General features: G+C 42.8%; 1 protein-coding gene across 1 annotated transcript; it reads left to right on the top strand.

Annotated features, from left to right (window-relative positions):
* The first annotated feature begins 36,861 nt into the window (after positions 1-36,861).
* On the top strand, positions 36,862-69,702 carry LOC142711564 (transmembrane protein 182-like). Its single transcript, XM_075848589.1, has 5 exons — positions 36,862-37,005; positions 47,446-47,566; positions 53,587-53,685; positions 63,951-64,088; positions 69,281-69,702. The coding sequence occupies exons 1-5, from the start codon at positions 36,862-36,864 to the stop codon at positions 69,508-69,510; spliced, it is 732 nt and encodes a 243-aa protein (XP_075704704.1). The 3' UTR covers positions 69,511-69,702.
* Positions 69,703-72,089: the final 2,387 nt, after the last annotated feature.

Below are 72,089 nucleotides of genomic sequence, written 5' to 3'. Positions count from 1 at the left end.
TGCCCCATAGAGCCCCCTGTAGAGTAAGATTTTCTGCGCAGGAGAAGGACGACATCCAGAAAATACTGTACATGAGTTTGTATCAAATAAGAAAAACGGTGAGCGCTGTCATGTGACTATAAATAAATATTAGAAGCTGGCGCAAAGTTTTATGCAGCTACATGTAATAAAGAGTTATACCATGTCTTATACTCCAGTCACCTCTAGAGCTGCATTCACAAATCAGCTGTTTTCCTGCCAGCTGCCAACACCTAATGACTAAATATCTACATCTCCCATAATACAATGTGCCCATAATGCAAGACATAGTGTTACCTCAGGTAGACTGTCAGGAGTCTGTCTATCAGCCTAGTTCTGATGGCTCTTAAGTAAACAGCAGCCTACAGAGTTTTGAATGCAGCTCTGAATGTAACTGGAGCATTTTCAGTGCTCACATTAAATATAGATGATCGTTTTCAAGAATAATTTCATATCATGACAGAAGATGAATGATGACAGACAGTGAGTGCTCCTCTCTACAGACCACGACATATAGTAGACATCTCGGAGCTAAACAAGCCAAAGAAATCCTGATCCGTCGAAACCAGAGTCTATGTATTGATGTCAACGAGCATCCGCGCAGGAAGCAGGTGAGGCAAATCTCGGTCCTGACAGTTTGTTACAATGTATCAGTGCAGTTCAAATGTATTATTCTGTAAAATTCAACTTTATTAGGATATCCCCCAAACAGCAAAAGGTTCCCGTCTGAAGCCCCGTTAGTCACGGCATAATGATCAGATAAGGATGTTCCCATTTACTGACAGAGGAACTGAAACACAAAGTTACAAAGTTACAGAAGTTACAGAAGTGTTTATTATTCATCATTAATGATTAGTGATAATGAACCTTGTAGATGTCAGTTTTGTACTTTGACCACAAGATGGCAGCAGAGCAGCACGGATTCCCCTCTAGACCGCATGAAGCAGCAGTAATGTTCTGCAGGTCGCGATGTTCATGAGGACCCTCTATAGTTACCCCTGGAAGAATCCTGTAACGTATAATATTAGATGAAATTTTCTTGACGATGAGTTGCGCAGTGGGTGGGGCTCAATGTGACCGTCACTCAAAGTCAAACTTGATTGTGATGTGGCAGACGGGACTCCCCAAATCCACCGCTCCTTCATGTGGCGGAGTCGGAGGTGACGGTCTACGGGTGACTGAACTAATCGTGTACCATGGGAAGAATAGAGGATATCATCACATTCATGTAATTATTATATCCTGGTAAATAATGTATAATACCCGATAATCATATCACCTCACATTCTGGTCTTTTGGGCACCATAGAGGGCGGCGACGTCACACAGAGGAGCTCAGACCAAGACGAAATTATTCAGTGAATAAACGGAGCGAATAAGTTACATGGACTGGGTAGGATTAGTGGAGTTGGGTTAGTGGAGCCGGGTTAGTGGAGTCGGGTTAGTGGAGTTGGAGTTGGGTTAGTGGAGCCGGGTTAGTGGAGTCGGGTTAGTGGAGTTGGGTTAGTGGCGTTGGGTTAGTGGCGTTGGGTTAGTGGGGTCGGGTTAGTGGCGTCGGGTTAGTGGAGCCGGGTTAGTGGAGTTGGGTTAGTGGCGTTGGGTTAGTGGGGTCGGGTTAGTGGCGTTGGGTTAGTGGGGTCGGGTTAGTGGAGCCGGGTTAGTGGAGTTGGGTTAGTGGCGTTGGGTTAGTGGCGTTGGGTTAGTGGGGTCGGGTTAGTGGAGTTGGAGTTGGGTTAGTGGCGTTGGGTTAGTGGAGTCGGGTTAGTGGAGTTGGGTTAGTGGCGTTGGGTTAGTGGGGTCGGGTTAGTGGGGTCGGGTTAGTGGCGTCGGGTTAGTGGAGCCGGGTTAGTGGAGCCGGGTTAGTGGAGTTGGGTTAGTGGAGTTGGGTTAGTGGCGTCAGGTTAGTGGAGCCGGGTTAGTGGAGCCGGGTTAGTGGAGTTGGGTTAGTGGAGTTGGGTTAGTGGCGTCGGGTTAGTGGAGCCGGGTTAGTGGAGTTGGGTTAGTGGAGCTGGGTTAGTGGCGTTGGGTTAGTGGCGTCGGGTTAGTGGAGCTGGGTTAGTGGCGTCGGGTTAGCAGAGCTGGATTAGTAGTCTAACTTTCCCAAACATTTTGAAATTGGCAAAATACGAAACTTCTCGGATTTGCTGCGCATGAATCATGCCATAATGGCGGCTGCCATTTAACAGATTAGAAAAAGGATCACATGACCTCATGCAGGCTTCCCCATGGCTGGAGTATACGGGTATGTTCACACGTTGGGTAAACACTGCATATTATACACAATGGATTTCATTGCTGAAAATCCACAGCGTATCACAGTAGCAGCAGAGTGGAGGAGAGTTGAATAAATCTCATCCGCACACGGTGTAAAAAAACAGCCCAAAAAACGTTTACAAATTGACCTGCAGTGCGGTTTAGGGCTAGTAGAGTCAGGATTAGGGCTAGTAGAGTCAGGATTAGGGCTAGTAGAGTCAGGATTAGTGCTAGTAGAGTCAGGATTAGGGCTAGTAGAGTCAGGATTAGGGCTAGTAGAGTCAGGATTAGGGCTAGTAGAGTCAGGATTAAGGCTAGTAGAATCAAGATTAGTAGTGTCAGGATTAGGGCTAGTAGAGTCAAGATTAGTAGGGTCAGGATTAGTAGTGTCAGGATTAGGGTTAGTAGAGTCAGGATTAGGGTTAGTAGAGTCAGGATTAGGGTTAGTAGAGTCAGGATTAGGGCTAGTAGAGTCAGGATTAGGGCTAGTAGAGTCAGGATTAGGGCTAGTAGAGTCAGGATTAGGGCTAGTAGAGTCAGGATTAGGGCTAGTAGAGTCAGGATTAAGGCTAGTAGAATCAAGATTAGTAGTGTCAGGATTAGGGCTAGTACAGTCAAGATTAGTAGGGTCAGGATTAGTAGTGTCAGGATTAGGGTTAGTAGAGTCAGGATTAGGGTTAGTAGAGTCAGGATTAGGGTTAGTAGAGTCAGGATTAGGGCTAGTAGAGTCAGGATTAGGGCTAGTAGAGTCAGGATTAGTAGTGTCAGGATTAGGGTTAGTAGGGTAAGGATTAGTAGTGTCAGGATTAGGGTTAGTAGAGTCAGGATTAGGGTTAGTAGTGTCAGGATTAGGGTTAGTAGGGTCAGGATTAGTAGTGTCAGGATTAGGGTTAGTAGAGTCAGGATTAGGGTTAGTAGAGTCAGGATTAGGGCTAGTAGAGTCAGGATTAGGGCTAGTAGAGTCAGGATCAGGGTTAGTAGAGTCAGGATTAGTAGGGTCAGGATTAGGGTTAGTAGGGTCAGGGTTAGGGTTAGTAGGGTCAGGATTAGGGTTAGTAGGGTCAGAATTAGGGCTAGTAGGGTCAGGATTAGGGTTAGTAGGGTCAGAATTAGGGCTAGTAGGGTCAGGATTAGGGTTAGTAGGGTCAGGATTAGGGTTAGTAGGGTCAGGATTAGAGTTAGTAGGGTCAGAATTAGGGCTAGTAGGGTCAGGATTAGGGTTAGTAGGGTTAGGATTAGGGCTAGTAGTGTCAGGATTAGGGTTAGTAGAGTCAGAATTAGGGTTAGTAGAGTCAGGGTTAGTAGGGTTAGTGGGGTCAGGATTAGGGTTAGTAGGGTCAGGGTTAAGGTAAGTAGAGTCAGGATTAGGGTTACTAGGATCAGGATTAGAGTTAGCAGGGTCAGGATGAGGGTTAGTAGAGTCAGGGTTAGGGTTAGTAGGGTCAGGATTAGGGTTAGTAGAGTCAGGATTAGAGTTGGTAGATTCAGGATTAGCGTTAGTTGAGTCAGGGTTAGTAGGGTCAGGAATAGGGTTAGTAGAGTCAGGATTAGGGCTAGTAGGGTCAGGATTAGGGCTAGTAGGGTCAGGATTAGGGTTAGTAGGCTCAGGATTAGGGCTAGTAGGGTCAGGATTATGGTTAGTAAAGTCAGGATTAGGGTTAGTAGGGTCAGGATTAGGGTTAGTAGGGTCAGGATTAGGGTTAGTAGGGTCAGGATTAGAGTTAGTAGGGTCAGAATTAGGGCTAGTAGGGTCAGGATTAGGGTTAGTAGGGTCAGGATTAGGGCTAGTAGTGTCAGGATTAGGGTTAGTAGAGTCAGAATTAGGGTTAGTAGAGTCAGGGTTAGTAGGGTTAGTGGGGTCAGGATTAGGGTTAGTAGGGTCAGGGTTAAGGTAAGTAGAGTCAGGATTAGGGTTACTAGGATCAGGATTAGAGTTAGCAGGGTCAGGATGAGGGTTAGTAGAGTCAGGGTTAGGGTTAGTAGGGTCAGGATTAGGGTTAGTAGAGTCAGGATTAGAGTTGGTAGATTCAGGATTAGCGTTAGTTGAGTCAGGGTTAGTAGGGTCAGGAATAGGGTTAGTAGAGTCAGGATTAGGGCTAGTAGGGTCAGGATTAGGGCTAGTAGGGTCAGGATTAGGGTTAGTAGGCTCAGGATTAGGGCTAGTAGGGTCAGGATTATGGTTAGTAAAGTCAGGATTAGGGTTAGTAGGGTCAGGATTAGGGTTAGTAGGGTCAGAATTAGGGTTAGTAGGGTCAGGATTAGGGTTAGTAGAGTCAGAATTAGGGTTAGAAGGGTCAGGATTAGGGTTAGTAGGGTCAGGATTAGAGTTAGCAGGGTCAGGATTAGGGTTAGTAGAGTCAGGGTTAGGGTCAGTAGAGTTAGGATTAGTAGAGTCAGGATTAGGGTTAGTAGGGTCAGGAATAGGGTTAGTAGGGTCAGGATTAGGGTTAGTAGGGTCAGGATTAGGGTTAGTAGATAATGTAGTAGATGCCACCTGCAGTCCTATGTAACACCACAGATAACAGTGATAACTCTCTGAGTACAGATAATGTAGTAGTGTTATCTGCAGTCCTATGTAACACCACAGATAACACACAGTGATAACTCTCTGAGTACAGATAATGTAGTAGATGTCACCTGCAGTCCTATGTAACACCACAGATAACACAGTGATAACTCTCTGGGTACAGATAATGTAGTAGATGTTACCTGCAGTCCTATGTAACACCACAGATAACAGTGATAACTCTCTGAGTACAGATATTGTAGTAGATGTTACCTGCAGTCCTATGTAACACCACAGATAACACAGTGATAACACTCTGATTACAGATAATGTAGTAGTGTTACCTGCAGTCCTATGTAACACCACAGATAACACAGTGATAACTCTCTGAGAACAGATAATGTAGAAGATGTTACCTGCAGTCCTATGTAACACCACAGATAACACAGTGATAACTCTCTGAGTACAGATAATGTAGTAGATGTTACCTGCAGTCCTATGTAACACCACAGATAACAGTGATATCTCTCTGAGTACAGATAATGTAGTAGATGTTACCTGCAGTCCTATGTAACACCACAGATAACACAGTGATAACTCTCTGAGAACAGATAATGTAGAAGATGTTACCTGCAGTCCTATGTAACACCACAGATAACAGTGATATCTCTCTGAGTACAGATAATGTAGTAGATGTTACCTGCAGTCCTATGTAACACCACAGATAACACAGTGATAACTCTCTGAGAACAGATAATGTAGAAGATGTTACCTGCAGTCCTATGTAACACCACAGATAACACAGTGATAACTCTCTGAGTACAGATAATGTAGTAGATGTTACCTGCAGTCCTATGTAACACCACAGATAACAGTGATATCTCTCTGAGTACAGATAATGTAGTAGATGTTACCTGCAGTCCTATGTAACACCACAGATAACACAGTGATAACTCTCTGATTACAGATAATGTAGTAGTATTACCTGCAGTCCTATGTAACACCACAGATAACACACAGTGATTATTCTCTGAGTACAGATAATGTAGTAGATGTCACCTGCAGTCCTATGTAACACCACAGATAACACAGTGATAACTCTCTGAGTACAGATAATGTAGTAGTGTTACCTGCAGTCCTATGTAACACCACAGATAACACAGTGATAACTCTCTGAGTACAGATAATGGAGTAGTGTTACCTGCAGTCCTATGTAACACCACAGATAACACAGTGATAACTCTCTGAGTACAGATAATGGAGTAGTGTTACCTGCAGTCCTATGTAACACCACAGATAACACAGTGATAACTCTCTGAGTACAGATAATGGAGTAGTGTTATCTGCAGTCCTATGTAACACCACAGATAACACACAGTGATAACTCTCTGAGAACAGATAATGTAGTAGTGTTACCTGCAGTCCTATGTAACACCACAGATAACACAGTGATAACTCTCTGAGTACAGATAATGTAGTAGTGTTACCTGCAGTCCTATGTAACACCACAGATAACACAGTGATAACTCTCTGAGTACAGATAATGTAGTATATGTTACCTGCAGTCCTATGTAACACCACAGATAACACACAGTGATAACTCTCTGAGTACAGATAATGTAGTAAATGTTACCTGCAGTCCTATGTAACACCACAGATAACACAGTGATAACTCTCTGAGAACAGATAATGTAGTAGTGTTACCTGCAGTCCTATGTAACACCACAGATAACACAGTGATAACTCTCTGAGTACAGATAATGTAGTAGTGTTACCTGCAGTCCTATGTAACACCACAGATAACACAGTGATAACTCTCTGAGTACAGATAATGTAGTATATGTTACCTGCAGTCCTATGTAACACCACAGATAACACAGTGATAACTCTCTGAGTACAGATAATGTAGTAGTGTTACCTGCAGTCCTATGTAACACCACAGATAACACAGTGATAACTCTCTGAGTACAGATAATGTAGTATATGTTACCTGCAGTCCTATGTAACACCACAGATAACACAGTGATAACTCTCTGAGTACAGATAATGTAGTATATGTTACCTGCAGTCCTATGTAACACCACAGATAACACAGTGATAACTCTCTGAGTACAGATAATGTAGTAGATGTCACCTGCAGTCCTATGTAACACCACAGATAACACAGTGATAACTCTCTGAGTACAGATAATGTAGTAGATGTCACCTGCAGTCCTATGTAACACCACAGATAACACAGTGATAACTCTCTGAGTACAGATAACGTAGTAAATTGGAAACATATTTGGAGAGGATTTAGTACTACGCCCCTGTTCACATGTTTCCTCCCTGCCCCCTCACTACTCTGCCTATGTGTCAGTCTTTACTGCCGTTCTGCCATTCTATTCATGATTCTGGTGGCTCAGGGTGAACGTCTCCTGTGCATCTTTTAGGCTGTGTTCACACTGAGTTTTTTTGCAGGCGGAATTTCTGCCTCAAAATTCTGTTTGGAAGTTTGAGGCAGATTTTCCTCTCCCTGCACGCCGATTTTCGCACTGTTTTTCGCCCGCGGCCATTGAGCGCTGCGGGCATATACGCTTTCTCTGCCTCCCATTGTCAATGGGAGGTCAGAGGCGTAAACGCCCGGAGATAGGGCATGTCCCTTCTTTCTCCCACGAGACGGTTTTACCGCTCGCGGGAAAAAGACGCCTCCGCCTCCCATTGAAATCAATGGGAGGCATTTTCGGGCCGTTTTTGCCGAGATTTTTTCGGCGCGGTTTCCGTGTCAAAATACTCCGTGTGAACATAGCCTTAGGGTGGAAACGCATTATGTGCAGTAACTGATCTGCTCTTTGCTGGGACCCCCCCCCCCCCCGGTATTACTTGTTTTGCACTTTGTTTTCTGCTTCTGACTGTCGGGGGAGCTGTCACCCCAGGATCATAGACGCCCCCCGAGCGCGAGGAGAAGACGATGACTGAACCTGCTTCTAAATCCGCAATATCCGGAGACTTACCCACCACTAGTCCTGAGGGCGGAGCTTCCAATACAGACCAGATTTCTGGGGTCGGACTCCTGCAGAATAGAAACGTGGCTTCGATCGTACGCCGACGCCATGACCGCGACATATCCGCAGAACCGGCGACTTCTATTCTCTCTGATAGAACTTGTAACCAATACAGAATAATAAGAACACAACAAATAACGTAAAGCGTTCAGAGACGGAACAACCCGCCCTGACCACGTCCTGCTCACACAGCTGAGGGCTTGTTACAATGTATCAGTGTAAACAATCCACTGTGAGCTAAACACAGCAGCAGCTTCAATCCCTGTCCTGGACACCAGGCTGATAGCTCTTACCTGCACTGATACATTGTAACAACCCTCCAGCTGTGTGTGCAGGACTTGGTTTTGGTTTGACAGCTGCATGTTACTGCTCTCCTCTGCATCATCTCTGCTCTGGAAGCCGGGACCCCCTCTGTTACCTCCATATATATCGGGGTCACCTGGTGAAGCTCCGCCTTTATCTGGGCATTTCACAAATCACGGTCTTTTCCTTTAAGAGTTTTTTTTTTCTGGTAGAGAAATTGATAATAATACAATGTAACGTTTTTCACTGTCTCAGGTCACATGACCGTGTCCGGGGGATGATGGGTGTTTGACTCCACATTAGAATGACTGCAACATAAAACCTGTTGCCTCTTAATTAGCGACATTTTCATTGTTTATGGTGAGACCGAACGCACAAAAGACGGAGACGCGACTTCTATTATGTCCGGAGTCATTTCCATGGGAGCCTTCCAGTGTGCTGAGCTGTATTAGGGTGTGTAAAGTATGGTGGAGGGTTAGAGTGTAAGCTCCTCGGTCCAGTGAGTGATGACTATGGGTGATATTCGCCACATTCCGATAATACAGAACATCTGATAATACGGCAGCGTCCGGTCTCATTCCAGTGTACGGACAAGCGCTGACCCGGCCGCCAACGTCTCAGACCCCAGGACGCCCGGAAACTTCTCATCTTTTGTTTTCTCCTTTCAAGGCAAACATTGGCGCACGGTGAATCATTTCTGGCGCGGTGCGAGGATTTCCGTACTTTATGGCAGCGCTGACAACCGCGCTGATTCATAGACCAGACATGAAAAGCAAAAACCGCGCGGCGCCGCTTTCATCTGTTCAGGAATTTTCCATTTACGAACAGTTTTCATTTAATCGCATTATTATTATTTTCTTCCGCCGTATTCTCCTAAAAATAGCGCCTCGTCCTGACATCTGGGCGGGGGGGAGGGGTCAGATTATTGCGCTGAGACGATTCCGAATTACAAAAATGTGAACTATGTGAAACTCTGCGAGCGCGGCGCACGTGTTCCTGACATGATCGGAGAAGACGCTGATCATTAGCGGAAGCTTCGGACGCCGCCTCACGGGCCGGTGCAGCGGCTGCCGCATTCCTGGCCTCATGGAGGACTGTTTGCTGTTTTTCCATTGCTGATAAGATCCATGTGTGCGACAGGAAACGGTGCGGAGCGGTCACGGCGGAGGAAGCGGCACCGAGGCATCTACACAGAAGAAACATTGTAACAAACTCGTCTCAGCTCTGAAGACACTGAACGTCTCACCACAACTAGTTTTTTAAAGAGACAGTACCAGTAAATTTTCCTTCCTCACATGAACTTTTCTCCATTGCATTCAATAAACAAAGATGCCGGAGACAGAGGGTGAGTGAGACTGGGGGCTCCTGGACCCCACCAGAGGACATGATTCTGGGGCCCCTCCTCCTTCTATACAGAACACGCCCCCTATAATCACAGGACAGGTCATCAATAAGATCTAATAAGTCTTTACAGAATCATCCCATAGGTAATAGTCCCGAGTGGTGAGAGACCACCAGACAGGGTTGGTTTCAGCTGGGGCCCTGCTCTATTGGGGCCCCTTATTGTGATGGAGCCTGGAGGTTCCTCTGCTACTCGCGTGGATTTGCCATCATTATTTTTAAGCTGTAATATTCCTATAAAGCAGGTGATCGGCACGGATCGCTGCTGGATTCCCATAGAAACACAGAAAATATCAACAGCAGAAACCCACGAACCGCGCCCGTCGCTGCAGGTAACATGGAGTCCAGGCTGTTCACTTCATAGAGGATTGTCCACGCTGATACATTGTAACAAAAACTCTGCAGGGAGATGTATTATGTCTCGACAAGACAGATATTTTAGGACTCTAAATATAAACATTGAATGTTTCCATTCACTGACAGCAAGCATAAATCTTGAAAATGGTGAGGAAATGAGACACAACGTTTGTTAGAAAGTTTCTAAAAATATGTCTCACAGAGCAAACATTCCAAGCAGGCGTCCCTCCCAACCATCCCGGATTCCAGGCGATGTCCCTGTAGTCCGTCCTCAGGACGCAGGTACAGTAGAATCCAATGCTGAAGCAGGGAACGGTCCACTCCCTGCTCCACCATTCACTGTGACACCGGCCGTGAGCGGCTCTGCACTGACAGACATGAAGCAGTGACATCATCGCGCCCATCTGCGCCGAGCCACTCATCACATGGCGGAGGAGCAGAGGGATCTACACGTGGGAACGGGGTGAGGTGAGTATTTTATTCTTTTTTTTATTAGGCACTATGGGGGCATTATATTGTATGGGGGCACCTGCTAAGGGGGCATTTTATGTATAATGCCCCATAGCTGGCCTCATACGGGAGCTTCTGCTATAGAGAGGTAGAGAGTGAACTGCAAGTCCCAGCATGCCCCTGCTCTAGAGGTAGAGGGAGAACTGCAAGTCCCAGCATGCCCCTGCTCTAGAGGTAGAGAGAGAACTGGAAGTCCCAGCATGCCCCTGCTCTAGAGGTAGAGAGAGAACTGCAAGTCCCAGCATGCCCCTGCTGTAGAGGTAGAGGGAGAACTGCAAGTCCCAGCATGCCCCTGCTCTAGAGGTAGAGAGAGAACTGGAAGTCCCAGCATGCCCCTGCTCTAGAGGTAGAGAGAGAACTGCAAGTCCCAGCATGCCCCTGCTCTAGAGGTAGAGGGAGAACTGCAAGTCCCAGCATGCCCCTGCTCTAGAGGTAGAGGGAGAACTGCAAGTCCCAGCATGCCCCTGCTCTAGAGGTAGAGAGAGAACTGCAAGTCCCAGCATGCCCCTGCTCTAGAGGTAGAGGGAGAACTGCAAGTCCCAGCATGCCCCTGCTCTAGAGGTAGAGAGAGAACTGCAAGTCCCAGCATGCCCCTGCTCTAGAGGTAGAGAGAGAACTGCAAGTCCCAGCATGCCCCTGCTCTAGAGGTAGAGGGAGAACTGCAAGTCCCAGCATGCCCCTGCTGTAGAGGTAGAGAGAGAACTGGAAGTCCCAGCATGCCCCTGCTCTAGAGATAGAGAGAGAACTGCAAGTCCCAGCATGCCCCTGCTCTAAAGGTAGAGAGAGAACTGGAAGTCACAGCATGCCCCTGCTCTAGAGGTAGAGAGAGAACTGCAAGTCCCAGCATGCCCCTGCTCTAGGGGTAGAGGGAGAACTGCAAGTCCCAGCATGCCCCTGCTCTAGAGGTAGAGGGAGAACTGCAAGTCCCAGCATGCCCCTGCTCTAGAGGTAGAGAGAGAACTACAAGTACCAGCATGCCCCTGCTCTAGAGGTAGAGAGAGAACTACAAGTCCCAGCATGCCCCTGCTCTAGAGGTAGAGAGAGAACTGCAAGTCCCAGCATGCCCCTGCTCTAGAGGTAGAGAGAGAACTACAAGTACCAGCATGCCCCTGCTCTAAAGGTAGAGAGAGAACTGGAAGTCACAGCATGCCCCTGCTCTAGAGGTAGAGAGAGAACTGCAAGTCCCAGCATGCCCCTGCTCTAGAGGTAGAGGGAGAACTGCAAGTCCCAGCATGCCCCTGCTCTAGAGGTAGAGGGAGAACTGCAAGTCCCAGCATACCCCTGCTCTAGAGGTAGAGAGAGAACTACAAGTACCAGCATGCCCCTGCTCTAGAGGTAGATAGAGAACTACAAGTCCCAGCATGCCCCTGCTCTAGAGGTAGAGAGAGAACTGCAAGTCCCAGCATGCCCCTGCTCTAGAGGTAGAGAGAGAACTACAAGTCCAAGCATGCCCCTGCTCTAGAGGTAGATAGAGAACTACAAGTCCCAGCATGCCCCTGCTCTAGAGGTAGAGGGAGAACTGCAAGTCCCAGCATGCCCCTGCTCTAGAGGTAGAGGGAGAACTGCAAGTCCCAGCATGCCCCTGCTCTAGAGGTAGAGAGAGAACTACAAGTCCCAGCATGCCCCTGCTCTAGAGGTAGATAGAGAACTACAAGTCCCATCATGCCCCTGCTCTAGAGGTAGAGAGAGAACTGCAAGTCCCAGCATGCCCCTGCTCTAGAGGTAGAGAGTGAACTGCAAGTCCCAGCATGCCCCTGCTCTAGAGGTAGAGAGAGAACTGCAAGTCCCAGCATGCCCCTGCTCTAGAGGTAGAGAGAGAACTACAAGTCCCAGCATGCCCCTGCTCTAGAGGTAGAGGGAGAACTGCAAGTCCCAGCATGCCCCTGCTGTAGAGGTAGAGAGAGAACTGGAAGTCCCAGCATGCCCCTGCTCTAGAGATAGAGAGAGAACTGCAAGTCCTAGCATGCCCCTGCTCTAGAGGTAGGGTGAGAACTGCAAGTCCCAGCATGCCCCTGCTCTAGAGGTAGAGAGAGAACTGCAAGTCCCAGCATGCCCCTGCTCTAGAGGTAGAGAGAGAACTGGAAGTCCCAGCATGCCCCTGCTCTAGAGGTAGAGAGAGAACTGCAAGTCCCAGCATGCCCCTGCTCTAGAGGTAGAGGGAGAACTGCAAGTCCCAGCATGCCCCTGCTCTAGAGGTAGATAGAGAACTACAAGTCCCAGCATGCCCCTGCTCTAGAGGTAGATAGAGAACTACAAGTCCCAGCATGCCCCTGCTCTAGAGGTAGAGAGAGAACTACAAGTCCCAGCATGCCCCTGCTCTAGAGGTAGATAGAGAACTACAAGTCCCAGCATGCCCCTGCTCTAGAGGTAGAGAGAGAACTGCAAGTCTCAGCATGCCCCTGCTCTAGAGGTAGAGGGAGAACTGCAAGTCCCAGCATGCCCCTGCTCTAGAGGTAGCGAGAGAACTGCAAGTCCCAGCATGCCCCTGCTCTAGAGGTAGATAGAGAACTACAAGTCCCAGCATGCCCCTGCTCTAGAGGTAGAGAGAGAACTACAAGTACCAGCATGCCCCTGCGCTAGAGGTAGATAGAGAACTACAAGTCCCAGCATGCCCCTGCTCTAGAGGTAGAGAGAGAACTGCAAGTCCCAGCATGCCCCTGCTCTAGAGGTAGAGAGAGAACTACAAGTCCAAGCATGCCCCTGCTCTAGAGTTAGATAGAGAACTACAAGTCCCAGCATGCCCCTGCTCTAGAGGTAGAGGGAGAACTGCAAGTCCCAGCATGCCCCTGCTCTAGAGGTAGAGGGAGAACTGCAAGTCCCAGCATGCCCCTGCTCTAGAGGTAGAGAGAGAACTACAAGTCCCAGCATGCCCCTGCTCTAGAGGTAGAGAGAGAACTACAAGTCCCAGCATGCCCCTGCTCTAGAGGTAGAGAGAGAACTGCAAGTCCCAGCATGCCCCTGCTCTAGAGGTAGAGAGTGAACTGCAAGTCCCAGCATGCCCCTGCTCTAGAGGTAGAGAGAGAACTGCAAGTCCCAGCATGCCCCTGCTCTAGAGGTAGAGAGAGAACTACAAGTCCCAGCATGCCCCTGCTCTAGAGGTAGAGAGAGAACTGGAAGTCCCAGCATGCCCCTGCTCTAGAGATAGAGAGAGAACTGCAAGTCCTAGCATGCCCCTGCTCTAGAGGTAGGGTGAGAACTGCAAGTCCCAGCATGCCCCTGCTCTAGAGGTAGAGAGAGAACTGCAAGTCCCAGCATGCCCCTGCTCTAGAGGTAGAGAGAGAACTGCAAGTCCCAGCATGCCCCTGCTCTAGAGGTAGAGGGAGAACTGCAAGTCCCAGCATGCCCCTGCTCTAGAGGTAGATAGAGAACTACAAGTCCCAGCATGCCCCTGCTCTAGAGGTTAGAGAGAGAACTACAAGTCCCAGCATGCCCCTGCTCTAGAGGTAGAGAGAGAACTGCAAGTCCCAGCATGCCCCTGCTCTAGAGGTAGAGAGTGAACTGCAAGTCCCAGCATGCCCCTGCTCTAGAGGTAGAGAGAGAACTGCAAGTCCCAGCATGCCCCTGCTCTAGAGGTAGATAGAGAACTACAAGTCCCAGCATGTCCCTGCTCTAGAGGTAGATAGAGAACTTCAAGTCCCAGCATGCCCCTGCTCTAGAGGTAGAGAGAGAACTGCAAGTCCCAGCATGCACCTGCTCTAGAGGTAGAGAACTTCAAGTCCCAGCATGCCCCTGCTCTAGAGGTAGAGAGAGAACTGCAAGTCCCAGCATGCCCCTGCTCTAGAGGTAGAGAGAGAACTGCAAGTCCCAGCATGCCCCTGCTCTAGAGGTAGAGGGAGAACTGCAAGTCCCAGCATGCCCCTGCTCTAGAGATGGGTGCTCTGCATTGTGTGTATGAAGGATTCAGCTCCCAGAACCGGAGGAGACTTCAACAAGGAATCGGTGAGGGGTCGCAGCAGCTGCTGTCAATCACAGCTCCATTTTTAATTAAGACCTGACCACTAGATGGCGCCTTTCATAAAACTGACCACAGATGTTTTATCCCTTTCCACATCCCACGAGTGACTGGTGCACCGCGCAGAACATTCCCAGTATAAGGGCGTATTCACACTGTGCGTCTTTGCAGCGTTTCTGCGGTGCGACCAAAAACCGTATAGAAAAAAAGCATCTGTTTTCTGTGAGCTTTTAGGATGCGTGGCAAAAACGAACAGTGTGAATACACCCTAAGTGACATTATATCTGCCCTGTAAGGGTCGTCACTGGTGCCCGGCGTTAGTCACGTCACCACCTCGCCCGCCCGAGACTCCGCGGCCAAACATCTGCTTCATATGGAGATAATTACAGAATCTGCTGCGGTTTTACTCTGTAATTGTCTGCGGTGTCTGCAGAACGTCTCCGAGCCGCTGCTTCGAGGGCATTTACCACTAAAAAAAAAAATGGGATCCTAGAGAAAAAACTATAAATAAATGTATGATATTTTACAACGGTTTTTTTAATTGTTCCTATAAAATTTAAGAATTAAAAATAAAATAAAAATTCTAACTTTAATACAAATAATTGCGTTTTCTCTTTCGCTTTGATGAGATTATTTCACATCCTTTTTCTGAACCTTCTGCAGTAAATTTGCTGAGATTCCCCCTGATCTACACGGAGACCGAGACCGAGGCCGACTGCACCCCCAGAGCCAAGCGCCGATTTTATGGGGATATTACTCACTCCAAGTCCAATCCACCAGAGGCCCAATTAATAAATAGTTCTGCAGCTCCGTCTAATGTCGTCCCCCCAGAATTCCTGCAGCTTTATTTATACTCCTGCAGTTTTACTGTTTCCTACAGCTGAGACCTCAGAGCAAAAACTGCACAAAAACAGCGAAACAACAAAAAAGAACATTAAATCTAAAAAACATAAAATAAAAATATAAAATCCTAAATAATAAAAATATAACAAAATCCGAAACTGAACGGACAATGAAACTCGAGACAGAAAAACTGATCAAAAAAATATTACAGAGATTACTGACCGCAGCCCCAAGAAATAACAAATATTACTAAAAATAACTTCTAGAAATGTACATCATGTTTTACATGTATATAGGGAGCAGTATTATAGTAGTTATATTCTTGTATATAGGGGCAGTATTATAGTAGTTATATTCTTGTATATAGGAGTAGTATTATAGTAGTTATATTCTTGTATATAGGGGGCAGTATTATAGTAGTTATATTCTTGTATATAGGGGACAGTATTATAGTAGTTATATTCGTGTATATAGGGGACAGTATTATAGTAGTTATATTCTTGTATATAGGGGCAGTATTATAGTAGTTATATTCTTGTATATAGGGGCAGTATTATAGTAGTTATATTCTTGTATATAGGGGACAGTATTATAGTGGTTATATTCTTGTATATAGGAGCAGTATAAGGGTATGTGCACACACACTAATTACGTCCGTAATTGACGGACGTATTTCGGCCGCGGGTACCGGACCGAACACAGTGCAGGGAGCCGGGCTCCTAGCATCATACTTATGTACGATGCTAGGAGTCCCTGCCTCTCTGCAGGACAACTGTCCCGTACTGTAATCATGTTTTCAGTACGGGACAGTAGTTCCATGGAGAGGCAGGGACTCCTAGCATCGTACATAACTATGATGCTAGGAGCCCGGCTCCCTGCACTGAGTTCGGTCCGGTACTTGCGGCCGAAATACGTCCGTCAATTACGGACGTAATTAGTGTGTGTGCACATACCCTTATAGTAGTTATATTCTTGTATATAGGAGGCAGTGTTATAGTAGTTATAGTCTTGTATATAGGGCAGTATTATAGTAGTTATATTCTTGTATATAGGAGGCAGTGTTAGGGTATGTGCACACACACTAATTACGTCCGTAATTGACGGACGTATTTCGGCCGCAAGTCCCGGACCGAACACACTGCAGGGAGCCGGGCTCCTAGCATCATACTTATGTACGATGCTAGGAGTCCCTGCCTCGCTGCAGGACAACTGTCCTGTACTGAAAACATGATTTACAGTACGGGACAGTTGTCCTGCAGCGAGGCAGGGACTCCTAGCATCGTACATAAGTATGATGCTAGGAGCCCGGCTCCCTGCAGTGTGTTCGGTCCGGGACTTGCGGCCGAAATACGTCCGTCAATTACGGACGTAATTAGTGTGTGTGCACATACCCTTATAGTAGTTATATTCTTGTATATAGGGGCAGTATTATAGTAGTTATATTCTTGTATATAGGGGCAGTATTATAGTAGTTATATTCTTGTATATAGAGGGTAGTATTATAGTAGTTCTATTCTTGTATATAGGAGCAGTATTATAGTAGTTATATTCTTGTATATAGAGCAGTATTATAGTAGTTATATTCTTGTATACAGGGGGCAGTATTATAGTAGTTATATTCTTGTATATAGGGGGCAGTATTATAGTAGTTTATATTCTTGTATATAGAAGCAGTATTATAGTAGTTATATTCTTGTATATAGGGGCAGTATTGTAGTAGTTATATTCTTGTATATAGAGAGCAGTATTATAGTAGTTATATTCTTGTATACAGGGGGCAGTATTATAGTAGTTATAATTCTTGTATATAGAGGGCAGTATTATAGTAGTTATATTCTTGTATATAGGGGGCAGTATTATAGTAGTTATATTCTAGTATATAGAGGGCAGTATTATAGTAGTTATATTCTTGTATATAGGGGGAAGTATTATAGTAGTTATATTCTTGTATATAGGGGGCAGTATTATTAGTAGTTATATTCTTGTATATAGAGGGCAGTATTATAGTAGTTATATTCTTGTATATAGGGAGCAGTATTATAGTAGTTATATTCTTGTATATAGGAGCAGTATTATAGTAGTTATATTCTTGTATATAGGGGCAGTATTATAGTGGTTATATTCTTGTATATAGGGGCAGTATTATAGTATTTATATTCTTGTATATAGGGAGCAGTATTATAGTAGTTATATTCTTGTATATAGGAGGCAGTATTATAGTAGTTATATTCTTGTACATAGGGGGCAGTATTATAGTAGTTATATTCTTGTATATAGGAGGCAGTATTATAGTAGTTATATTCTCGTATATAGGAGCAGCATTATAGTAGTTATATTCTTGTATATAGGGGCAGTATTATAGTAGATATATTCTTGTATATAGGGGCAGTATTATAGTAGATATATTCTTGTATATAGGGGCAGTATTATAGTAGTTATATTCTTGTATATAGGGGGCAGTATTATAGTAGTTATATTCTTGTATATAGGGGCAGTATTATAGTAGTTATATTCTTGCATATAGGGGGCAGTATTATAGTAGTTATATTCTTGTATATAGGAGCAGTATTATAGTAGTTATATTCTTGTATATAGGAGCAGTATTATAGTAGTTATATTCTTGTATATAGGAGCAGTATTATAGTAGTTATATTCTTGTATATAGGGGCAGTATTATAGTAGTTATATTCTTGTATATAGGGAGCAGTATTATAGTAGTTATATTCTTGTATATAGGGCAGTATTATAGTAGTTATATTCTTGTATATAGGGGACAGTATTATAGTAGTTATATTCTTGTATATAGGGGGCAGTATTATAGTAGTTATATTCTTGTATATAGGAGCAGTATTATAGTAGTTATATTCTTGTATATAGGGGGCAGTATTATAGTAGTTATATTCCTGTATATAGGAGCAGTATTATAGTAGTTATATTCTTGTATATAGGAGCAGTATTATAGTAGTTATATTCTTGTATATAGGGATCAGTATTATAGTAGTTATATTCTTGTATAGAGGGGCAGTATTATAGTAGTTATATTCTTGTATATAGGGGGCAGTATTATAGTAGTTATATTCTTGTACATAGGGGCAGTATTATAGTAGTTATATTCTTGGTATATAGGGGCAGTATTATAGTAGTTATATTCCTGTATATAGGGGGCAGTATTATAGTAGTTATATTCTTGTATATAGGAGCAGTATTATAGTAGTTATATTCCTGTATATAGGGGGCAGTATTATAGTAGTTATATTCTTGTATATAGGGGGCAGTATTATTGTAGTTATATTCTTGTACATAGGGGGCAGTATTATAGTAGTTATATTCTTGTATATAGGGAGCAGTATTATAGTAGTTATATTCTTGTATATAGGAGGCAGTATTATAGTAGTTATATTCTTGTATATAGGGGCAGTATTATAGTAGTTATATTCTTGTATATAGGAGCAGTATTATAGTAGTTATATTCTTGTATATAGGGGCAGTATTATAGTAGTTATATTCTTGTATATAGTAGCAGTATTATAGTAGTTATATTCTTGTATATAGGAGCAGTATTATAGTAGTTATATTCTTGTATATAAGAGGCAGTATTATAGTAGTTATATTCTTGTATACAGGAGGCAGTATTATAGTAGTTATATTCTTGTATATAGGGGCAGTATTATAGTAGTTATATTCTTGTATATAGGAGCAGTATTATAGTAGTTATATTCTTGTATATAGGAGCAGTATTATAGTAGTTATATTCTTGTATATAGGGGGCAGTATTATAGTAGTTATATTCTTGTATATAGGGGAAGTATTATAGTAGTTATATTCTTGTATATAGGAGCAGTATTATAGTAGTTATATTCTTGTATATAGGGAGCAGTATTATAGTAGTTATATTCTTGTATATAGGGACAGTATTATAGTAGTTATATTCTTGTATATAGGAGCAGTATTATAGTAGTTATATTCTTGTATATTGGGGCAGTATTATAGTAGTTATATTCTTGTATATAGGGGGCAGTATTATTGTAGTTATATTCTTGTATATAGGGGGCAGTATTATTGTAGTTATATTCTTGTATATAGGAGCAGTATTATAGTAGTTATATTCTTGTATATAGGGGGCAGTATTATAGTAGTTATATTCTTCTATATAGGAGCAGTATTATAGTAGTTATATTCTTGTATATAGGGAGCCAGTAATTATTGTAGTTATCTTCTTGTATATAGGGAACAGTATTATAGTAGTTATATTCTTGTATATAGGGGCAGTATTATAGTCGTTATATTCTTGTATATAGGAGCAGTATTATAGTAGTTATATTCTTGTATATAGGAGCAGTATTATAGTAGTTATATTCTTGTATATAGGAGCAGTATTATAGTAGTTATATTCTTGTATATAGGAGGCAGTATTATAGTAGTAGTTATATTCTTGTATATAGGGGGCAGTATTATAGTAGTTATATTCTTGTATATAGGAGGCAGTATTATAGTAGTAGTTATATTCTTGTATATAGTAGCAGTATTATAGTAGTTATATTCTTGTATATAGGGGGCAGTAGTATAGTAGTTATATTCTTGTATATAGGGGCAGTATTATAGTAATTATATTCTTGTATATAGGAGCAGTATTATAGTAGTTATATTCTTGTATATAGGAGGCAGTATTATAGTAGTTATATTCTTGTATATAGGAACAGTATTATAGTAGTTATATTCTTGTATATAGGAGTAGTATTATAGTAGTTATATTCTTATATATAGGGGCAGTATTATAGTAGTTATATTCTTGTATATAGGAGGCAGTATTATAGTAGATATATTCTTGTATATAGGGGCAGTATTATAGTAGTTATATTCTTGTATATAGGAGCAGTATTATAGTAGTTATATTATTGTATATAGGGGGCAGTATTATAGTAGTTATATTCTTGTATATAGGGGGCAGTATTATAGTAGTTATATTCTTGTATATAGGGGGCAGTATTATAGTAGTTATATTCTTGTATACAGGAGCAGTATTATAGTAGTTATATTCTTGTATATAGGAGCAGTATTGTAGTAGTTATATTCTTGTATATAGAGAGCAGTATTATAGTAGTTATATTCTTGTATACAGGGGGCAGTATTATAGTAGTTATATTCTTGTATATAGAGGGCAGTATTATAGTAGTTATATTCTTGTATATAGGGGGCAGTATTATAGTAGTTATATTCTAGTATATAGAGGGCAGTATTATAGTAGTTATATTCTTGTATATAGGGGGAAGTATTATAGTAGTTATATTCTTGTATATAGGGGGCAGTATTATAGTAGTTATATTCTTGTATATAGAGGGCAGTATTATAGTAGTTATATTCTTGTATATAGGGAGCAGTATTATAGTAGTTATATTCTTGTATATAGGAGCAGTATTATAGTAGTTATATTCTTGTATATAGGGGCAGTATTATAGTGGTTATATTCTTGTATATAGGGGCAGTATTATAGTATTTATATTCTTGTATATAGGGAGCAGTATTATAGTAGTTATATTCTTGTATATAGGAGGCAGTATTATAGTAGTTATATTCTTGTACATAGGGGGCAGTATTATAGTAGTTATATTCTTGTATATAGGAGGCAGTATTATAGTAGTTATATTCTCGTATATAGGGAGCAGCATTATAGTAGTTATATTCTTGTATATAGGGGCAGTATTATAGTAGATATATTCTTGTATATAGGGGCAGTATTATAGTAGATATATTCTTGTATATAGGGGCAGTATTATAGTAGTTATATTCTTGTATATAGGGGGCAGTATTATAGTAGTTATATTCTTGTATATAGGGGCAGTATTATAGTAGTTATATTCTTGCATATAGGGGGCAGTATTATAGTAGTTATATTCTTGTATATAGGAGCAGTATTATAGTAGTTATATTCTTGTATATAGGGGGCAGTATTATAGTAGTTATATTATTGTATATAGGAGCAGTATTATAGTAGTTATATTCTTGTATATAGGAGCAGTATTATAGTAGTTATATTCTTGTATATAGGAGCAGTATTATAGTAGTTATATTCTTGTATATAGGGGCAGTATTATAGTAGTTATATTCTTGTATATAGGGAGCAGTATTATAGTAGTTATATTCTTGTATATAGGGCAGTATTATAGTAGTTATATTCTTGTATATAGGGGACAGTATTATAGTAGTTATATTCTTGTATATAGGGGGCAGTATTATAGTAGTTATATTCTTGTATATAGGAGCAGTATTATAGTAGTTATATTCTTGTATATAGGGGGCAGTATTATAGTAGTTATATTCCTGTATATAGGAGCAGTATTATAGTAGTTATATTCTTGTATATAGGAGCAGTATTATAGTAGTTATATTCTTGTATATAGGGAGCAGTATTATAGTAGTTATATTCTTGTATAGAGGGGCAGTATTATAGTAGTTATATTCTTGTATATAGGGGGCAGTATTATAGTAGTTATATTCTTGTACATAGGGGCAGTATTATAGTAGTTATATTCTTGTATATAGGGGGCAGTATTATAGTAGTTATATTCCTGTATATAGGGGGCAGTATTATAGTAGTTATATTCTTGTATATAGGAGCAGTATTATAGTAGTTATATTCCTGTATATAGGGGGCAGTATTATAGTAGTTATATTCTTGTATATAGGGGGCAGTATTATTGTAGTTATATTCTTGTACATAGGGGGCAGTATTATAGTAGTTATATTCTTGTATATAGGGAGCAGTATTATAGTAGTTATATTCTTGTATATAGGAGGCAGTATTATAGTAGTTATATTCTTGTATATAGGGGCAGTATTATAGTAGTTATATTCTTGTATATAGGAGCAGTATTATAGTAGTTATATTCTTGTATATAGGGGCAGTATTATAGTAGTTATATTCTTGTATATAGTAGCAGTATTATAGTAGTTATATTCTTGTATATAGGAGCAGTATTATAGTAGTTATATTCTTGTATATAAGAGGCAGTATTATAGTAGTTATATTCTTGTATACAGGAGGCAGTATTATAGTAGTTATATTCTTGTATATAGGGGCAGTATTATAGTAGTTATATTCTTGTATATAGGAGCAGTATTATAGTAGTTATATTCTTGTATATAGGAGCAGTATTATAGTAGTTATATTCTTGTATATAGGGGGCAGTATTATAGTAGTTATATTCTTGTATATAGGGGAAGTATTATAGTAGTTATATTCTTGTATATAGGAGCAGTATTATAGTAGTTATATTCTTGTATATAGGGAGCAGTATTATAGTAGTTATATTCTTGTATATAGGGACAGTATTATAGTAGTTATATTCTTGTATATTGGGGCAGTATTATAGTAGTTATATTCTTGTATATAGGGGGCAGTATTATTGTAGTTATATTCTTGTATATAGGGGGCAGTATTATTGTAGTTATATTCTTGTATATAGGAGCAGTATTATAGTAGTTATATTCTTGTATATAGGGGGCAGTATTATAGTAGTTATATTCTTCTATATAGGAGCAGTATTATAGTAGTTATATTCTTGTATATAGGGAGCAGTATTATTGTAGTTATCTTCTTGTATATAGGGAACAGTATTATAGTAGTTATATTCTTGTATATAGGGGCAGTATTATAGTCGTTATATTCTTGTATATAGGGAGCAGTATTATAGTAGTTATATTCTTGTATATAGGAGCAGTATTATAGTAGTTATATTCTTGTATATAGGAGCAGTATTATAGTAGTTATATTCTTGTATATAGGAGGCAGTATTATAGTAGTAGTTATATTCTTGTATATAGGGGGCAGTATTATAGTAGTTATATTCTTGTATATAGGAGGCAGTATTATAGTAGTAGTTATATTCTTGTATATAGTAGCAGTATTATAGTAGTTATATTCTTGTATATAGGGGGCAGTAGTATAGTAGTTATATTCTTGTATATAGGGGCAGTATTATAGTAATTATATTCTTGTATATAGGAGCAGTATTATAGTAGTTATATTCTTGTATATAGGAGGCAGTATTATAGTAGTTATATTCTTGTATATAGGAACAGTATTATAGTAGTTATATTCTTGTATATAGGAGTAGTATTATAGTAGTTATATTCTTATATATAGGGGCAGTATTATAGTAGTTATATTCTTGTATATAGGAGGCAGTATTATAGTAGATATATTCTTGTATATAGGGGCAGTATTATAGTAGTTATATTCTTGTATATAGGAGCAGTATTATAGTAGTTATATTATTGTATATAGGGGGCAGTATTATAGTAGTTATATTCTTGTATATAGGGGGCAGTATTATAGTAGTTATATTCTTGTATATAGGGGGCAGTATTATAGTAGTTATATTCTTGTATACAGGAGCAGTATTATAGTAGTTATATTCTTGTATATAGGAGGGCAGTATTATAGTAGATATATTCTTGCATATAGGAGCAGTATAAGGGCGGGTTCACACATAGCGGAATTTCACTTAAATTCCGCTGCGGACACTCCGCAGCGTTAATCCGCAGTGGAGCCGTTTCTCCATTGACTTTCACTTTAATTTAGCAGTGTTCGTTTACACGATGCGTACAATTCCGCTGCGGAGCATAGGCTGCGGAGCGGAATTTGGTGTCCGCAGCATGCTCTGTCTGTTGCGGAGCAGTGGCGGACTGGTTGCGGACTCATGGCGGAATTTCTCCATTGACTTCAATGGAGAGTCAAAATTCCGCAATGAAGTCCGCAGATCTTATGTGTGCTGCGGAGCGTATTGTTTTTACTACCATGACATTTCTTCATTCTGGCTGGACCTATGTATTTCTAGGTCTACAGCCAGACTGAGGAAGTCAATGGGGCTCCCCTAATGACGGGAGCGTTGCTAGGAGACGTCTGTAAATAGTCACTGTCCAGGGTGCTGAAAGAGTTAAGCGATCGGCAGTAACTGTTTCTGCACCCGGGACAGTGACTACCGATCTCAATATACATGTATCTGTAAAAAAATAGATACGTTCATACTTACCGAGAACTCCCTGCGTCTGTCTCCAGTCCGGCCTCCCAGGATGACGTTTCAGTGTAAGTGACGGCTGCAGCCAATCACAGGCCAAGCACAGGCTGCAGCGGTCACATGGACTGGAGCGTCATCCAGGGAGGTCGGGCCGGATGCCGAAAGAGGGACGCGTCACCAAGACAACGGGCGGTAAGTATGAATTTCTTTGACATTCACTAGGGAAAGTGCTGTCCCTTCTCTCTATCCTGCACTGAATAGGGAGAAGAGAAGCACTTTTCCTGCAGTCCGCAGCGGCCAGTCCGCATCAATTTTCTGCACATTTTGTGCAGATCCGCTGCAGAATCTGCAACGCAGATTCTGTGCGGCATTGATGCGGACAGTTGCGGAGGAATTCCGCCATGTGTGGTCATGCCCTTATAGTAGTTATTTTCTTGTATATAGGGGGCAGTATTATAGTAGTTATATTCTTGTATATAGGAGGGCAGTATTATAGTAGTTATATTCTTGTATATAGGGGCAGTATCATAGTAGTTATATTCTTGTATATAGGGGGCAGTATTATAGTAGTTATATTCTTGTATATAGGAGGCAGTATCATAGTAGTTATATTCTTGTATATAGGGGCAGTATTATAGTAGTTATATTCTTGTATATAGGGGCAGTATTATAGTAGTTATATTCTTGTATATAGGGGGCAGTATCATAGTAGTTATATTCTTGTATATAGGGGGCAGTATTATAGTAGTTATATTCTTGTATACAGGGGGCAGTATTATAGTAGTTATATTCTTGTATATAGGAGCAGTATTATAGTAGTTATATTCTTGTATGTAGGAGCAGTATTATAGTAGTTATATTCTTGTATATAGGAGCAGTATTATAGTAGTTATATTCTTGTATATAGGAGCAGTATTATAGTAGTTATATTCTTGTATATAGGAGCAGTATTATAGTAGTTATATTCTTGTATATAGGAGCAGTATTATAGTAGTTATATTCTTGTATATAGGAGCAGTACTATAGTAGTTGTATTCTTGTATATAGGAGCAGTATTATAGTAGTTGTATTCTTGTATATAGGAGCAGTATTATGGTAGTTATATTCTTGTGTATAGGGGGCAGTATTATAGTAGTTATATTCTTGTATATAGGAGCAGTATTATAGTAGTTGTATTCTTGTATATAGGAGCAGTATTATAGTAGTTATATTCTTGTATATAGGAGCAGTATTATGGTAGTTATATTCTTGTGTATAGGGGGCAGTATTATAGTAGTTATATTCTTGTATATAGGAGCAGTATTATAGTAGTTATATTCTTGTATGTAGGAGCAGTATTATAGTAGTTATATTCTTGTATATAGAAGCAGTATTATAGTAGTTATATTCTTGTATATAGGAGCAGTATTATAGTAGTTATATTCTTGTATATAGGAGCAGTATTATAGTAGTTATATTCTTGTATATAGGAGCAGTATTATAGTAGTTATATTCTTGTATATAGGAGCAGTATTATAGTAGTTGTATTCTTGTATATAGGAGCAGTATTATAGTAGTTGTATTCTTGTATATAGGGGGCAGTATTATAGTAGTTATATTCTTGTATATAGGGAGCAGTATTATAGTAGTTATATTCTTGTATATAGGGAGCAGTATTATAGTAGTTATATTCTTGTATATAGGGAGCAGTATTATAGTAGTTATATTCTTGTATATATGGGGCAGTATTATAGTAGTTATATTCTTGTATATAGGAGCAGTATTATAGTAGTTATATTCTTGTATTTAGGGGGCAGTATTATAGTAGTTATATTCTTGTATATAGGGGCAGTATTATAGTAGTTATATTCTTGTATATAGGGGCAGTATTATAGTTGTTATATTCTTGTATATAGGAGCAGTATTATAATAGTTATATTCTTGTATATAGGGGCAGTATTATAGTAGTTATATTCTTGTATATAGGGGGCAGTATTATAGTAGTTATATTCTTGTATATAGGAGCAGTATTATAGTAGTTATATTCTTGTATATAGGAGGCAGTATTATAGTAGTTATATTCTTGTATATAGGGGGCAGTATCATAGTAGTTATATTCTTGTATACAGGGGGCAGTATTATAGTAGTTATATTCTTGTATATAGGAGCAGTATTATAGTAGTTATATTCTTGTATGTAGGAGCAGTATTATAGTAGTTATATTCTTGTATATAGGAGCAGTATTATAGTAGTTATATTCTTGTATATAGGAGGCAGTATTATAGTAGTTATATTCTTGTATATAGGGGGCAGTATCATAGTAGTTATATTCTTGTATACAGGGGGCAGTATTATAGTAGTTATATTCTTGTATATAGGAGCAGTATTATAGTAGTTATATTCTTGTATGTAGGAGCAGTATTATAGTAGTTATATTCTTGTATATAGGAGCAGTATTATGGTAGTTATATTCTTGTGTATAGGGGGCAGTATTATAGTAGTTATATTCTTGTATATAGGAGCAGTATTATAGTAGTTATATTCTTGTATGTAGGAGCAGTATTATAGTAGTTATATTCTTGTATATAGGAGCAGTATTATAGTAGTTATATTCTTGTATATTGAAGCAGTATTATAGTAGTTATATTCTTGTATATAGGAGCAGTATTATAGTAGTTATATTCTTGTATATAGGAGCAGTATTATAGTAGTTATATTCTTGTATATAGGAGCAGTATTATAGTAGTTGTATTCTTGTATATAGGAGCAGTATTATAGTAGTTGTATTCTTGTATATAGGGGGCAGTATTATAGTAGTTATATTCTTGTATATAGGGAGCAGTATTATAGTAGTTATATTCTTGTATATAGGGAGCAGTATTATAGTAGTTATATTCTTGTATATAGGGGGCAGTATTATAGTAGTTATATTCTTGTATATAGGAGCAGTATTATAGTAGTTATATTCTTGTATTTAGGGGGCAGTATTATAGTAGTTATATTCTTGTATATAGGGGCAGTATTATAGTAGTTATATTCTTGTATATAGGGGCAGTATTATAGTTGTTATATTCTTGTATATAGGAGCAGTATTATAATAGTTATATTCTTGTATATAGGGGCAGTATTATAGTAGTTATATTCTTGTATATAGGGGGCAGTATCATAGTAGTTATATTCTTGTATATAGGGGGCAGTATTATAGTAGTTATATTCTTGTATGTAGGAGCAGTATTATAGTAGTTATATTCTTGTCTATAGGAGCAGTATTATAGTAGTTATATTCTTGTATATAGGAGCAGTATTATAGTAGTTATATTCTTGTATATAGGGGGCAGTATTATAGTAGTTATATTCTTGTATATAGGAGCAGTATTATAGTAGTTATATTCTTGTATATAGGGGGCAGTATTATAGTAGTTATATTCTTGTATATAGGGGCAGTATAATAGTAGTTATATTCTTGTATATAGGGGCAGTATTATAGTAGTTATATTCTTGTATATAGGAGCAGTATTATAATAGTTATATTCTTGTATATAGGGGCAGTATTATAGTAGTTATATTCTTGTATCTAGGAGCAGTATTATAGTAGTTATATTCTTGTATATAGGAGCAGTATTATAGTAGTTATATTCTTGTATATAGGAGCAGTATTATAGTAGTTATATTCTTGTATATAGGGAGCAGTATTATAGTAGTTATATTCTTGTATATAGGGGGCAGTATTATAGTAGTTATATTCTTGTATGTAGGAGCAGTATTATAGTAGTTACATTCTTGTATATAGGAGCAGTATTATAGTAGTTATATTCTTGTATATAGGGAGCAGTATTATAGTAGTTATATTCTTGTATATAGGGGGCAGTATTATAGTAGTTATATTCTTGTATATAGGAGCAGTATTATAGTAGTTATATTCTTGTATATAGGGGGCAGTATTATAGTAGTTATATTCTTGTATATAGGGGCAGTATTATAGTAGTTATATTCTTGTATATAGGGGCAGTATTATAGTAGTTATATTCTTGTATATAGGAGCAGTATTATAATAGTTATATTCTTGTATATAGGGGCAGTATTATAGTAGTTATATTCTTGTATCTAGGAGCAGTATTATAGTAGTTATATTCTTGTATATAGGAGCAGTATTATAGTAGTTATATTCTTATATATAGGGAGCAGTATTATAGTAGTTATATTCTTGTACATAGGGGGCAGTATTATAGTAGTTATATTCTTGTATGTAGGAGCAGTATTATAGTAGTTATATTCTTGTATATAGGGGGCAGTATTATAGTAGTTATATTCTTGTATATAGGGGGCAGTATTATAGTAGTTATATTCTTGTACATAGGGGGCAGTATTATAGTAGTTATATTCTTGTATGTAGGAGCAGTATTATAGTAGTTATATTCTTGTATATAGGAGCAGTATTATAGTAGTTATATTCTTGTATATAGGAGCAGTATTATAGTAGTTATATTCTTGTATATAGGAGCAGTATTATGGTAGTTATATTCTTGTATATAGGGGGCAGTATTATAGTAGTTATATTCTTGTATATAGGAGGCAGTATTATAGTAGTTATATTCTTGTATATAGGGGGCAGTATTATAGTAGTTATATTCTTGTATATAGGGGCAGTATTATAGTAGTTATATTCTTGTATATAGGGAGCAGTATTATAGTAGTTATATTCTTGTATATAGGGGCAGTATTATAGTAGTTATATTCTTGTATATAGGAGCTGTATTATAGTAGTTATATTCTTGTATATAGGAGGCAGTATTATAGTAGTTATATTCTTGTATATAGGAGCAGTATTATAGTAGTTATATTCTTGTATATAGGGGGCAGTATTATAGTAGTTATATTCTTGTATATAGGAGCAGTATTATAGTAGTTATATTCTTGTATATAGGGGCAGTATTATAGTAGTTATATTCTTGTATATAGGAGCAGTATTATAGTAGTTATATTCTTGTATATAGGAGGCAGTATTATAGTAGTTATATTCTTGTATATAGGAGCAGTATTATAGTAGTTATATTCTTGTATATAGGAGGCAGTATTATAGTAGTTATATTCTTGTATATAGGAGCAGTATTATAGTAGTTATATTCTTGTATATAGGAGCAGTATTATAGTCGTTATATTCTTGTATATAGGAGCAGTATTATAGTACTTATATTCTTGTATATAGGAGCAGTATTATAGTCGTTATATTCTTGTATATAGGGGCAGTATTATAGTAGTTATATTCTTGTATATAGGAGCAGTATTATAGTAGTTATATTCTTGTATATAGGGGAAGTATTATAGTAGTTATATACTTGTATTTAGGGCAGTATTATAGTAGTTATATTCTTGTATATAGGGGCAGTATTATAGTAGTTATATTCTTGTATATAGGAGCAGTATTATAGTAGTTATATTCTTGTATATAGGGGGCAGTATTATAGTAGTTATATTCTTGTATATATTATCAGTATTATAGTAGTTATATTCTTGTATATAGGGGAGGTATTATAGTAGTTATATTCTTGTATATAGGGGGCCGTATTATAGTAGTTATATTCTTGTATATAGGGGGCAGTATTATAGTAGTTATATTCTTGTATATAGGAGCAGTATTACAGTAGTTATATTCTTGTATATAGGGGCAGTATTATAGTAGTTATATTCTTGTATATAGGGGGAAGTATTATAGTAGTTATATTCTTGTATATAGGAGCAGTATTATAGTATTTATATTCTTGTATATAAGGGCAGTATTATAGTAGTTATATTCTTGTATATAGAAGCAGTATTATAGTAGTTATATTCTTGTATATAGGGAGCAGTATTATTGTAGTTATATTCTTGTATATAGGGGAGGTATTATAGTAGTTATATTCTTGTATATATAGGCAGTATTATAGTAGTTATATTCTTGTATATAGGGGAGGTATTATAGTAGTTATATTCTTGTATATATTGGCAGTATTATAGTAGTTATATTCTTGTATATAGGGGGCAGTATTATAGTAGTTATATTCTTGTATATAGGGGGCAGTATTATAGTAATTATATTCTTGTATATAGGGGGCAGTATTATAGTAGTTATATTCTTGTATATAGGAGCAGTATTATAGTAGTTATATTCTTGTATATAGGGGCAGTATTATAGTAGTTATATTCTTGTATATAGGGGGCAGTATTATAGTAGTTATAGTCTTGTATATAGGGGTCAGTATTATAGTAGTATATTCTTATATATAGGGGGCAGTATTATAGTAGTTATATTCTTGTATATAGGAGCAGTATTATAGTAGTTATATTCTTATATATAGGGGGCAGTATTATAGTAGTTATATTCTTGTATATAGGGGGCAGTATTATAGTAGTTATAGTCTTGTATATAGGGGGCAGTATTATAGTAGTTATATTCTTGTATATAGGGGGCAGTATTATAGTAGTTATATTCTTGTATATAGGGGGCAGTATTATAGTAGTTATATTCTTGTATATAGGGGGCAGTATTATAGTAGTTATAGTCTTGTATATAGGGGGCAGTATTATAGTAGTTATATTCTTGTATATAGGAGCAGTATTATAGTAGTTATATTCTTGTATATAGGGGAAGTATTATAGTAGTTATATACTTGTATTTAGGGCAGTATTATAGTAGTTATATTCTTGTATATAGGGGCAGTATTATAGTAGTTATATTCTTGTATATAGGAGCAGTATTATAGTAGTTATATTCTTGTATATAGGGGCAGTATTATAGTAGTTATATTCTTGTATATAGGGGCAGTATTATAGTATTTATATTCTTGTATATAGGGGCAGTATTATAGTAGTTATATTCTTGTATATAGAAGCAGTATTATAGTAGTTATATTCTTGTATATAGGGAGCAGTATTATTGTAGTTAGATTCTTGTATATAGGGGAGGTATTATAGTAGTTATATTCTTGTATATATAGGCAGTATTATAGTAGTTATATTCTTGTATATAGGGGAGGTATTATAGTAGTTATATTCTTGTATATATTGGCAGTATTATAGTAGTTATATTCTTGTATATAGGGGGCAGTATTATAGTAGTTATATTCTTGTATATAGGGGGCAGTATTATAGTAATTATATTCTTGTATATAGGGGGCAGTATTATAGTAGTTATATTCTTGTATATAGGGGGCAGTATTATAGTAGTTATATTCTTGTATATAGGGGCAGTATTATAGTAGTTATATACTTGTATATAGGGGCAGTATTATAGTAGTATATTCTTATATATAGGCAGCAGTATTATAGTAGTTATATTCTTGTATATAGGAGCAGTATTATAGTAGTTATATTCTTGTATATAGGAGGCAGTATTATAGTAGTTATATTTTTGTATATAGGAGCAGTATTATAGTAGTTATATTCTTGTATATAGGAGGCAGTATTATAGTAGTTATATTCTTGTATATAGGGAGCAGTATTATAGTAGTTATAGTCTTGTATATAGGGGGCAGTATAAGGGCATGCCCACACGTGGCGATTTTCCTCCGCAACTGTCCGCATCAATGCCGCATAGAATCTGCGTTGCAGATTCTGCGGCGGATCTGCCCAAAATGTGCAGTAAATTGATGCGGACTAGCTGCTGCGGACTGCGGGAAAAGTGCTTCCCTTCTCTCTATTATCAGTGCAGGATAGAGAGAAGGGACAGCACTTTCCCTAGTGAAAGTAAACGAATTTCATACTTACCGGCCGTTGTCTTGGTGACTCGTCCCTCTTTCGGCATCCAGCCCGACCTCCCTGGATGACGCGGCAGTCCATGTGACCGCTGCAGCCTGTGATTGGCTGCAGCCGTCACTTACACTGAATCGTCATCCTGGGAGGCCGGACTGGAGACAGAAGCAGGGAGTTCTCGGTAAGTATGAACTTCTATTTTTTTTACAGGTTGCTGTATATTGGGATCGGCAGTCACTGTCCCGGGTGCAGAAACAGTTACTGCCGATCGCTTAACTCTTTCAGCACCCTGGACAGTGACTATTTACTGACGTCTCCTAGCAACGCTCCCGTCATTACGGGAGCCCCATTGACTTCCTCAGTCTGGCTGTAGACCTAGAAATACATAGGTCCAGCCAGAATGAAGAAATGTCATGTCCAAAAAGCAAGACGCATCCGCAGCACACATAACATGTGCATGACAGCTGCGGACTTCATTGCGGAATTTAGAATCTCCATTGAAGTCAATGGAGAACTTCCGCAATGAGTCCGCAACCAGTCCACCACTGCTCCGCAACATCCATTGTATGCTGCGGACACCAAATTCCGCACCGCAGCCTATGCTCCGCAGCGGATTTTTCAGCCTCGTCTAAATGAAGCCTTCTAAAAAGAAGTGAAATGCAATGGGCAAACGGGTCCGCTGCGGATTAACGCTGCGGAGTGTCCGCAGCGGAATTCAAGAGCAATTCCGCCACGTGTGGCTTTGCCCTTATAGTAGTATATTCTTGTATATAGGAGCAGTATTATAGTAGTTATATTCTTGTATATAGGAGCAGTATTATAGTAGTTATATTCTTGTATATAGGGACAGTATTATAGTAGTTATATTCTTGTATATAGGTGGCCGTATTATAGTAGTTATATTCTTGTATATAGGAGCAGTATTATAGTAGTTATATTCTTGTATATAGGGGGCAGTATAATAGTAGATATATTCTTGTATATAGGGGGTAGTATTATGGTAGTTATATTCTTGTATATAGGAGCAGTATTATAGTAGTTATATTCTTGTATATAGGGGCAGTATTATAGTAGTTATATTCTTGTATATAGGAGCAGTATTATAGTAGTTATATTCTTGTATATAGGAGCAGTATTATAGTAGTTATATTCTTGTATATAGGAGCACTATTAAAGTAGTTATATTCTTGTATATAGGAGCAGTATTATAGTAGTTATATTCTTGTATATAGGGAGCAGTATTATAGTAGTTATATTCTTGTATATAGGGAGCAGTATTATAGTAGTTATATTCTTGTATATAGGAGCACTATTAAAGTAGTTATATTCTTGTATATAGGGGGCAGTATTATAGTAGTTATATTCTTGTATATAGGAGCAGTATTATAGTAGTTATATTCTTGTATATAGGGGAAGTATTATAGTAGTTATATTCTTGTATATAGGGAGCAGTATTATAGTAGTTATATTCTTGTATATAGGGGCCAGTATTATAGTAGTTATATTCTTGTATATAGGGGCAGTATTATAGTAGTTATATTCTTGTATATAGGAGCAGTATTATAGTAGTTATGTTCTTGTATATAGGAGCAGTATTATAGTAGTTATATTCTTGTACATAGGAGAAGTATTATAGTAGTTATATTCTTGTGTATAGGGGGCAGTATTATAGTAGTTATATTATTGTATATAGGAGCAGTATTATAGTAGTTATATTCTTATATATAGGAGGCAGTATTATAGTAGTTATAGTCTTGTATATAGGGGCAGTATTATAGTAGTTATATTCTTGTATATAGGAGCAGTATTATAGTAGTTATATTCTTGTATATAGGGGGCAGTGCTATAGTAGTTATATTCTTGTATATAGGGGCAATGTTATAGTAGTTATATTCTTGTATATAGGGGCAGTATTATAGTAGTTATATTCTTGTATATAGGGGGCAGTATTATAGTAGTTATATTCTTGTATATAGGGGCAGTGTTATAGTAGTTATATTCTTGTATTATAGTAGTTATATTCTTGTGTATATAGGGGCAGTATTATAGTAGTTATATTCTTGTATATAGGAGCAGTATTATAGTAGTTATATTCTTGTATATAGGGGCAATATTATAGTAGTTATATTCTTGTATATAGGGGCAGTGTTATAGTAGTTATATTCTTGTATATAGGAGCAGTATTATAGTAGTTATATTCTTGTATATAGGAGCAGTATTATAGTAGTTATATTCTTGTATATAGTGACAGTATTATAGTAGTTATATTCTTGTATATAGGAGGCAGTATTATTGTAGTTATATTCTTGTATATAGGAGGCAGTATTATAGTAGTTATATTCTTGTATATAGGAGCAGTATTATAGTAGTTATATTCTTGTATATAGGGGCAGTATTATAGTAGTTATATGCTTGTATATAGGGGGCAGTATTATAGTAGTTATATTCTTGTATATAGGGGGCAGTATTATAGTAGTTATATTCTTGTATATAGGGGCAGTATTATAGTAGTTATATTCTTGTATATAGGGGGCAGTATAATAGTAGATATATTCTTGTATATAGGGGCAGTATTATAGTAGTTATATTCTTGTATATAGGGGCAGTATTATAGTAGTTATATTCTTGTATATAGGAGCAGTATTATAGTAGTTATATTCTTGTATATAGGGGAAGTATTATAGTAGTTATATTCTTGTATATAGGGGTAGTATTATAGTAGTTATATTCTTGTATATAGGGGTAGTATTATAGTACTTATATTCTTGTATATAGTAGCAGTATTATAGTAGTTATATTCTTGTATATAGGAGCAGTATTATAGTAGTTATATTCTTGTATATAGGGGGCAGTATTATAGTAGTTATATTCTTGTATATAGGGGGCAGTATTATAGTAGTTATATTCTTGTATATAGGGGTCAGTATTATAGTAGTTATATTCTTGTATATAGGGGGCAGTATTATAGTAGTTATATTCTTGTATATAGGGGCAGTATTATAGTAGTTATATTCTTGTATATAGGAGCTGTATTATAGTAGTTATATGCTTGTATATAGGGGGCAGTATTATAGTAGTTATATTCTTGTATATAGGGAGCAGTATTATAGTAGTTATAGTCTTGTATATAGGAGCAGTATTATAGTAGTTATATTCTTGTATATAGGGGGCAGTATTATAGTAGTTATATTCTTGTATATAGGGGGCAGTATTATAGTAGTTATATTCTTGTGTATAGGGGCAGTATTATAGTAGTTATATTCTTGTATATAGGGGCAGTATTATAGTAGTTATATTCTTGTATATAGGGGGCAGTATTATAGTAGTTATATTCTTGTATATAGGAGCAGTATTATAGTAGTTATATTCTTGTATATAGGGGCAGTATTATAGTAGTTATATTCTTGTATATAGGGGGCAGTATTATAGTAGTTATATTCTTGTATATAGGAGCAGTATTATAGTAGTTATATTCTTGTATATAGGGAGCAGTATTATAGTAGTTATAGTCTTGTATATAGGAGCAGTATTATAGTAGTTATATTCTTGTATATAGGGGGCAGTATTATAGTAGTTATATTCTTGTATATAGGGGGCAGTATTATAGTAGTTATATTCTTGTGTATAGGGGCAGTATTATAGTAGTTATATTCTTGTATATAGGGGCAGTATTATAGTAGTTATATTCTTGTATATAGGGGGCAGTATTATAGTAGTTATATTCTTGTATATAGGGGCAGTATTATAGTAGTTATATTCTTGTATATAGGAGCAGTATTATAGTAGTTATAGTCTTGTATATAGGGAGCAGTATTATAATAGTTATATTCTTGTATATAGGGGGCAGTATTATAGTAGGTATATTCTTGTATATAGGGGGCAGTATTATAGTAGTTATATTCTTGTATATAGGGGCAGTATTATAGTAGTTATATTCTTGTATATAGGAGCAGTATTATAGTAGTTATATTCTTGTATATAAGGGGCAGTATTATAGTAGTTATATTCTTGTATATAGGAGGCAGTATTATAGTAATTATATTCTTGTATATAGGAGGCAGTATTATAGTAGTTATATTCTTGTATATAGGGGCAGTATTATAGTAGTTATATTCTTGTATATAGGGGCACTATTATAGTAGTTATATTCTTGTATATAGGGGCAGTATTATAGTAGTTATATTCTTGTATATAGGGGCAGTATTATAGTAGTATATTCTTAGATATAGGGGGCAGTATTATAGTAGTTATATTCTTGTATATAGGAGCAGTATTATAATAGTTATATTCTTGTATATAGGGGCAGACCGAGACATGTGTCCCAGAGTCATCGACACCTGAGCGAGGGTAGTTTTTATATTTTTGTATATGGGGGCAGTAGTCTAGATTATGTAGGACTCGTCAGAGTTATAGTTTTATTGGGGTAGATTAACTATTGAAAGTATGCAATTTTATTTTACTAAATTTAATCCAGATTTATGGTGTAGATGACTTTATTAAGTGTTTTTTTACACCTTTTGTGCCTCACCTGACAAGGTGTCTGTGGCTTTAGGAGAAGGGGGATCAGGGTTTGCGTTAAGGGTCGTTTATGGTAAGCCAACTAAGAGGTGCCATAAAGTGTCTAAATATAAAAATATATTATCCATTATAAGCCATTGGGATAAATTTGGTTCATCTCGTCTAAATCTAAGACAATATTTAATAAATCTGCCCCATTGTCTGTGGAATCGTTTTCATCTCTCCCGTCTCCTCCCTGCAGAGTCTGTTCCAGGGCACAACTGTTCTTTGGGATAAGGTCGACTGCTTTAAATAGGATCTCGTGGAGCTTTTTAGTGAAACCCACACTAGTCATTAAGAGATGTAACGTTCCATCCTAAAATAGCCGCCCTGCGTCCCGCCACCGCCTCGTCTCAGCTGCTCTGCGTTCACAGTTGTAGCTGAGTCGGGCAGGATGAGGGTCGGAGTGGCTTCTCTCATTGCTGGTTTAATCGGAGGACTTGGGGTCCTTTTGTTCTTCTTTGCATTTGGGACGGACTATTGGCTTTTGGCGACAGAGAACTGTGGGGTGAGCGGCGATGCTTCATCTATAACGCAGGTAACAATGTAGCAGCATCGAGGGGACTGGGGGGTAACAATGTAGCAGATCCGGGGGGACTGGGGGGTAACAATGTAGCAGATCCGGGGGGGGACTGGGGGGGGAATAATTACTGATACAATTTATATTCATTATGTGACATTTATAGAAACTTGCAGGTTTTTTACAGCTGGAGTTGGGACTGTTGCATATTTGAAATACTTCTCGACCCCATTTTGTTCTTGCTCCCTCCTTTTGGTTTAGAGGCGTGGTCTGATTTGCGCTAAGGTAGAAGGGCCACGCTAGAGGGCAGGATCGGCGCCGCATTCACACGAGACTCCACAACATTTTTCAGGAATCTTTTTACTTTTTTTGCCTACAAAACGAAACTTGAAACGCCGCATTTTATAAATGTTCCAGTGAAACCGAGATGATCGGATCCAGTGAAGATTCTTTGATGAAACGTTTGAATGATGATACGATTGCGCACTTATCAATATGCGTTGGAGATTCATCGATCGTCTCGTTAAATGCAGAATTTAAAAAGACGGCAAACATGGCGATAAATGATTAATAATGGCGCACGTGGAATGACATATTTGGCAGGTTAGAAGTCGTGTACGGAATCAGAAGGCGGGCGGGGGGGGGGGGGGGGAAGCTGTGGTATCAGGAGCTCCCCCTCCCCAGTGTAAACAGCTGAACAGGTGGGGGACATAATAGGGGTTGTTGTCTTTATGACTCATGTAGTAATCCTGCGGCTGCTGGGCAACTATGTCAGGATGGGTACAGTATGTTGTGCCAGTGATTTCACCCAATTCGGTCCCTGAGGGCCGTTCAGACGCGGCGGACAGTCCGCAGTGGAATTCTCCTGCGGTCATTTTTTACATTTCTTTTTATAGATTTTTAGGAAACTTAGTTCAGACGTTGCGGAAAATAACTGTGCAGAAATCAGGCTGCGGTGCAGAATTTCCCCTCCGCGGCAGCTCATGACGTTGCGGAGAAGCAGCGGAATTTCACTGCGGATTTCAGCCTCTGCAATGCAGAAACTGAAATCTGTGGCGTCCGCTGTGATATCTGCAACGTCTGAATTACCTGTCAAATGTGCAAATGTTGCTGCAGATTCATTGCGTAATTGCCCCAAATCTGCACCTACATTTGCAGCGGAAAAATTCCGCCACGTGTGAACATGGCCTGACTGTTCAGATGGTTGAGCAAAGGATGAACTCAGAGCGGTCACTGCTACAACACACAACATATAATATACAACAAACATAGAACATATAATATACAACACACAACATATAATATACAACACACAACAGCTAATATACAAAATCTAAAATACAACATACAAATCCTACATATAATATACAACACACAACATATAATAAACAACCAAATCACAGAAAATAGTGATGAAATCTACAGTGATATTAGAGGTGAATGGGGTGTCAGTACTTGGTGAGGTGTCGGTACTTGGTGGGGTGTCGGTACTTGGTGGGGTGTCAGTACTTGGTGGGGTGTCAGTACTTGGTGAGGTGTCGGTACTTGGTGGGGTGTCGGTACTTGGTGGGGTGTCGGTACTTGGTGGGGTGTCAGTACTTGGTGAGGTGTCGGTACTTGGTGGGGTGTCGGTACTTGGTGAGGTGTCGGTACTTGGTGGGGTGTCAGTACTTGGTGAGGTGTCGGTACTTGGTGGGGTGTCGGTACTTGGTGGGGTGTCGGTACTTGGTGAGGTGTCGGTAGTTGGTAGTTGGTAGTCGGTAGTTGGTGGGGTGTCAGTACTTGGTGGGGTGTACCCGTGAGTACCCTGGACTATAAGAGGGTCCAGCCCCCTAGTTCTATACCTGAGCGTTGTTGTGTTCCCTATAGTTTGTCTATGTGATGGCCTCCTAGTTGTTTCCTGTTCCTGTTCCAGTCCCTGTCCCTATACTTGTTTCCAGTTCCTGTTCCTAGCAATCCATACATTCCTGGTCTAGCACGGAGCCGTGCCAAAGTCGTGCCGTGCTGCATCCACGTCTGACCTGCTTCACATCGCCTGACGGTCGCCTGCTACCTAGTCCCAGCCGAGCCTGCCCTGCTGCTGTCTGAGCTGCCACAGGTACCCATAGAACTATAGACTGTCACCTACTCCCTGTTGGCCAGCTGCCTTACCGCCACGGCGGTATGGCCCAGTGGGTCCACAGACCCTTGGTGACAGTACGCTCAGGCCATGGACCGCGCTGGTCGATCCAAGACTATGACGACGTCGCAGGAGATGCGAGCGGATATGCTGGACCTCCGGTCTCGACAGGAGGCACAAGCTGCCGTTCCTCCTACTACACCTCTTGGCAATGTGGATCCTCAGTCTACACCTCTTGGCAGTATTGATCCACATGTTTCTTTGCCACTTCCTGACCGCTATGATGGAGAAGCAAGTACCTGTCGTGGTTTTCTTAATCAATGCCAGATCCATTTCAGCCTGTATGCTAGGACTTTTTCGTCTGATGGTGAGAGGGTCGCTTTCATCATTTCGCTCCTCTCCGGCAAGGCTCTTGACTGGGCGAACCCTATCTGGGAGAGACAAGGACCAGAGACCCGTGACTTCCCTGCCTTCCTCCGGTTTTTTCGCATGGTGTTTGAGAAGCCTGGACGGGTCTCATCTGCAGCCGGCTCATCTGCACCAAGGAGACATGTCCGTGAGTGAGTACTCTATCCTCTTCCGCACCCTGGCGGGAGAGCTGTTATGGAACAATGAGGCTCTGGTGGCTGCATTCTGGCATGGACTATCTTCCAGAATTAAAGGCGAACTTGCCGCCCGGGATCTGCCGTCTACCCTGGATGACCTCATCCTTCTGTCCGCCCGGATTGATATACGGATCCGTGAACGCCTCCAAGAGGTTCAACGGGAGGGAGCCCTTCCTACTCCTGCCCCTAATTTGCAGCAACCCTTGCTGTCCTCAGATGTCGATCCTCCCAAGAGAGACAATGCAGACGCACATCTGGACTCTATCTTTATTGCGGCCTCGATGGCCATCTTGTGCGCCTGTGCCCCCAAAGATCCCAAAACCTAGGGTTGCTTGGAGTGACGACCTTGGGTAAAGATGGACTTCCGTCTAAATTGTCCATACCTGTGACAATAGTGTCCGTCGAGAAAACGCATCAGGTCTCTTCGTATCTGGACTCTGGATCCGCTGCTAATTTCATCTGCAGAGACCTGGTGGACCTTCTGCAATTGCCCACCACCCCTCTGGAGAGGTCGTTGACAGTTGGTTCAGTGAATGGACTACCTCTGCCAGACCCAGTTATAGCTGTGACCAAGCCGCTGAGGCTCCAAGTGGGAGCCCTTCACTCCGAACTTCTGTCGTTCTATGTCCTGCCCAAAGCTGTCCCTGTGTTGCTGGGCCTGCCTTGGCTCCGACTTCATGCCCCATTTCTGGACTGGAATTCTGAAGAGGTTCTCCAGTGGGGCCCTGAGTGTCAAGGTCGTTGCCTGGTGCGGATTCGGTCGGCTCAGCCTTCGCTGTCTCGGTCATTGGCAGGATTACCGGGTCATTATGCTGCATTTTCGGACGTCTTCACCAAGAGGGAGGCGGAGATATTGCCCCCACATCGGCCGTATGACTTCCCTATCGAGCTGATTCCTGGTGCATCCCTTCCCCGTGGTAGGGTATATCCTTTCTCCTTGCCAGAGACTCTGTCCATGTCCTCCTATGTGAAAGAGAACTTGGAGAGGGGCTTCATATGGAAATGTTCCTCTCCGGCAGGAGCCGGGTTTTTCTTCGTCAAAAAGAAAGATGGTTCTCTTCGTCCTTGCATCGACTACCGGGGTCTCAACCAGATCACGGTGAAAAATAAGTATCTGTTGCCACTGATCTCCGAACAATTTGATCGTATACGTGGTGCAATTTTTTTTTCTAAACTAGATCTGCGTGGGGCTTACAACCTAGTCCGGATTCGCCAGGGTGATGAATGGAAGACGGCATTTAACACCCGTGATGGACACTATGAGTATCTAGTAATGCCCTTCGGCCTGTGTAATGCCGCCGCGGTCTTCCAGGAGTTTGTGAATTACATTTTCCGTGACCTCCTCTAGGTTTGTATGACGCACCAGAGACATGTCCGTCAGGTTCTGCTACGGTTAAGGGAGAATCGTCTGTATGCCAAGTTGGAGAAATGCGTGTTTGACAAGGATGCTCTACCCTTCCTGGGCTACATCGTCTCGAATCGTGGTCTCGAGATGGACCCTGAAAAGGTAAAGTCTGTCCTGGAGTGGCCACGCCCTCAAGGCTTGAGGGCCATACAGCGCTTTTTGGGATTTGCTAATTTTTACAGGTAATTTATTCCGAACTTCTCCTCACTGACTTCTCCCATCTCTAACCTCACTAAGAAGGGTATGAACGCCAAGGTGTGGACTTCCGAGGCAGAGTCCGCATTCAATAGCCTGAAGAGTGCCGTCACGTCAGCCTCTATCCTCCATCATCCGGACGTCTCTCTGCAGTTCTCGTTGGAGGTGGATGCCTCCTCTGTCGGTGCTGGTGCACTCCTGTTCCAGAGAGGTCCCAAGGGCAAGTGAAGGGTATGTGGATACTTTTCCAAGCTCTTCTCTTCCGCAGAACGCAACTACTCGATTGGGGATCAGGAGTTACTGGCCATAAAATTGGCCCTGGAGGAGTGGAGACATCGACTAGAGGGCGCAGCTCATCCCATCCTGATTTTTACGGACCACAAGAATCTGACCTACCTCCAGACGGCCCAATGGCTGAACCCTCGTCAGGCCAGGTGGTCGCTGTTCTTTGCAAGGTTCCAGTTTGAGCTTCATTATCGCCCGGCCGACAAGAATGTGAGGGCCGATGCCTTGTCCGGGTCTTTCGAGACAGAAGACACCATTGAGATTCCACAGAACATTATTCATCCGTCTTGCATTGTCTCGGTCAATCCCCTGCAAATTGGGGACATTCCTCCAGGGAGGACTTTTGTGCGCCTGGATGATCGTGGAAGAATTTTTCCGCGGGGGACACTGCTCCAGACTGGCAGGTCACGCGGGGTTACGTAAGACCCGGAATTTGATTGCTCATCATTTCTGGTGGCTCACTCTGCCCAAGGATATTGTGGACTTTGTTTCTTCCTGTGCTGTATGTGCAGCCAACAAGGCCACCCACCCCAGACCTGCTGGTCTGCTCCAGCCACTGCCTGTGCCCAATGCTCCCTGGCAGCATATAGCGATGGACTTTATCACGGACCTGCCTCTCTCTGCTGGATGCAGTACTGTCTGGGTGGTGGTGGACACATTTTCGAAGATGGCCCACTTCGTTCCTCTGACCGGTCTTCCTTCTGCTCCTCAGTTGGCCAAGTTATTTATCCAACACATCTTCCGCCTGCACGGCTTGCCACAGCATATTGTGTCTGATTGGGGGGTTCAGTTTACCTCGAGGTTCTGGAGAGCCCTCTGCGGACTTCTTGGCGTGAAGTTGAACTTTTCTTCTGCCTACCATCCTCAGTCTAATGGTCAGGTCGAGAGGATCAACCAGATTTTGGAGAACTACCTACGCCACTTCATCTCCAAGCAGCATGATGACTGGGTGCAGCTGCTCCCATGGGCGGAGTTCTCTCACAACAATCACACCAGAGAGTCTACTAGGAATACACCGTTATGCATTGTCTACGGCCAGCACCCACGAATTGCTCTCCTGGTGCCTGATACTTCCGAGGTACCTGCAGATGACTCCATGTTTAGAGACTTCTTGCAGATCTGTCAGCAGACTCGATCCTCCATACTAATGGCGAGCCTCCTCAGTTTCTTCCTGGCACTGAGGTCTGGCTGTCGTCCAGGAATATCCGATTGAGGGTGCCATCATGTAAATTTGCCCCCAGGTTCCTCGGACCGTTCGAGGTACTGCAGCAGATCAACCCTGTTACCTACAAGCTTCGGCTGCCTCCTACCCTCAGGATTCCCAACTCCTTTCATGTCTCCCTCCTGAAACCAGTGATCCTGAACCGCTATTCCAAGACTCCCAGCCCTGCGGTTGCCTCCAGCGGCCCTTCGGACATCTTTGAGGTCAAGGAGATCTTGGACACCAAGAGAGTGAGAGGAAAGACTTTTTATTTGGTGCATTGGAGGGGGTTTGGTCCCGAAGAGAGGTCCTTGGAGCTAGAGGAGAACCTCCATGCCCCTACTCTTCTGAAGTTTCTCTCTCGCTCTGGTCCCAAGAAGAGGGGGCATAAGAGGGGGGGTACTGTAATGTCCGTGGCTGCGGGCTGTCAGCTCCAACCTCTCCCTGACAGCCGCAGCCACGAGTCGGCAAGCACTGACCCCAGCTTCCTCCTCAGGAGACGCCAGCGCTCGAGTCCACTCACCTCTGCCGGATACCGTAGGGTGCACGCGCACGCTCGTCCCCGCTCTTAAAGGGGCAGCGTGCGCACCGGACCTCATGGACGAACTTTACCAGTGAGTACCCTGGACTATAAGAGGGTCCAGCCCTCTAGTTCTATGCCTGAGCGTTGTTGTGTTCCCTATAGTTTGTCTATGTGATGGCCTCCTAGTTGTTTCCTGTTCCTGTACCAGTCCCTGTCCCTATACTTGTTTCCAGTTCCTGTTCCTAGCAATCCACACATTCCTGGTCTAGCACGGAGCCGTGCCAAAGTCGTGTCGTGCTGCATCCACGTCTGACCTGCTTCACATCGCCTGACGTCCGCCTGCTACCTAGTCCCAGCCGAGCCTGCCCTGCTTCTGTCTGAGCTGCCACAGGTACCTATAGAACTATAGACTATCACCTGCTCCCTGTTGGCCAGCTGCCTTACCAGGTGTAGGTGACTCTGGGATACATGTCTCGCTCGCTCAGGTGTAGGTGACTCTGGGATACATGTCTTGCTCGCTCAGGTGTAGGTGACTCTGGGATACGTGTCTCGCTCAGGTGTAGGTGACTCTGGGATACATGTCTCGCTCAGGTGTAGGTGACTCTGGGATACATGTCTCGCTCGCTCAGGTGTAGGTGACTGGGATACATGTCTTGCTCGCTCAGGTGTAGGTGACTCTGGGATACATGTCTCGCTCGCTCAGGTGTAGGTGACTCTGGGATACATGTCTCGCTTGCTCAGGTGTAGGTGACTCTGGGATACATGTCTCGCTCAGGTGTAAGTGACTGGGATACATGTCTCGCTCGCTCAGGTGTAGGTGACTCTGGGATACATGTCTCGATCGCTCAGGTGTAGGTGACTCTGGGATACATGTCTCGCTCAGGTGTAGGTGACTCTGGGATACATGTCTCGCTCGCTCAGGTGTAGGTGACTGGGATACATGTCTCGCTCGCTCAGGTGTAGGTGACTCTGGGATACATGTCTCGCTCGCTCAGGTGTAGGTGACTCTGGGATACATGTCTCGCTCAGGTGTAGGTGACTCTGGGATACATGTCTCGCTCGCTCAGGTGTAGGTGACTGGGATACATGTCTCGCTCGCTCAGGTGTAGGTGACTCTGGGATACATGTCTCGCTCGCTCAGGCGTAGGTGACTCTGGGATACATGTCTCGCTCGCTCAGGTGTAGGTGACTCTGGGATACATGTCTCGATCGCTCAGGTGTAGGTGACTCTGGGATACATGTCTCGCTTGCTCAGGTGTAGGTGACTCTGGGATACATGTCTCGCTCGCTCAGGTGTAGGTGACTGGGATACATGTCTCGCTCGCTCAGGTGTAGGTGACTCTGGGATACATGTCTCGCTCGCTCAGGTGTAGGTGACTCTGGGATACATGTCTCGCTCGCTCAGGTGTAGGTGACTCTGGGATACATGTCTCGATCGCTCAGGTGTAGGTGACTCTGGGATACATGTCTCGCTCAGGTGTAGGTGACTCTGGGATACATGTCTCGCTCAGGTGTAGGTGACTCTGGGATACATGTCTCGCTCGCTCAGGTGTAGGTGACTCTGGGATACATGTCTCGCTCGCTCAGGTGTAGGTGACTCTGGGATACATGTCTCGCTCGCTCAGGTGTAGGTGACTCTGGGATACGTGTCTCGCTCAGGTGTAGGTGACTTTGGGATACATGTCTCGCTCGCTCAGGTGTAGGTGACTCTGGGATACGTGTCTCGCTCGCTCAGGTGTAGGTGACTCTGTGATACATGTCTCGCTCGCTCAGGTGTAGGTGACTCTGGGATACATGTCTCGCTCGCTCAGGTGTAGGTGACTCTGGGATACATGTCTCGCTCGCTCAGGTGTAGGTGACTCTGGGATACATGTCTCGCTCGCTCAGGTGTAGGTGACTCTGGGATACATGTCTCGCTCGCTCAGGTGTAGGTGACTCTGGGATACATGTCTCGCTCGCTCAGGTGTAGGTGACTCTGGGATACATGTCTCGCTCGCTCAGGTGTAGGTGACTCTGGGATACATGTCTCGCTCGCTCAGGTGTAGGTGACTCTGGGATACATGTCTCGCTCGCTCAGGTGTAGGTGACTCTGGGATACATGTCTCACTCGCTCAGGTGTAGGTGACTCTGGGATACATGTCTCGCTCGCTCAGGTGTAGGTGACTCTGGGATACATGTCTCGCTCGCTCAGGTGTAGGTGACTGGGATACATGTCTCGCTCGCTCAGGTGTAGGTGACTCTGGGATACATGTCTCGCTCGCTCAGGTGTAGGTGGCTCTGGGATACATGTCTCGAACGCTCAGGTATAGGTGACTCTGGGATACATGTCTCGCTCGCTCAGGTGTAGGTGACTCTGGGATACATGTCTCGCTCGCTCAGGTGTAGGTGACTCTGGGATACATGTCTCGCTCGCTCAGGTGTAGGTGACTCTGGGATACATGTCTCGCTCGCTCAGGTGTAGGTGACTCTGGGATACATGTCTCGCTCGCTCAGGTGTAGGTGACTCTGGGATACATGTCTCGCTCGCTCAGGTCTAGGTGACTCTGGGATACATGTCTCGCTCGCTCAGGTGTAGGTGACTCTGGGATACATGTCTCGCTCGCTCAGGTGTAGGTGACTCTGGGATACATGTCTCGCTCGCTCAGGTGTAGGTGACTCTGGGATACATGTCTCGCTCGCTCAGGTGTAGGTGACTGGGATACATGTCTCGCTCGCTCAGGTGTAGGTGACTGGGATACATGTCTCGCTCGCTCAGGTGTAGGTGACTCTGGGATACATGTCTCGAACGCTCAGGTGTAGGTGACTCTGGGATACATGTCTCGCTCGCTCAGGTGTAGGTGACTCTGGGATACATGTCTCGCTCGCTCAGGTGTAGGTGACTCTGGGATACATGTCTCGCTCGCTCAGGTGTAGGTGACTCTGGGATACATGTCTCGCTCGCTCAGGTGTAGGTGACTCTGGGATACATGTCTCGCTCGCTCAGGTGTAGGTGACTCTGGGATACATGTCTCGCTCGCTCAGGTGTAGGTGACTCTGGGATACATGTCTCGCTCGCTCAGGTGTAGGTGACTCTGGGATACATGTCTCGCTCGCTCAGGTCTAGGTGACTCTGGGATACATGTCTCGCTCGCTCAGGTGTAGGTGACTCTGGGATACATGTCTCGCTCGCTCAGGTGTAGGTGACTCTGGGATACATGTCTCGCTCGCTCAGGTGTAGGTGACTCTGGGATACATGTCTCGCTCGCTCAGGTGTAGGTGACTCTGGGATACATGTCTCGCTCGCTCAGGTGTAGGTGACTCTGGGATACATGTCTCGCTCGCTCAGGTGTAGGTGACTGGGATACATGTCTCGCTCGCTCAGGTGTAGGTGACTCTGGGATACATGTCTCGCTCGCTCAGGTGTAGGTGACTCTGGGATACATGTCTCGCTCGCTCAGGTGTAGGTGACTCTGGGATACGTGTCTCGGTCATTCGGGGGAGTCTGGGAACATTCACAAGAATATCTGTGCTGCAGATTTGTAGCATTTTGTGCTTCTAGAATAAGGTTGGTTAGCAAAACGGCGCAAGTGACGTCCACCATATTTGTCCAAAAAGTCCAAAAGACTAAAAAATGTGGTATCAAATGTGCGTAGCTAAACAGATCGCAACGGTCACACAAAATGTATTATTAACTATTAACCCCATTGGCGCACTTGTACGATCACAATGTGGAGGTGTCAGGAAGTGTTTAGAACGACGTGTTGCGCCAAATGTCTTATGTAGCGGTCGTCTTTTTGATAAATCTGTAACAATTTGCACCAAACCAGAGTCTACGTTTTTCCTTGTCCTGATTACTGCGCCATTGATGTTATACTGCCGTACACTGCACATTATATCTTCTATTTGTGGCTCATATTTCTTTTATTTCCTGCGCCAATCTATGGGACCTAATGTCTCCGAACTTCATAACAATATGGCGGTTACTTGTAAAATGTTTAAGCCCAATGACTAATGATGACGATGATGATGACGATGACGATGACGATGACGATGACGACGTTGATGATGATGATGATGTATTTCCATGTGATCCAGTGATTGACACGTTGTCCTGTTACCTGACCACTCCCTGATCTCTGATTACAGAACAGCACGGACGTCCCCCCCACCCCCGCTCCCCCGTTGTATTTTCACCACGAGGGGTTTTTCTGGAGATGTTGGTTCAATGGGGAAGATTATCAGGAGACCATCTGGAACTTCTGGTTCAGTAAGTAAAGTTCTGACTGGTTTGTACTGGGTCCAGCGCTGGTGTTTATAACAGTCCTGGACTACAGTGGGTTAATAATAAATGCTTTGTTAATTAGCGGGTTATAATTGTGGTGTATTAATTATATCGTGAGTGTGTAAAGGGAAATATCAGCGTGTATATATTCCTCTTCACCCAATCAGCGTGTATATATTCCTCTTCACCCAATCAGCGTGTATATATTCCTCTTCATCCAATCAGCGTGTATATATTCCTCTTCACCCAATCAGCGTGTATATATTCCTCTTCACCCAATCAGAGTGTATATATTCCTCTTCACCCAATCAGCGTGTATATATTCCTCTTCACCCAATCAGAGTGTATATATTCCTCTTCACCCAATCAGCGTGTATATATTCCTCTTCACCCAATCAGCGTGTATATATTCCTCTTCACCCAATCAGCGTGTATATATTCCTCTTCACCCAATCAGAGTGTATATATTCCTCTTCACCCAATCAGCGTGTATATATTCCTCTTCATCCAATCAGAGTGTATATATTCCTCTTCATCCAATCAGAGTGTATATATTCCTCTTCATCCAATCAGCGTGTATATATTCCTCTTCACCCAATCAGCGTGTATATATTCCTCTTCACCCAATCAGCGTGTATATATTCCTCTTCACCCAATCAGCGTGTATATATTCCTCTTCATCCAATCAGCGTGTATATATTCCTCTTCACCCAATCAGCGTGTATATATTCCTCTTCACCCAATCAGCGTGTATATATTCCTCTTCACCCAATCAGAGTGTATATATTCCTCTTCACCCAATCAGAGTGTATATATTCCTCTTCACCCAATCAGAGTGTATATATTCCTCTTCACCCAATCAGCGTGTATATATTCCTCTTCACCCAATCAGCGTGTATATATTCCTCTTCATCCAATCAGAGTGTATATATTCCTCTTCACCCAATCAGCGTGTATATATTCCTCTTCACCCAATCAGAGTGTATATATTCCTCTTCACCCAATCAGCGTGTATATATTCCTCTTCATCCAATCAGCGTGTATATATTCCTCTTCACCCAATCAGCGTGTATATATTCCTCTTCAGCCAATCAGAGTGTATATATTCCTCTTCACCCAATCAGCGTGTATATATTCCTCTTCACCCAATCAGCGTGTATATATTCCTCTTCACCCAATCAGCGTGTATATATTCCTCTTCATCCAATCAGCGTGTATATATTCCTCTTCAGCCAATCAGAGTGTATATATTCCTCTTCACCCAATCAGCGTGTATATATTCCTCTTCACCCAATCAGAGTGTATATATTCCTCTTCACCCAATCAGCGTGTATATATTCCTCTTCACCCAATCAGCGTGTATATATTCCTCTTCATCCAATCAGCGTGTATATATTCCTCTTCAGCCAATCAGAGTGTATATATTCCTCTTCACCCAATCAGAGTGTATATATTCCTCTTCACCCAATCAGAGTGTATATATTCCTCTTCACCCAATCAGAGTGTATATATTCCTCTTCATCCAATCAGCGTGTATATATTCCTCTTCACCCAATCAGCGTGTATATATTCCTCTTCACCCAATCAGCGTGTATATATTCCTCTTCACCCAATCAGCGTGTATATATTCCTCTTCACCCAATCAGCGTGTATATATTCCTCTTCACCCAATCAGCGTGTATATATTCCTCTTCACCCAATCAGCGTGTATATATTTCTCTTCACCCAATCAGCGTGTATATATTCCTCTTCACCCAATCAGCGTGTATATATTCCTCTTCACCCAATCAGCGTGTATATATTCCTCTTCACCCAATCAGCGTGTATATATTCCTCTTCACCCAATCAGTGTATATATTCCTCTTCACCCAATCAGCGTGTATATATTCCTCTTCACCCAATCAGAGTGTATATATTCCTCTTCACCCAATCAGCGTGTATATATTCCTCTTCACCCAATCAGCGTGTATATATTCCTCTTCACCCAGAGTGTATATATTCCTCTTCACCCAGAGTGTATATATTCCTCTTCACCCAATCAGCGTGTATATATTCCTCTTCACCCAATCAGAGTGTATATATTCCTCTTCACCCAATCAGCGTGTATATATTCCTCTTCACCCAATCAGCGTGTATATATTCCTCTTCACCCAATCAGCGTGTATATATTCCTCTTCACCCAATCAGCGTGTATATATTCCTCTTCACCCAATCAGCGTGTATATATTCCTCTTCACCCAATCAGAGTGTATATATTCCTCTTCACCCAATCAGCGTGTATATATTCCTCTTCACCCAATCAGCGTGTATATATTCCTCTTCACCCAATCAGAGTGTATATATTCCTCTTCACCCAATCAGCGTGTATATATTCCTCTTCACCCAATCAGAGTGTATATATTCCTCTTCACCCAATCAGCGTGTATATATTCCTCTTCACCCAATCAGCGTGTATATATTCCTCTTCACCCAATCAGTGTGTATATATTCCTCTTCACCCAATCAGCGTGTATATATTCCTCTTCACCCAATCAGCGTGTATATATTCCTCTTCATCCAATCAGCGTGTATATATTCCTCTTCATCCAATCAGAGTGTATATATTCCTCTTCACCCAATCAGAGTGTATATATTCCTCTTCACCCAATTAGCGTGTATATATTCCTCTTCATCCAATCAGAGTGTATATATTCCTCTTCACCCAATCAGAGTGTATATATTCCTCTTCACCCAATCAGCGTGTATATATTCCTCTTCACCCAATCAGAGTGTATATATTCCTCTTCACCCAATTAGCGTGTATATATTCCTCTTCATCCAATCAGAGTGTATATATTCCTCTTCACCCAATCAGCGTGTATATATTCCTCTTCACCCAATCAGAGTGTATATATTCCTCTTCACCCAATCAGAGTGTATATATTCCTCTTCACCCAATTAGCGTGTATATATTCCTCTTCACCCAATTAGCGTGTATATATTCCTCTTCACCCAATCAGCGTGTATATATTCCTCTTCATCCAATCAGCGTGTATATATTCCTCTTCATCCAATCAGAGTGTATATATTCCTCTTCACCCAATTAGCGTGTATATATTCCTCTTCATCCAATCAGAGTGTATATATTCCTCTTCACCCAATCAGAGTGTATATATTCCTCTTCACCCAATCAGCGTGTATATATTCCTCTTCACCCAATCAGCGTGTATATATTCCTCTTCATCCAATCAGCGTGTATATATTCCTCTTCATCCAATCAGAGTGTATATATTCCTCTTCACCCAATTAGCGTGTATATATTCCTCTTCATCCAATCAGAGTGTATATATTCCTCTTCACCCAATCAGAGTGTATATATTCCTCTTCACCCAATCAGCGTGTATATATTCCTCTTCACCCAATCAGAGTGTATATATTCCTCTTCACCCAATTAGCGTGTATATATTCCTCTTCATCCAATCAGAGTGTATATATTCCTCTTCACCCAATTAGCGTGTATATATTCCTCTTCATCCAATCAGAGTGTATATATTCCTCTTCACCCAATCAGAGTGTATATATTCCTCTTCACCCAATCAGAGTGTATATATTCCTCTTCACCCAATCAGCGTGTATATATTCCTCTTCACCCAATCAGCGTGTATATATTCCTCTTCACCCAATCAGAGTGTATATATTCCTCTTCACCCAATCAGCGTGTATATATTCCTCTTCACCCAATCAGCGTGTATATATTCCTCTTCATCCAATCAGAGTGTATATATTCCTCTTCACCCAATCAGCGTGTATATATTCCTCTTCATCCAATCAGAGTGTATATATTCCTCTTCACCCAATCAGAGTGTATATATTCCTCTTCACCCAATCAGCGTGTATATATTCCTCTTCACCCAATCAGTGTATATATTCCTCTTCACCCAGAGTGTATATATTCCTCTTCACCCAATCAGCGTGTATATATTCCTCTTCACCCAATCAGCGTGTATATATTCCTCTTCACCCAATCAGCGTGTATATATTCCTCTTCACCCAATCAGCGTGTATATATTCCTCTTCACCCAATCAGCGTGTATATATTCCTCTTCACCCAATCAGCGTGTATATATTCCTCTTCACCCAATCAGCGTGTATATATTCCTCTTCATCCAATCAGCGTGTATATATTCCTCTTCACCCAATCAGAGTGTATATATTCCTCTTCACCCAATCAGCGTGTATATATTCCTCTTCACCCAATCAGCGTGTATATATTCCTCTTCACCCAATCAGAGTGTATATATTCCTCTTCACCCAATCAGCGTGTATATATTTCTCTTCATCCTGGTGTCTAGAGAGCTTATTAATAATATTCCCGGGGTTTATATTATTAGTGTTCATTTCACTGGGATCACGTGGGTTAATAATTATTTCTCTGGTGTCTTGAGGGTTAATAATAATTTTGTGCCAATTTTCAGATGTAGAATTATTCTTCCAAAATTCAGCGGCCACAGCGGGGGATTTGTTTAGATTGGTGTTTCTCTAACGAGCGCTGGAGTAAGTTGCGCACATCTTAATACATTAGACACGTCCCCGGCCGTCGGCGCACCAGATAGTCCCTTTACGGGAAGTTGCAGCACGCTTGATGTTATGCTAAAGAAAATATATATATATTATCCAGCATTTCCACCGCCACGACTACACGTGTCAGTAAGGCTCTGTTCACACGCTTACTAAAAAAAGTCTGAAAATACGGAGGAGCTTCATGGGAAAACCGCTCCTGATTTTCAGACGTTTTTTAAGCAACTCGCATTTTTTACGGCAGTTTTTGGAGCTGTTTTTCTATAGAGTCTATGAAAACGCGTTCTGCTTCCGGTTTTTCGGCCGTTTACAGCCCGAAAAACGGCCGAAAATAAACCGTGTGAACATTCTCTAAAAGTGCGTCTGATCCTCCTGGAAAGTGAACCAGCGATGGCTTTTTACTCTATTTATTAAAATAGAAACTGTCACTTGGACACAGACTGAAGTAGAACGGTTTTGTAATAGAAACACAGAATAATCCACCACTTTTGGTGGCACTATTAGATATATGCAAAACAATGAGTGATGTCATGTCCGGGGGATCTGTATCAGAAGGCAGCGGGACCCTATCAGCACCAGGATTAATATTATTGAAGGTTTGTGAATGATGTGATGAAGATCGGTGATTAATAAATGAATGTAAGAATTGTATAGCTGCAGCAGCACTCACTCACAGCAATGGCTGCCTGTCTAACTAATACACTGACTGACTCCTCTCTCTCGCTCTATAAAATCTATCTCTCTATTATTTAAATCTATTCTCTTCTCCTCACTATGATACACATTGACACTAATCCACTATCTATCTGTATTCTGTGTTTTACGATCTTTCACTCTTTGTCTGACGTCCTCTCTCTCCTCTCTCACTCTCTGTCTGACGTCCTCTCTCTCCTCTCTCACTCTTTGTCTGACGTCCTCTCTCTCCTCTCTCACTGTCTGCCTGACGTCCTCTCTCTCCTCCCTGTATCCCCACAAAGCAGCAGCATTTCCTGGTTGGGCTGTTTATAGTGGCTATAACTCCTATGACTGTCCGTGACTTACACCTATTTATATGATTGGCTGTGCTAGAGGGAGCGCTGCCAGCAAGACATTATTTACAAACCGGATGGGCCGTCATCCGAGGTTGTGAGATTCTTCTCCTCTGTCCTTTTGTATTCTGATGTCTAAAATAGTAGCCTGCATTTTCAGCTATTCATGCGGGACAAATCCCAAAAGTTTCAGATTTCCAAAAATGTTTAAGACATTCGTAACAAACTCTATTGGTGTAGAATCGATTGGCTCATCTCTAGTGATCAGGCTGTCAGAGCAACAAAAGGTCTTTGAGTAGACCACACCAGTCACATTAAGATGGGGTACACACTGAGCCTGGCGGCACGGAGCCTGTAAGTCTTCTCTGGACCCTCAGCACTGATCTTACATAACTCTAATATATAAACTTTTCTCTTCAGCCAGTCAAGCACATCCCAAACACTGCATCCAGGGATACCTGTTCCCCATGCCGATAGCTCCTGGACCGGTCCCACATCCATCATATGATCCAACAGCAGGTAGGTCGTCCTGATATTCTTAATCATCCATCTTGTCATATTACTGAGAAAAGCCAGAACGTGACTAATAATAATAATATGTCTAGTAAAAGTTGCAGGGCGGTATATATAGTGAGTATATGAAAGACTTTGAATATCAAATTACAGTTTACATATAGAATTACTCTCCATAAAGTCACTGTGTACATACATTACATTACTTATCCTGTACTGATCCTGAGTTATATCCAGTATTATACTCCAGAGCTGCACTCACTATTCTGCTGGTGGAGTCACTGTGTACATACATTACATTACTTATCCTGTACTGATCCTGAGTTATATCCTGTATTATACTCCAGAGCTGCACTCACTATTCTGCTGGTGGAGTGACTGTGTACATACATTACATTACTTATCCTGTACTGATCCTGAGTTACATCCTGTATTATACTCCAGAGCTGCACTCACTATTCTGCTGGTGGAGTCACTGTGTACATACATTACTTATCCTGTACTGATCCTGAGTTATATCCTGTATTATACTCCAGAGCTGCACTCACTATTCTGCTGGTGTAGTCACTGTGTACATACATTACATTACTTATCCTGTACTGATCCTGAGTTACATCCTGTATTATACTCCAGAGCTGCGCTCACTATTCTGCTGGTGGAGTCACTGTGTACATACATTACTTATCCTGTACTGATCCTGAGTTATATCCTGTATTATACTCCAGAGCTGCACTCACTATTCTGCTGGTGTAGTCACTGTGTACATACATTACATTACTTATCCTGTACTGATCCTGAGTTATATCCTGTATCTCTTTATTTTATATAAATTTACAAAACATAAACTGAAAAACAAATACATAACTAATTCCATATAACCAAAAAGTCACAACCCAATTCTTATAAACAAATTTTCTTATATACATCTCTGTATATGAGAAGAGAAAACGATACCAGACCCGGCCACATACACCCCACTCTTATATACTTACATCTACACTTCATCCGAAGCTAAACAATAACTAGAATATATACAAACATCGTATAAACGTAATCCAAAGTACTAACAGAAAATCCCCCGACCCGCGTCACCCAAGGGCCTAAAGAAACAACATAATAATGATGATAATAATAATCAAACAACATAATAACAAATAAAATAATAATAATAACAAAAACAATCCAAAATATAATAATACTAATCCCAATTTTTTTTTTTTTTTTTTTTTTTATATATATATATATATTTTTTAATCACACTATACACATCCTGACTTTCCCTAACCTTACCCTTCTTACCTAAACTCCACCACCCCAGCCAGCATCTCGCCTCATGTCCTCTCACGTCCGCATAGTCCAGATGCTGGCCCCCACCACCACACCCAACACCCCAGCCCAGCCCCCCGCCCCATGTCCTCCCATGTCCGCATAGTCCGGGGCTGGGTCAGGCAAACCCCCCCCCCCCGACCCCCTCCCAACCTATCTATTAACCCCCTTAAGTCTATCCCTATTCTAACAACATTTCTACATTATAATACAATACACGTCACCAACCTGTCCAAATACCAAACCATATACAAAATACACCGTACCCGAAAGCACCAAGTTCGGTCGCTTGTAAACCTTTTTCCTGCCATTTCAATCCTAAACAAAACAAAAATCTTCCTGTGCTTACCTAGCCCATCACCAGATAGAGAGAAGGGAAAGCCCCCCCCCAGAGGTCAAGGTACCACGTCCACCGCTGCACCCTCCCTATCGCTTGCCCTATCTCCTTACCCTATTACTAGCCCTTTCTTGACCCTATTGAAAGCTGACCCTATGCCGACCCTCACCTTTCCCTTATTCCGAGCCCTATCGCTATATTTTTTTTGGTGCCTCAGCGGAACGCAGACCCCCACCTCCAGTTGAGCACCGGTGACGACCCCCCCCCCCCTCCCTCATGAAGGCAGACACATTAAGGCACCCAAAAGGAAAAGCCCCTCCAAAGACGAGAGGCTTTGGATGCTCCCAATCTGCCAACCTCCAAAGAATGCACCTTCACCAGGTCACCCATGATATTGCTAACAACCTCATCCACTAGGAGGATTTTCTTCTGGGTAGAAACTAGACATCGTGCATTCCACATAAAGTGCCTGACCACTATACTGACTAGAAACAAGGTGCAATGGTCCCTACCACCGAGGTCTCCGAACACTCCATAGGCCCACCCAGCATAGGAGAGGCTGGTTAGGCCTGGCCAACCAATGGAGGCTCCCACCCTTTTGTATACCTCTGTATTGAAAGGGCAATGAAGCAGGAAATGCTCCATGCTTTCCAGCACTCCGCCACACTCCTCCCGGGGGCAATCCCGATCATCAGAGCTTCTGCACTTTAGATTGTCCCTCACATACAGTCTCCCATGGAAGCAACGCCAAGCCAGATCCCAAAACTTCTGGGGAATCCTCGCTGAATTTAAAAGTTTTAATCCCACCCCGAGGTCACTACTTGGGCAGTCTTTGAGCGCCAGGGGCTTCTGGAAGTGGGTCATCAGGACCCTCCTGTCAAGAAATTTTCTCGACATGGTCCTGATCTCCCACACCTCCAGACCCCACCGGCGAACAATCTTCAGCGCCAGGGTGGCATAAGCCGGGAGATGTCCGTGAGGTGTACGCAGGTCTTTCACTTGCCCTCCTCTCTCCCATTCCTGGAAGAAGGGCCGAAACCACCCCCTGCAGGAGGATATCCACCAAGGAGCCCTCTCTTGCCAGAGGTTTGCCAGGTTGATCTTAACAAAGGTGTTCACTAGGAACACCACCGGGTTAACCATACCTAACCCGCCTAGTGTCCTTGGTAGGTAAGTAACCTCCCTCTTGATTAGGTTGAGCCTGTTCCCCCATAACAGCTGGAAGAACAGGCTATAGACCCGAGTCCAGAGAGGTTCTGGCAAGATGCACACACTGCCCAGGTAAAGCAACATGGGCACCAGGTAGGCCTTGGCCAAGTGAACCCTTTCCCTCAGGGTTAAGGACCAACCCTTCCATTGGTCGACCTTCTGGGCAACTAGATTCAGCCTATCCTCCCAGTTCTTCTTGGGGTAATCACCCGGGCCAAATTCGACTCCTAAGATCTTAGCAGACCCCTGAGGCTCTGGAAGGGTGTCCGGGAGATCAAAACCAGGATCTCCTCCTCCCAGCCAGAGACTTTTGCACTTATCCCGGTTGATCTTGGACCCAGATGCCAATGAGTAACGCTCCACTTCCGACATCACCCACTCTGCCTCCCCTCTCGAGGAGACAAAAATGGAGACGTCGTCTGCGTACGCAACCACCCTCTGAGTGGCCTCCGGCCCCTCCAGGCCGGCCCCGACTCCCGCCAATGGCCCACGATCGATCCTTTTAAGAAAAGGATCAATTGCGAACGCATATAGCAAAGGGCTCAAGGGACAACCCTGGCGGACACCAGACCCAACCTCAAAGGGGGTTCCAACCCAACCGTTCACCAGCGCAAAAGTCTCAGCCCCAGTGTATAAGGTCTGTAGCCAATTGACAAACCCCCCCGGTAGGCCGTACCTCAGAAGGACCGACCAGAGGTACTCGTGGTCCACCCGGTCAAAAGCCTTGGCCTGGTCCAAGGACAGGATGTACCCCTCCCACCGACCAGAATTTCCCTGCTCCACTGCCTCTCTGACACTGAGGACAGCACTAAATGTGCTGCGGCCTGGAACAGAGCAATGCTGGACCGGCGAAAGGAGCCGGGATGCAAACTTCACCAGCCGATTAAACAGCACCTTTGCGAGAACCTTTCTGTCCGTATTGAGCAGCGCTATGGGACGCCAATTCTCAATACGGGTCGAGTCTTTACCCTTCGATAAAACGATCAAGGCCGACCTCCTCATTGACATTGGCAAAGTACCCGAGGAAAGGCACTCATTAAACACCTCAGTCAAGAGGGGAACTAGGGTTCCTTTAAAAGTCTTATAAAACTCGGATGTTAAGCCATCCGGCCCTGGCGATTTTTTGAGGGCAAGCCCATCAATCGCCAATCCCACTTCCTCTTCCTTGATCGAATCTATCAAAACACCGAGAGAGGGGTCTACCCCTGGCTCAGGGATGGTTTCAGCCAGGAAAGCCGACATCTCGTCTCGTTTTGGATCTTGCTTCCCCAAGAGGTGCGAGTAGAAGGATCTGACGACCTCCAAGATCCCTGATTTGGATCTCTTCAGAGATCCTGTACTATCAATCAGTCCTGTCACAACCTTACGACTCACTGACATCTTACAGTTCCTGTAGGGGTCGGGCGAGCGGTACCTCCCGAAATCCCTCTCAAGAACTAAAGATGTGTGCCTATCATACTGACACCTCCTGAGCAAAGCTTTCACCACGGAGATCTCCTCCCCACTACCCCCGGTTGAGACCAGATGTTCGAGTTTCCTCCTCAGTTCCTGATATAGGCGGTACCTACTCATGGACCTGAGGCTCGAGAGCCTGCGGAAAAATCCTGCCACCCGGACTTTAAACAACTCCCACCACTCAGACTTAGTACCACTGAGATCCAACAAAGGTACCTGGCTCTGAAGAAAATCCTCAAAGGCCTGTCTTATCTCCGCTTCTTCCAAGAGAGTAGAATTCAGCCTCCATATACCTCTTCCCATCTGGAGGGACTCTGCAATGTTCAAAGAGAAAATAATCATACAGTGATCGGAGAACTCCACCTCAACAACGGACACTGGTGAAGAGATGGCTTCCTCCTTCAAAAAAAACCTGTCTATCCTAGACCTACAACTACCTCTACGATAGGTGAAACCCGAGTGGCCTGGGGTATGCCTGATGTGGATATCCACCAGGCGAGCATCGCTAACTATATTTTTTAATGCTACACTATCGTAGGTCAATTTTTTATCTCCGGAACCTCCTCTATCTCGGGGTCTCATGACAGTATTGAAGTCCCCTCCAAAGATAACTTGTCGACCTGAAAAAAGGAAAGGCTTAATCCTCATGAAGAGACTTTTACAGTCCCATTTGCTCTGGGGTCCGTATATATTGATTAGTCTTAATTCCTGTCCCCTCATGAGGACATCTAAGATCAAGCACCTCCCCATTTCTAACTCAATCATCCGTCGGCATGTTACCGGTGCGGTGAAAAGGACCGCCACTCCGCTATAGGGCTCAGCCGCAAGAGACCAGTAGGAGGGCCCGCGTCGCCACTCCCTCCTAGATTTAACGACGTCTGCCAAAAGTGACAGCCTGGTCTCCTGCAAAAACAAAATGTCGGCTTCAACTCGGCCAAGAAAATCAAAGGCTGCAAATCTCGCCCTATCTGACTTAATGCTGGCAACGTTAATTGATGCCAGCGTCAACGGAGTGGGTGCCGCCATCATGGATGTTTGAGTTAGACGGCTTTCTTCTTCCCACCCCCCCCTCTATCTGATGAGGACCCCCCTTCTTTGCCTCGCTTCTTGCAAACTGAGGAGTCCATATTCACCACCCTATTCCCATCTTCATCCCCAAGTACCGGGTCAACCTCCCCCTCTGGGGGCAACGGCCCCTGCAGCAGGGGAGGCTCAACGACTCTAGGGTGCCCTACCATGCCCTCCCTCTTAGTATGAGAGGCTGGAATGTCCACGAGAGCATGGTATCGATCAGTAGAGCGCACCAGGGGGGTACAGGATTTACCTTCCTGGGCCAGGGCGGGGCCAGATGTATTTGGCCCTTGGGTTTTGCCCGGTGTCCCTTTTGCTGTAGGCTGAGTCCTCTCTTCCTCTCCCACACTTTCATAGTGGGAGGACTGAGAGTCCTCAGCCCTCTGCTCCCTTTGGATCCTCCTCATCTCCCCATTCAATTCGGCCTCCCCAGGGGCATCAGATTCAGGGGGGGCATCCAGATCCGAATCAGAGGTTGTCCCAGTTTCCTGGAGCGCCCTCCAAATCCTCTCCTTCCTTCGCTTCTCCGCCCTTCTCTGGCGAGAAGGGGGACCCTTCTTTGCATTCTTCCCTTGCCCCTGTGCCCCATCGTCCCTGCCCGCACCCTCACCCACGGAGGCCTCCCTCCTTTCATCCTCCGCAGGTTTGGAACAAGCATTGACAACAGAGCGAGGACACCGACTGAACGGGTGACCTAAGTCACCACACAGGTTGCAGCGAATACGGTCACACGATGCGGCTAGATGACCAATCCCCCCACAATGAGCACACTTCTGCACCTTGCAGCCTGCACTCAAATGTGAGGGGTCGCCACACCGGTGACACAACTTCGGCTGCCCCTGGTAGAAGACAAGGATCCGATCTCTTCCCAGGAAAGCAGACGATGGTATGTGGGACACCGTCTGTCCCAGACGCTTTAATTTAACCATGAACGTCCAGGCCCCTGACCAGATGCCAAACTCATCCATGTTCTTCCGTGGCATCTCTACTACCTCTCCGTACCTTCCCAACCAGGTCATGATATCAATACAAGAGAGTGACTCATTACGGGTAAGAACGGTCACTCTCTTGGGACCACTTTGGCGAGAAATTGCTTGTGCAGCAAAGTCTCGCCAGCCAGGCTCGTCCTTCATCAGCTCGTAGTTCCCCCAGAAGACCTCAAGGCCCCATAGGTGAACAAAGCTGATGTCAAACTCGACCGAGCCATGAGGATGTATCAAGGCAAAGATGTCACTCGCCTTGAAGCCCATCCCCAGCAGCAGCTCCACCACCCTCTTTCTGGGAGGGCACGCATCATTGCCACGCCACCGGAGACGGACCACATTCCTCCTGGCTACAGCCTGCCCGGCTGTTGGGAGCGACCACTGATCTCCTCGTTGCTCTCGGAAGGCATTTAGACCATATCTGTCTATCCAGAAAGACAGGTCCTTCTGCACTCCCCCTATGGTTAGGGTTTGCTTTCCCTCTCTTAAAGCGTCCAAGAGACGTTGTTGCAAGTTACCGTCCCCGGACCTTGAGGATGAAGATGGGTGGGCCCGCTGTCCCCCCGCTGCCACACCAGCATAAGACCTGCCGGATGTCACAGCAAGAGGAGCGCCAGGCCCATTGCCCCTGGTTGATACCCCATCCCCACCACCCACCACCTCACCACCTACAGACACAGCACTCAACACCCCATTACCAGCAGACACTCCAGCAACTTTATTTACAGACACCTGCATACCCCCAGCAGTTCCCACATCCACAGCCGCAACTTTTTTATTTAACCCACCAGGTCCCCCTGCAGTCATCCTTCTGGCCAGGCCTGGTTCTATGTTCTGTATTTTTGCTGTACATTTTGTGTGGGTAGACACTGCTTCAGTCTCCGCATCATCAGGCACCTTTGCAGGGACGCCACCAGATGTTATAAGCGGTGTCCCCGCTGTGCCCTCCGCCTCATTAACCTCCATCTTTTCTATGTGCGGAACATTTTTGGGAAAGGGGCCACCGCCGCCCCCGACGCCAGCAGCCCCCTTCTCGCCTACACCACTTTTCAGTGATGCGGACGAAGGAGCCACTGACGTCACTGGACCCGCCTCCGGCGCCGGACCACTCCCCCCTCCCACAGAGGAGTGGCCAACAGAGCCGGAGCCCCCTCTGTGACCGCCCTTGTCTGGAACGTCTGACGGCTTGACACCGACAGACTTCCGGCTTTCAGACACCACATCCGGTTTCTGGTTTACCCGTTCTCCAGACCGCTGACTCGCATCAGAGACCAGTTTCCCGGGCTCGCCATTAACCGGACACGGGGACACACCCCCTGGCGTCACCAGGCCACCAGTACCGCCCCCTTTGCAGGGGTTGGCGTCCGGCGCCATTTTGACCACCACGTGTTCTAATGCCGGACCCGTAACACTCTCCTCGCATTCCCGCTCCAGCCCCACTGCAGAGGCTTGAGCTGGGGGTCTTGCGGGACCTGCGCCCTGATCCTGACTTGCATCAGGCTCAGAGCACAGGAAGGATCTTGCTGTGTACACCATTTTAAATGAACCTTCAGCAGATTTTTTTTCCTTTGTCTTTTTTTTCTTCTTAAATTTTTTTTTCTTTTGCTTTTCCTCCTCTGCGGGTAACTCCGCACCAAAACAAAATCCCTGGAAGGATACCGGCGACTCCACGTTACGGATCTGTGTAAGTAATCCTGGAGGCCGCTCACTGTCAGTTTCAAAACACTCCTGATTATTCCCAGCTGTGAGTCCACCCTCCTCCTCCTCACTGCTCCTGGGTGCCTCAGAATCTGAGCCTTCTCTGGACTTTGCATTCTCATGCTCCATTTTCTCCCCCACAATTTCCTTTGCTGTGTCTGGGGCTCTGCTGTCTTCCTCCACACTTTCTATTTTTATAGGTTCTGCCATCTCGGCAAACCTCTCTTCATTTTTTAATTTTTCACCAAACACCCCTCCGCCTGCCAAAATCTCCTCACGTCTTTCTTCCACTTCTTTTATTTCCTCCAACAAGGATTTCACATTTAAAAGGTATCGGGACCTCTTACCTCCTGAGGCTTTTGCAGCTCTTCCTCTGGCGACCGCCAAGTCCGCACGGAGCCGTTGCAGCGACTTCCTGAGGTCCCGATACTCCTCCAACCGCATAGCCAGACGGGAGCTGAAGTTCTCCACCGTCTCTCCGGTCCTCAGCTGTCCCCATTCCTCCACACGACCGTCATCCAAATGTCCGGACGGCGCTGGTCCTTCTCCAGATGACAACACCTCGATCACCCTGCCGGACCGCGTCTCCATACCCTTATCCAGGGTTCCAGCCTCAGGGGGAGCCAGGACAGCCTTGCCCCGAGATGATCTCCTCACCCCCGTGACCGTTTGCATATTCCCAGCCAGCTGGGATGACCCTCTACCCCCCGCTGGCATGCTCCGGGAGGTAGAGGTCTGAGGCTCCATCCTAGGATGGAACCCCCCTCAGGGTACTTTCCAAGCCCAGGCAGATGGTATGAGGCCTGGGCAGATAGGATAAGGAAAGTCCCTGGATCCAAGGCCTGCACGGAAGTCTCAGCAGCTCTCTCCACACGTCCTACTCCACCCACTCCAGAGCTGCACTGACTATTCTGCTGGTGGAGTCACTGTGTACATACATTACATTACTTATCCTGTACTGATCCTGAGTTACATCCTGTATTATACTCCAGAGCTGCACTCACTATTCTGCTGGTGGAGTCACTGTATACATATATTACTTATCCTGTACTGATCCTGAGTTACATCCTTTATTATACCCCAGAGCTGCACTCACTATTCTGCTGGTGGAGTCACTGTGTACATACATTACTTATCCTGTACTGATCCTGAGTTACATCCTGTATTATACTCCAGAGCTGCACTCACTATTCTGCTGGTGGAGTCACTGTGTACATACATTACATTACTTATCCTGTACTGATCCTGAGTTACATCCTGTATTATACTCCAGAGCTGCACTCACTATTCTGCTGGTGGAGTCACTGTGTACATACATTACATTACTTATCCTGTACTGATCCTGAGTTACATCCTGTATTATACTCCAGAGCTGCACTCACTATTCTGCTGGTGGAGTCACTGTGTACATACATTACATTACTTATCCTGTACTGATCCTGAGTTATATCCTGTACTATACTCCAGAGCTGCACTCACTATTCTGCTGGTGGAGTCACTGTGTACATACATTACATATCCTGTACTGATCCTGAGTTACATCCTGTATTATACTCCAGAGCTGCACTCACTATTCTGCTGGTGGAGTCACTGTGTACATACATTACATTACTTATCCTGTACTGATGCTGCGTTACACCCTGTATTATACTCCAGAGCTGCACTCACTATTCTGCTGGTGGAGTCACTGTGTGTACATACATTACATTACTTATCCTGTACTGATCCTGAGTTACATCCTGTATTATACTCCAGAGCTGCACTCACTATTCTGCTATTGGAGTCACTGTGTACATACATTACATTACTTATCCTGTACTGATCCTGAGTTACATCCTGTATTATACTCCAGAGCTGCACTCACTATTCTGCTGGTGGAGTCACTGTGTACATACATTACATTACTTATCCTGTACTGATCCTGAGTAACATCCTGTATTATATACATATCCATATTGCGGGATACTACAAATATAAAGTATACTGCGCGGTATGGGAGTCTGTATGGAATATATTACAGTCGACCGTTTAATGTCTTGGGCCTTTCGTGGTGTACGTGAAATGGACGCTCTTCTACTCTATGGCGATGGATATTACTGTTTGGCCTCTATTATAACTTACGTGTAGCGCAGTCGGGATCGTGATGTGAACGGCGTCTCGTCACCATTAATAACGCTGTTTTTTCCTTGCAGTTTTCAGAGGCTTCTGGACGGCGTTTATTGTTCTCGCTGTTGCCGCCAGTGTTGTCGGGGGGCTCCTGCTGGTCTGCGCAGTTCCATTTGCGGCGGCCCTGCTCTATCGAGTGGGAGGCGGATTTCTCATCACTGCCGGTAAGACGCCAAGTCAGGAAATAAGTCAGGAAATAAGTCAGGAAATAAGTCAGGAAATAAGAGGCCCTGATGCCGCGAACGCCAAAATCTCATGTCTGAAGGGAAAGAACATCTCAAGAGCAAAATACAGAAATCTCCGTCAAAAGCAACCTGTCCCCGCCCCCAGAAAACTGTCGCTGCCCCCCAGAAAACTGTCCCTGCCCCCCCAGAAAACTATCCCCACCCCCGGATAATTGTCTCTGCCCCCCGTAAACCTGTTCCCTCCCATGGCGCCATTTGCACAAAGTACAATTGGAAAGTTCTATAAATATATATGTAAGAACCACCATGGGCGGGAAAGACAGCGGAGGAAATCAGAACAAAGTAAAATTCCAATAATCCAACAAGTAAAGGTCCAGAAATTCCAGTAATCCGAACAACAACAACAACAACAACACCACCACACTAATACACAAACAACAAACACAACCTGCACATACACCCCACCTGCACATACACCCCACCTGCACATCATACTGACCATTTCACAAATCAGCAGAAGACAGAGAAGAAAGATCACATGACCTTCGGTGGGTGCTCGGCGGGCTTCCCCATAATGCCTTGCATTCAGCCCTCCCTCCAGCACACCCAATCATGAGGGGTGTATGTGTAAGTCACTGTCATATGAGTCATAGCCACTATAAACTGCCCGACCAGAAAATGCTGCTGCTTTGTGGGGATACAGAAAAGAGAGAGGACGTCAGACAGATAGTGAGAGAGGAACGTCAGACAGATAGTGAGAGAGGAGAGAGAGGACGTCAGACAAATAGTGAGAGAGGAGAGAGAGGACGTCAGACAGATAGTGAGAGGAGAGAGGGCGTCAGACAGAGTGAAAGGAGAGAGAGGACGTCAGACAGAGAGTGTGAGATTGTAAAACATAGAATACAGATAGATAGAGGATTAGTCTCAGTGAGTGTTTCATAGTGAGGAGAAGAGAATGCATTAATTTGATAGAGAGATAGATTTTAGAGTGAGAGATGAGTCAGTGTCAGTGTGTTTGACAGGCAGCCATTGCTGTGAGTGAGTGCTGCTGCAGCTATACAATTCTTACATTCACATTTGTGAATCACCGATCCTCATCACATCATTCACAAATCTTCTTCAATATTATTAATCCTGGTGCTGATTGCGTGTCGCTGCCTGCTGATACAGATGTCACGGACGTAACATGACACATTTTTTTTCATATATCTTCTATTAGTGCCCCCAAAAGGGATAATTGCTGGATGTTTTTTTTTTTTTCATTTTAAAAAGCATAAATATTCGGACAGTGCAGTATAAACAGGCTGTTTGTCACCACCGGCTGCCCTCCTTTTACCCATGGTCATATGTGTTGCTGCCATTTGATATTACTAATGCTATGTTGACGTTCAAGAGCTTGAAATGGGGGGGGGGGGGGGGGCGGCTGGTGGGGAATACAATCCTAGAAGACCTCAGAGCATCAAACACAACTTTTAGATTTACGACAAGTTTATTAGGACCAAATCTAATCTGACGGCATTTCATTTAAAATCAGACCTGGAGGAAATTTTGGAAATCTCGCTCATCACTGTTTAGGGCGTGTTATTATAGGCCACACATTTTTTTTTACACCAGAATACCCGTTTACTTCTGGATCAGGGCTGAGCGCTCCGCTAGTAGAGTATAGTGTGCGCTACGTCCCAACATCTTCATCCGGCACCTCTACTGGACTACTAGGTTGTAACTGAGAATTGCTGGAAAACTCGTGCAGTCGTGGCGTGTTACATGAAGGCCACGTCTATTTATCCCCATTATTTCAAAATTGTAGGTGTGGGAGAAGTGTCAGGGGAAATCTGATGTTCAGTCTGGAAACTTCCCTAATGGTGTCAATGCATATGACCTAGTATATGGTGACCCCCCCAGACACATCATCCTGTGTCACTGCCTCCAGAGCACAAACACGTTACTGGAGACACGTTACTGGAGACACGTTACTGGAGACACGTTACTGGAGACACGTTACTGGAGACACGTTACTGGAGACACGACACAGGAGACACGACACAGGAGACACGACACAGGAGACACGACACAGGAGACACGACACAGGAGACACGACACAGGAGACACGACACAGGAGACACGACACAGGAGACACGACACAGGAGACACGTTACTGGAGACACGTTACTGGAGACACGTTACTGGAGACACGACACAGGAGACACGTTACTGGAGACACGTTACAGGAGACACGACACAGGAGACACGACACAGGAGACACGTTACCGGAGACACGTTACCGGGGACACGTTACTGGAGACACGTGGCTGTAGAAATGTTACTGTGCTTTAATGAGCCATGAAGCTTTGAAGGGAGTCCTTGTCCAATGTGATGAACCTGCTCCCGGTATTGGAAAACCATCAAATGCACGGTGTCCTAATGAATTACCGGCCCCTTAACACAGGAGAGGAGGATTTTATTGGCAGCGACCTGCTGGACGGGGGCCGGACGCCATCACTTCGCTTGTTTTATGCGCCACATATAAAATGTTTACAGAAAAGAAGAGGACGCTGGCTGCAAGGTTTGATCAAAGGGGAAGGGGCACAAATTTTATGTAACCTCCCTATTGATCCGGCAACTACAGTAACGAATCTCATACGATATAAACATCAAGATGTTTCTATATAATGGCTGCACTTCTGAACAGCATTTTACTGGTTAAATCTACAGATATCGCTCAATAACTCGGCAAATCCTTTGCTTTACTGATCCTGAGTCACATCTTGTAATGTACTCCAGTCCCCTCCAGAGCTGTACTCTGAATTATGCAGTTTCTTCCTGTCTTATACTCCATTCACATCCAGAGCTGCAGTCAGAATTCTGCTATTACATCATGTCTTAGACTCCGGATGCTTTCAGAGCTGCAGTCACAATTCTGCTGTTATATCATGTCTTATACTCCAGTAGCATCCAGAGCTGCATTTACTGTATTCACTGTATTTTACAATGTAACCACTACATCTTCCACAACTCACTACAGGTGACCCATTCTCTGAGGAATAATAGAAAGCCAGCATAATTGTGAATGCAGGTTTGGAGGTGACTGGAGTATAAGACATGATGTGTGCGCAGTTCTGAATAAGATTAAAGAATATGACTGGGGAAGCAGCAAAAATAGGCCAGGTCTCTGGATTACACAACTTTATCTGGAAGGGTTAATCTTGATGTGTCTTTTTCCAAACTATGTAACTCTGGAATAATTCTGAATGCAGCTCTGGATGTGACTGGAGTTACACAATTACTCTATATTATATGTATATTTAATCTGTAATCTAAGATATTTCATGTAAAGATGGGATTATGGAGGAAGACTTCACTGCAAACCTTCCCATCCTAGAATGGCTGATAACAGGCAGCAGTAGCATTCATAGATACAGTACCGTTCAAAAGTTTAGGGTCACTTAGAAATTTCCTTATTTTTGACAGAAAAGCCCAGTTTTTTTCAATGAAGATAACATGAAATGAATCAGAAATCCACTCTATACATTGTTAATGTGGTAAATGACTATTCTAGCTGCAAACGTCTGGTTTTTAATGCAATATCTACATAGGTGTATAGAGGCCATTCCCAGCAACCATCACTCCAGTGTTCTAATGGTACATTGTGTTTGCTGACTGTGTTAGAAGGCTAATGGATGATTAGAAAACACTTGAAAACCCTTGTGCAATTATGTTAGCACCGCTGTAAACAGTTTTGCTGTTTAGAGGAGCTATAAAACTGACCTTCCTTTGAGATAGTTGAGAATCTGGAGCATTACATTTGTGGGTTCGATTAAACTCTCAAAATGGCTAGAAAAAGAGAGCTTTCATGTGGAACTCGACAGTCTATTCTTGTTCTTAGAAATGAAGGCTATTCCATGCGAGAAATTGCCAAGAAACTGAAGATTTCCTACAACGGTGTGTACTACTCCCTTCAGAGGACGGCACACACAGGCTCTAACCAGAGTAGAAAGAGAAGTGGGAGGCCCCGCTGCACAACTGAGCAACAAGACAAGTACATTAGAGTCTCTAGTGTGAGAAATAGACACCTCACAGGTCCTCAACTGGCAGCTTCATTAAATAGTACCCGCAAAACGCCAGTGTCAACGTCTACAGTGAAGAGGCGACTCCGGGATGCCGGCCTTCAGGGCAGAGTGGCAAAGAAAAAGCCATATCTGAGACTGGCTAATAAAAGGAAAAGATTAATATGGGCAAAAGCTCAGACATTGGACAGAGGAAGATTGGAAAAAAGTGTTATGGACGGACGAATGGAAGTTTGAGGTGTTTGGATCACACAGAAGAACATTTGTGAGACGCAGAACAACTGAAAAGATGCTGGAAGAGCCGGACGCCATCTGTCAAGCATGGTGGAGGTCATGTGGTGGTCTGGGGTAAAGTGGGAGATTTGTACAAGGTAAAAGGGATTGTGAATAAGGAAGGCGATCACTCCGCAACGCCATGCCATACCCTGTGGACAGCGCTTGATTGGAGCCAATTTCATCCTACAACAGGACAATGACCCAAAGCACCTCCGAATGATGCCAGAACTATTTAGGGAAGAAGCCGGCAGCCGGTATTCTATCTGTAATGGAGTGGCCAGCGCAGTCACCAGATCTCAACCCCATAGAGCTGTTGTGGGAGGAGCTTGACCGTATGGGACGCAAGAAGTGCCCATCAAGCCAATCCAACTTGTGGGAGGGGCTTCTGGAAGCATGGGGGGGGGGGGGGGGAATGTCTCCCGATGACCTCAGCAAATTAACCGCTCGAATGCCAAAGGTCTGCAATGCTGGAATTGCTGCAAATGGAGCGACGAAAGCAAAGTCTGAAGGAGAAAATCATTATTTCTAACCTTGTCAATGTCTGGACTGTATTTTCTAGTCATTTTGCAACTCATTTGATAAATATAAGTGTGAGATTTCATGGAAAACACAACATTGTCTGGGTGACCCCAAACTTTTGAACGGTAGTGTATATAGTAGACAATTCCAGAAGTGGATATAGTCACATAATGTAGGTGGGTGGGGGGGGGGGGGGGGGTGTCGGCCCCTCTTGGTGCCGCTGTAGAATATACAGATCATTTTGCTCCCCCGTCTGGTGGGTTCTCTCTGTCCTGTAATGAAGTCGTTGACGCTCTTGTCCTCTCCTTGCAGGGGTGCTGCTCGCCCTCCTTGTCGCCCTCTTCGCCCTGTGGAAGGAGTTTGCTGCTGACCTGGAGAAATACATCTTATTAGAAAGAAGCCAGACCTGCCCGCCGGACGCCCACCTCCATGTCTATTACGGATGGTCGTTCATGTTTGCAGCGGCCGGGGCCCCCCTGGTGCTCCTCTCCGGGACCTTGTTCCACTGTATCAGCCGCAGCCTCGCTGTACAAGAGAAGTAAATGACGGGTCAAGGGTCGTGATTGAAGATTTTGTATTATAGAGATGGACACTGACGCTGAGCGCATTAATGAGGGACCCCCTCCCCCGCTGGGAGGATAACTGCGCCCGGGACGTGTTCCATGGTCAGGACTCTTATATGTTTCTGCTTGTGACACCTTCTGCTCACATTTCCCTAAATTGTTTCCAATAAAATGTCGCAAACCAAAGACGTCTGAGTCGTTAATGTCCCCAATGACACCAAGGTTGTCAGGGGAGTCTACATTGTCCATACATGAGGGAAGGGGACGCTCCATAGGGGACGCTCCATAACAAAAGGGAACATTAAACCTAAAGGGGTTCTCCATGATTGGACGTAGTAACCTGATGCTGGGCAGTGTATATACTATCTGGGCAGTGTATATACTATCTGGGCAGTGTATATACTATCTGGGCAGTGTATATGCTATCTGGGCAGTGTATATGCTATCTGGGCAGTGTATATACTATCTGGGCAGTGTATATACTATCTGGGCAGTGTATATACTATCTGGGCAGTGTATATGCTATCTGGGCAGTGTATATGCTATCTGGGCAGTGTATATAATATCTGGGCAGTGTATATAATATCTGGGCAGTGTATATAATATCTGGGCAGTGTATATACTATCTGGGCAGTGTATATAATATCTGGGCAGTGTATATACTATCTGGGCAGTGTATATACTATCTGGGCAGTGTATATGCTATCTGGGCAGTGTATATAATATCTGGGCAGTGTATATACTATCTGGGCAGTGTATATAATATCTGGGCAGTGTATATACTATCTGGGCAGTGTATATACTATCTGGGCAGTGTATATACTATCTGGGCAGTGTATATGCTATCTGGGCAGTGTATATACTATCTGGGCAGTGTATATGCTATCTGGGCAGTGTATATGCTATCTGGGCAGTGTATATACTATCTGGGCAGTGTATATAATATCTGGGCAGTGTATATACTATCTGGGCAGTGTATATACTATCTGGGCAGTGTATATACTATCTGGGCAGTGTATATACTATCTGGGCACTGTATATACTATCTGGGCAGTGTATATACTATCTGGGCAGTGTATATACTATCTGGGCAGTGTATATGCTATCTGGGCAGTGTATATGCTATCTGGGCAGTGTATATGCTATCTGGGCAGTGTATATACTATCTGGGCAGTGTATATAATATCTGGGCAGTGTATATAATATCTGGGCAGTGTATATACTATCTGGGCAGTGTATATACTATCTGGGCAGTGTATATACTATCTGGGCACTGTATATACTATCTGGGCACTGTATATACTATCTGGGCACTGTATATACTATCTGGGCACTGTATATACTATCTGGGCACTGTATATACTATCTGGGCAGTGTATATACTATCTGGGCAGTGTATATACTATCTGGGCAGTGTATATACTATCTGGGCAGTGTATATGCTATCTGGGCAGTGTATATGCTATCTGGGCAGTGTATATAATATCTGGGCAGTGTATATAATATCTGGGCAGTGTATATAATATCTGGGCAGTGTATATGCTATCTGGGCAGTGTATATACTATCTGGGCAGTGTATATAATATCTGGGCAGTGTATATACTATCTGGGCAGTGTATATACTATCTGGGCAGTGTATATGCTATCTGGGCAGTGTATATACTATCTGGGCAGTGTATATACTATCTGGGCAGTGTATATACTATCTGGGCAGTGTATATGCTATCTGGGCAGTGTATATGCTATCTGGGCAGTGTATATACTATCTGGGCAGTGTATATAATATCTGGGCAGTGTATATAATATCTGGGCACTGTATATACTATCTGGGCAGTGTATATAATATCTGGGCAGTGTATATAATATCTGGGCAGTGTATATACTATCTGGGCAGTGTATATACTATCTGGGCACTGTATATACTATCTGGGCACTGTATATACTATCTGGGCACTGTATATACTATCTGGGCACTGTATATACTATCTGGGCACTGTATATACTATCTGGGCAGTGTATATACTATCTGGGCAGTGTATATACTATCTGGGCAGTGTATAAGCTATCTGGGCACTGTATATACTATCTGGGCACTGTATATACTATCTGGGCACTGTATATACTATCTGGGCAGTGTATATACTATCTGGGCAGTGTATATACTATCTGGGCAGTGTATATACTATCTGGGCAGTGTATATGCTATCTGGGCAGTGTATATACTATCTGGGCAGTGTATATACTATCTGGGCAGTGTATATGCTATCTGGGCAGTGTATATGCTATCTGGGCAGTGTATATACTATCTGGGCAGTGTATATACTATCTGGGCAGTGTATATGCTATCTAGGCAGTGTATATAATATCTGGGCAGTGTATATGCTATCTGGGCAGTGTATATACTATCTAGGCAGTGTATATAATATCTGGGCAGTGTATAAGCTATCTGGGCACTGTATATGCTATCTGGGCAGTGTATATGCTATCTGGGCAGTGTATATACTATCTGGGCAGTGTATATACTATCTAGGCAGCGTATATGCTATCTGGGCACTGTA

Source organism: Rhinoderma darwinii, unplaced genomic scaffold (assembly GCF_050947455.1).
Source record: "Rhinoderma darwinii isolate aRhiDar2 unplaced genomic scaffold, aRhiDar2.hap1 Scaffold_4296, whole genome shotgun sequence".
Classification (NCBI taxonomy): Eukaryota; Metazoa; Chordata; class Amphibia; order Anura; family Rhinodermatidae; genus Rhinoderma; species Rhinoderma darwinii.
This window is presented reverse-complemented; position numbering and strand designations above follow the sequence as displayed.

What these genes read in the sequence shown, in the direction of transcription:
- LOC142711564 (XM_075848589.1), top strand. Translation starts at nt 36,862, where the DNA reads ATGAGGGTCGGAGTGGCTTCTCTCATTGCTGGTTTAATCGGAGGACTT. An exon ending in CATCTGGAACTTCTGGTTCA is followed by an intron (nt 47,567 to 53,586) that starts GTAAGTAAAGTT and finishes TTTTCTCTTCAG; the next exon opens with CCAGTCAAGCACATCCCAAA. An exon ending in ATCATATGATCCAACAGCAG is followed by an intron (nt 53,686 to 63,950) that starts GTAGGTCGTCCT and finishes TTTTCCTTGCAG; the next exon opens with TTTTCAGAGGCTTCTGGACG.